This window comes from Eulemur rufifrons, chromosome 7 (genome assembly GCF_041146395.1).
Source record: "Eulemur rufifrons isolate Redbay chromosome 7, OSU_ERuf_1, whole genome shotgun sequence".
Taxonomy (NCBI): Eukaryota; Metazoa; Chordata; class Mammalia; order Primates; family Lemuridae; genus Eulemur; species Eulemur rufifrons.
Window position 1 is genome coordinate 281,221,966 of NC_090989.1, and position 59,645 is coordinate 281,281,610.

Genomic DNA, 59,645 nt, shown 5'->3' on the forward strand with positions numbered 1-59,645 from the left:
CAGTGCAATAGGCAAGAAAAAGAAGTCACGCATATTACAAAGGAAGAAATAAAATGTCTCTATTTGCAGATGGCATGATTGTCAGTTGGTGTCAGTCTCTTCTCCCTCTGCTTTGTCAGAGTTTAATGTTCCAGACAGAGGCTGCTCCATCAGCCTTGGCTGAGGAGTAGAGAGGACATGTAGCAGAACCACAATTGACCAGCTATGTTCATGTAGTATGAATGAGAAAAAAACTGTGTTGTTGTAAGCCACAGAGATTTTAAGGTTTGTTACTGTAGCATAACTTAGACTCTCCTTACTGATACAATTTCATTTTAGGGTGGCTTCTAGTTGGTAATATCTAAGGAAAAGGCATTTCAATGTCATCAGTAACATATCTCCAAATCTCAGAGTGGGGTGGTTAATTTCGGTGATAGTCTCATATGCTAAGCTAGTAACAACCACAGGATGTAGATTTTTTTTTTTTAACCTCAGAGAATCTCTATTCTCTGTGGGAAAAATCATTCTCATTCATTCATTTCACAAATATTGAGAGCCAACCAAATGCCAGGCATTGTGCTAGGTGCTGGGAAGAGCAACGAGCAAGGCCAATGCTGTCCCAGTCCCAGCCCTGTTTTATTCTGGTGGAAAAGATAGACAATAAACAAATAATTGCATGATGATTTAAAACCAATGTGGTAAGTGCTAAAATGATGAAGTCCAGGGTATTAGTGAAACATCTAACAGTGGACTTGCCCAATTCAGGGTCATGATCCTCTTCTGCATCCCCATTAATAAGGGACTGACCAAAGTTACTCAACCAGTAAAAGAAGGGGAACCAGAACCCTATCTTCCTGCTTAGGCATTCTCTGGTCTTTGGATCAAACCTTGGAATGTACTTTACATTTGGTCCAATAACCCTGTTTTCACTATTTATACTCATAGGGAGAGCCAGCTGGAATATGGGTGAGTCAAAATTGTCACCATACACACACACACACACACACACACACACACACCTCAAAATAGAAGTATCCCTGATATTTGGTTCAGCTGAACTCTCTCTTTTCATGAAGGTTGATGCCATTGCCATATCCTTGACTTTTTTTTTTTTTTTGACACCATCACTCCATCATATCCTTGACTTTTACAAGCATAACAAAGTTAAAGCACTCAACACACCCAGGCTGGGCAACAAATAGATGTGTTGGCATGGTCCTGTCTCATGACAGCACTTCAGCAACAACGTAGCCAACCATGTGCTTTCCAACATGAGTTGAAACATTTTTTCTGAAAGTGATCATCTTCAATCTTTCAATTCTGTCATAATGTAGGAATTCTTCCAATTTAGCACTATTCAATTCAAACCAAGTTTACTAAGCACCTACAATGTGCCAAATTCTAGGGATACAAGAAAAATAAGTCTCTGCTCTAGAGGAACTCACAGTCTAATAAGTCTTAACAAATAAAAAACTATGCTTTCATTATTAGCCAGGTATTCCTCACGCTTCTTTCCAAAACCCAAAGCTCTCCTAGCATACTGACATGGGGGGAGGGGAGAATCATCAAGAGCAGTCATATTGGATTTTATTTCTTTTCTTTTCTTGGTGCTCATCTTCCTTCAAAACTTCAAGATGGGCACACAATGCTTGACAACATGGTTCTCTATTAAAATCCAACTCCTGGGAACCATAGGGCTGGGAAATATTAAACACAAGGGCAATCGTGTTAATCCAAAGATGGGCAGATGATTTGGATCTGCCACTAACAAGATGTGTGTGGAAGCCCCTCAGCCTTGTTACTTTGGGGGTGGGGGGGGTGTTTGCTCATTTGTAATAAGAGCCACCTCAAAGGCTCAGGTGTATTCCAGCACTAAGACTCATTCACTTGCTTTTGAAGATCTATACCTAGTAACTGCCATTAAGAAAAAAAAGTTAAGCATTCCAAGAAGCCCTCTTGCAAGAGAGAAGTGGCGTTGGCCTATCCTCGTGCAAACTGACTGTCGCGCCAGAACTTGGGCCCGGGACGCCCTGCACAGGTGGGACACCGACATTTTATGGTGCGGTCGGTGCTCACGGTGCCATTACAAAGTGACCAGTTCCAATATTCCAAACCAATGGCCGTTTCAGGGAAGGGCTGCCAAGGGTCAGGCTCTTAGTGAGCCATGACAGCTCGGGGTGTCGTCTTGGGAAAGCCACGTCACCCCTCTCTGAGACTCCAAACGGCCGGCAGCCGGACACCCTGGGGCCACACTGGGGCCTCAAGGACCAGTCACAACATCTTCGACGGCGCTGGACCAACCCCCGTCATGGAACGGCGGGGTCTCCACACGGCCCTCAAGACCGGTCGCCGGCCTCGCGCTCTGGGCCGTCCCCTCGCTGCTGCCCCGCCCCCCACTTCCGGCCGGACCGCGGTCACGTGCCCTGACACCGCCCCGCAGTCGCTGCTCCTCTCTCCTCAAGCGTCCCGGCTTCCCTTCCGCCGGAAGTAGGGCGACTTTCCTTTTCCGGCTACGGGTCCCCAAGCGGAGCGGGAGGCCGGACCGGGGAGCCGAGCGGCGGCGGCGGCGGCGGGGCCGGCAATGGCGGAGCTGGTGCAGGGGCAGAGCGCTCCGGTAGGGATGAAGGCCGAGGGCTTCGTGGACGCCTTGCACCGAGTCCGGCAGGTACGGGCGCGGCCGGCTGGCAGGAGCACGAGAACCCGAGGCGGGGCCGGCGGGTGGGGAGGAGGGGGTCGGGCCGGGGGCGCGAGGCTGCCTGGGCCGACGCCTCAGCTGGGCCGGGCAGTTCCGTGGGGCTCGTGCAGCCGAGAGGAGCCCGGGGATGAGGCGCCAGCGAGAGGCCAGGCCCAGCCTGTCGGACGGGTCTCCCAGGTGCCTGAAGCCGCCGGGAAAGGGTTTGCCCAGAGCGCCTGGCCCCATCGCGCCCCCGCGCCCGGACTGGACCCACAGGGGAGCCCGCGTGGGGTTCTGAGGTTTGCGAGGGGAGAGGGCTAGGGAGTTCACGGTGTGGATTTGGATAGAAACACAGGGCAGCTGTCTCACGTCCAGCAGCTTGTTAAAACTTGGAAAACATCATCTTTAGACTTTTCTGTATTTCGAGGATGGAGTGGAAGGACGGCGAAGGCATCTTATTTTTGAGGGTGCTCTTTGGAGAGGGAAGAGAGGGAGGTGTTAAATGGGTGTAGATGGTCCCCAAGAGGTAGAAATTTCTTACGGCAGTAGTTTTCCTCTACTGGGAAGAATGTGGTGTGGACTAGTTCTGATGGTGGAACTTTACCATCTGACAGTGTCGTGCATTTTGTCAGCTGTTTTTTTAAAAGGTTGCAAGCTTCCCTAGAGAATGAATATGGGACCTGCCAAAAATACTCGTTGGCTTCTGGAATGGTGCTTAGAACAGAATGTGTCCTTGTAGTGTATCTAAAACGTACTGACAAGTTAGCCATAACACTTAAATTTCTCTGTTGAGTGTCTTATGTTCATCATCCCTTCCTATGTAATTGTAAGTGCACTGATACTTTAAAAGTTGAGCTATAACTAATTACTGCTTGATTCCTAACAGAAAGCCACAGGACTCATTGTGTTAGAAGAAGGTCTCCACTTGGGCGCTTGAAGATATGGTCTTTACATCTCTTTGCAGTATTCCAGGGGAGGGACCCCTACATGTTTCCCAGATACTGACTTTTCATGTTAATACTGATGCATCTATAGACGTACTGGATCCCAGAACTTTCCAAACCTGTGGTTCCACCTAAAATTTTATCTGATGAATTGTTACTTCCTGTCTAGGCGCCAACCAATACGTAGTGAGTATCCATCTTTCTTAGACTTCAAAGCCACCCACTGGCTGTATGGATGAACATGCCACCCAGTTCCCCTTCTACCATTCTGCTTGCTGGTGTGTTACAGTGCTACCTACAGTACAGGGTCCTGAACCTTGTTTCTCACTGGCTACTAATATGTAATGGCTTTCACTCTGCTGATGTGTGACGGTCACCTTGTTGGCCTTTTTTGTGTCCAGGAAGAATTATAGTCACTACCCTAAAGAGCTGAGATCCTCAGTTGGCAGAAGGCCTGTAGTTGAACATAAAATGAATTTTGAACCATTGAGAAGACTTTCCACTTCTCTTGAGCCAGTAGTTGAACTCATATCCTTGGACAACCTGCTCGAGAGGGAGACCCTCTGTTAAATGCTGACCTAATGTGGATTATTGAAGCAGTGATGTTTACTACTGGCAGTGAAAACTTCATTGGAATTGTTCTCAGCTCCGAAATGCACCACTGACTGGAGCAGTAATAAGCCCAATGGAGACAGGGCTGTAAGTTTGTTCCTTCTGAATGTTAACAGCTGGAGGTCCATACTCTCCAAGGATTTGCTGGCCTTTAAAAACTAAAGAAAAAACAGGTTTGTGGGTAACTTTAGGTTTATTTTTTAATTGATATTGAGCAAGAACGGAATGTTAGAAATCTGTAACACTTAATGCTTATGGTAAAGGTTACCTCGAAGAATCTCACATGGGCCACTGGATGGTGATGGTTCTAATTCTACATTTTATACACAGCATGTTGCAGAGATATGATTTTTTCCCCAGAAAATGGTAATACAAAATAGTGTATTTCTTTTCTTAAATGATTGCAAACTTCCCCCCCTTATGTGTCCTCATAAAGCCCAGTGACAATCTTTAAGTCCCTCTTAAGTTTCTTAGCAGCAAGCTGTCTGTTTTTCTGGCAGATCATAATAGAGGGAGACCCTTTGAGCTGACCCTGCCAGGATTTGAACCTGCAGTTTCTGTTAAATCTGGTATGTGGAGTCCAGCACCTAATCCACTAAGCTTTCCTTCTGGCATCTTGAAGCCTCCTTTTATATCCTTTGGACTCTTTCCAACAAAGTGAACCAATAATTGTTGTTAGTTCACTCTGAGCGTGGTATTCTTAGATTGAAAGGGATCTCTAAGGATGTCAAATAAAATTTAAAATTTTCCCCAGCAGTGTGAAGTCTAGTGAGTTAATAATGTTTGGCATAAACAGGTAATTTACATCCATTCTGAAGGGTAGCAGAAATGCGATCTGATTCAGTCCCATGATCTGATTCAGTCCCATTGATGAAGATCTAGAAACTGCTGCATATTAAAAAACATCATGTCTGGTTTTCACAAATCATTGGCTGGTTAAAATGTTTCTTCAGTAGTTTAGAGAAGGCAGGATCCTAATAAAGGTGGGATGTGGACTGAAGGCCAGAGCAGGTCACCCTGTTCCATGGTCATACTCTGCACCTCTATCCTGATTGTCTAGGTTACAAGGGGACCTCACCAAAATTTGTATGAGCAGATGCAAGTCTGTTTTATTTTGTTTGGTTTCTCCAAAGATACTTTTAAAATGTCCCCAAAATTTCACTGCTGAGGGTCTAGTAGCATCTGTCATCAAGTGTAAGCAATTGCGTCGTGTTAACAGAATAGTAGAACACCACAGTGTATTACAGATTCCCAGCAGCCTTCTACAAGCCGTCAGTCATCACCTCAGTAGAAGTTCTCTTGAGAAACTGCTGAGGCTTTTTAAGACTTTAAGCTCCTGTTTTGATCTAGATAGACACAGTCAATGCCTCTGTGTTGTATAACTCCAGAGTATTCTATTCATGTAGAACGTAGTATAAATGGTGCTTCATGGAGCTGACAGCATGGTGGCCCTACCCCTGAATGAGTGTGACCAAGCCATTATTGTAGAATCAATAGAAAGTAATCTTTTTTTTTTTTTTGGAGACAGTCTCACTCTATCACCCAGGATAGAGTGCAGTGGCATCATCATAACTCACCGCAACCTCAAACTCTGGGGCTCAAGCAATCCTTCTGCCTCAGCCTTCCGAGTAGCTGGGATTACAGGCGTGCACCACCACGCCCAGCTAATTTTTCTATTTTTAGTAGAGACGGGGTCTCACGCTTGACTCAGGCTGGTCTTGAACTCATGCGCTCAAGCTCAAGCGATTCACCTCGGCCCTGCAGAGTGCTAAGATTACTGGCATGAGCCACTGTACCAGGCCTGAAAGTAACCATTTAGCTGCTAAATTTTACCAGATTAGACCTGGAACGTCTTCTTTACTGGGACTCTTTTGGGAAAATGTTGAGTGGTGTGGGGCCTCAGAAGTTCCACAGTCCTCCCGAAAATGCCTCCCAGTGCTGCTGTTTCACACTTTGAACCTGAACAGTAGATAATTTGGGATGTATACTGGATACCCTGGGCTGATTTGGGGCTTGAGTGATTTGAGATCCTGACTTTTACACAGCACTGTATTTCCTTTAAGAGAACGCCGTACATCTGCCATTAAAAAAAAAAAAGGCCTCCATTCATTGGCTATTGGATATGCCTTGTGAGATTATGCCTTTGCTCATTTAATATATGTTTTTGACTCACAGCAAAGTCAAGTGTGCTGAATGTTCAGATCTAAGTTGTATTCCACTGAGACTATCTTGTACATGTCCAGTGGTTGGACAGTACAAATGAGCATTTCACAAGGGACTATGGCCTGTACACTCATTTTAGCTTTCTGAAACACTTGAAGGAAACCAGTGTCTGTAGGAAATCCATGGGCTGTTCCTGTGTCTTTGCTTTGATGAGACCCGGTAGAGTACCCTGCAAAGAGTGATTCCTTGTTAAAAGGTTTTGGTGATGGCACTGCGCGCATTTGGGTCACCACATGTTAATGGGAAAGTGCTGAACTTCATATTTGGTATTGAAAAGTAGACAGTAGGTATACATTCCACTGTGCGCCTCTAAGGCGTTTCTTGTTTTCAGCCGACACTTCTTTTTTTTTTTTTTTTTGAGACAGAGTCTCGCTTTGTTGCCCGGGCTAGAGTGAGTGCCGTGGCATCAGCCTAGCTCACAGCAACCTCAAACTCCTGGACTTAAGCGATCCTACTGCCTCAGCCTCCCTAGTAGCTGGGACTACAGGCATGCGCCACCATGCCCGGCTAATTTTTTGTATATTTATATTTTAGTTGTCCATATAATTTGTTTCTATTTTTAGTAGAGACGGGGTCTTGCTCTTGCTCAGGCTGGTCTCGAACTCCTGACCTTGAGCGATCCACCCGCCTCGGCCTCCCAGAGTGCTAGGATTACAGGCGTGAGCCACCACGCCCGGCCCAGCCGACACTTCTTTATTTTAAAAATCTGCTAGTCTATGTGTATAATCAAATTCTGATTTCTTCTGAAGTCCCAGTTATTTCTTAGATACAAATTTGCCTAGACCACAGTTATCAAACTAGTGGCCTGTGGGCTAGAGAAGGCTTACAGTGGGCCTGCAGGCATGCTTTATTTGACCCACATAAGGCCAGCACTTTCACGTAAATGTTTTCTGTCTTCACTAGAAAAGATCTGGCTACACTGCTCCCATGTCCTGCATGGCGGTAACCATCAGCAGGAGCCGGTAGGTGCTGCCCCTTCGTGTGAGGCATCACTCTGGCTTGTCTTCACTCCTGCGCCTTGCTGCTGTTTCACATTGCCCATTGGCATGGCTAAGTGACACCTTTTTTTTTCTGATCCTTTTCCACATTGTGAGCCCATCATCTCTGGGTTTTATTTGAAATTCCTAATGGAAAGAACTCTGGATGCCCAGTTAGGAGATCTTGAGTCTCAGGCAAGTAGCTGACCTTGGGCTAGGTTGGCCTTTCCTAGCATTTGATCTATAGACTGTTAATAGATCTTCCATGGAAAAGGGCTTTTGGGGAATACAGGATTAAACGAAGGTGAATTGGTTTCTGTACTGGAGACTTCTCAGAGCCTTTAATATGCTTATGTGCATTAACTCCTATAAGGGTGTAGGGTGTGTATTGTAAATACCCTAAAGTTGTATCATTCTTGCCCTCTTCTCATGGAACTAAATTACATTCTGTGGATCAAGCTTCAGGAAATGCTGAGCTAGATAATCTTTTTTTCTTTTTTTAAGACAGAGTCTTACTCTGTCACCTGGGCTAGAGTGCTGCCATCATAGCTCACAACAGCCTCAAACTCTTGGGCTCAAGCAGTCTTCTTGCCTCAGCCTCACTTCTTGCCTCATCCTCATGATGCCTGACTAATTTTTCTATTTTTAGTAGGGACAGGGTCTCACTCTTGCTCAGGCTGGTCTCAAACTCCTGAGCTCGAGTGATCCTCCTGCCTTGGTCTCCCAGAGTGCTAGGATTACAGGCGTGAGCCACCATGCCCAGCTGAGCTAGGTAATCTTAACAGTCCCTTCAAACTCATGAACATTCAAAGCTTCCATCTAGCTGGATCTGAAAACAATCTTGACTGTGTTATTTTGGCTCTTTTGCTTTCTCACATGTTGTATTGGATATCTATTCAAATTCCTCTCTCCCTGCTTTTTTTTCTGTGTGATCTTTTTATCCTGTTGCTTTTCCTTAGAATCATCTCAATTGAGAATGTTTTGGATTGGGAGCTCTATTTTAAAGATACTTGGGAAGGATAGCCAATACTTGTTTTGGAGACATGGACTACACTTTTATGCTAATACCAGATGGTAATGAATCACTTGCAAGACAGAGCAGTGTTAATGGAAGTGGTGATGTGGTTCACTTACTTACCATTCACTGAGGATCTGCTGAGTGTGGCTCTTGCTGGGGGGCCAGTGCAAAGATAAGTGGGACAAGTTTGTAGCTGGTTTTATCTTATTGTGGAGTTGGATCCTCACAACAACCAGGTAAGGTAGTCAGGATGAGGGCTATAATTCTTGTTTCATATTTGAAAATAATGAGCCAAAGGGAAATAAAGCAGTTTTCTCAGAGTTACACAAATAGTTAATATATGCAGTAGTTCTTAGCCCCATGCCTTCGGCATTTTAAGAAGAACTTGTTTCCTTAGCAGAGGTGGTTGGATAGTTTTCCATCTTAGTAAGATGACTACAGCAGAGTCTTTGAACAAAGCATTTGACGGGATGCTGGTGGAATTAGATAGAATGGAGGGGCGAGACACAGTGGCTAACGCCTGTAATCCTAGCACTCTGGGAGGCCGTGGCAGGAGGATTGCTTGAGGTCAGGGGTTCGAGACCAGTTTGAGTCCTGAGCAAAAGTGAGACCCCATCTCTACTAAAAATAGAAAACATTAGCTGGGCATGGTGGCACGCGCCTGTAGTCCCAGCTACTCTGGAGGCTAAGGCAGGAGGATGCTTGAGCCCAGGAATTTGAGGTTGCTGTGAGCTAGGCTGATGCCATGGCACTCCAGCCAGGGCAACAGAGCAAGACTCTGTCAAAAAAAAAAAAAAAAAAAAACAAACCCACAATAGAATGGAGGGGAGAAAGCTAATGGGCATGTTATCTTTAGGGCCTTTGGTGGGGGAAACCTCCACCTGGAACAGTATTTCAACTTAGAGTCTCTACTGATCATCTTAGCATTTTGCCTGCAGATGGGCTTCTCCATATCCTCTTAAATTTAGCAGTTAATGAGCACCTTCTATGTGCCAAGCATTTGCTATGCAGTAAGTTCTTTTACTTTTTCAGAACATGGACCTTTCTGAGATTCTTGAAAACTTTGAGCCTCTCCCTAGAAATATTTAAGTAGCTTTTATGTAATTTCAGGAAGTTCATGAATTCTCTAAAGCTAAACCCTAGGGCTCCCAGTTAAGGTACCTTTGACCTAGGGGTACCCATACCAAGATGATTGAGATAGGTCCACTCCTGAAAGAGCACCCTATAATGGGGAGAGAGTATAACCAATAACTTCCTCAGTGTGATTATGCTGTTTAGAGGTAGTTTATAAAGTGATTGGCAAACACAAATATAGGAGTATTTAATTCTGCCCAAGCGTGGGTGGGATGAGTTTGTCAGGAAAAGCTCCTGAGAAGAGCCGACATCTTACTTAATTGTCATAAAATTCCTTGTTGCAGTTAATGCCAGTAAATAGGGTAGGATTGGCCAGGGCCCCATGGCTGATGACAACAATAGCTACCATTCATTGAGGCCATGTTGTGCTGGGTGCCAGGCAAGGATTCTTATATATGTTCTTTTATTTGATGGTCACAAAATCCCCAGGGGTAGTATTGTGAAGTGGTTATTAAGAGATAATGGATTCAGACTGTATGAGTTCAAGTTCTGGTTCTGCCACTTACTAGCTTGGTGACTTTGGACAAGTTGTTTAACTTCTTTAAGCCTTAGTTTTTTCCATCTGAGATATGGAATGTTAGTTGCTAGTAGTAATAGTTTAAAAAATAATAGGTAATATTAGAAGTTAGGATGTCACCTTGGGGTTCGTAATAATGGAGGGGGGACATGAGGCAGGCTTATGGGGTGCTGGTCATGTTCTGTTTCTCAATCTGGGTGCTAGTTACATAGGCATTTTAGTATGTGAAAATTGAGTGAGCTGTAAACCTAGGATCCGTGTGCTTTTCTGTATTAGCATTCTGCTTCAGTAAAAGGTTAAAATAGCAAACATTTCTGATTACTTACCACGTGCCCGACATTGTTCTGCTTTACATCTGTTATCTTGTTATCCCCATGGACATGATTCCAGGCAGACTGGCTCCAAATCCCACAGTAATGAGAATAGTAGCTACTTTATAAGGTCACTATCAGGCACTTAGTACCTAGTAAATTTGATATACTATCTTCTTTGTAACATATTAGGTAGTGGGATGCAGGCATTCAGGTAGCTTTGTCTATTTCTGGTTAGTATAAAGTTCTAATAAGTGTGAAGTCGTGAAGATAATCACAGCTTCCTATTTGGATTTATAAGGTGAACTACTTTGATTATGAAACAAACCTGTTGTCAGAGAATTTTAGTCTCAAAAATGTGCAATGGGAATAATTGATTGCCATGCTTCCTAACTTTAGTGATTTGTATACCACCTTTACGATTTTTGCCATATCGTTGAACCCTCAGTATGCTATTTGCTTAATATTCTTGAATTTAGATTTATTTAAAGTATCTTTATAGTGAAACTAAATCCCTATCATAAATGGAAAACTTTGCCATGCATAGAAGGTAACTATAAGAACAATATGTGTGTAAGTTTGAAAACATTCAACCTCCCAAAACAAAACATACCTCCCAAAATTGCCTTGCGTCTTCCTCTTTGAGAACACCGGTTTAGTCTGCCCCTGAATTTTGCAGGTGAAGATAGCAAGGAGCAGGGCCTTTGAAGGCCTTACCTAAGGTCATACACCAAAAGAGCTGGCTGGAAAACCAGGACTCTTGAGGGATTCCTGGTCCAGTGCTCCCCTCCCCCAAGTTCCCACTAACCACTGGCAGTGGAGGCTAATTGTCTATGATGTTACTTTATGTTTCATCTGTCATTATGCTTAAAAAAGCTCAGGTAGTGAGATAACCCATTCGCCTCCCCTCAAAAAGGAGGAAAATGACTTGTGTGGTAGAAAATCAGTAGCAGAGTCCCCTCAAGGTCATACTTGCAGATAAGGACTAGAGTGGCCTTGGTTTTGTTGGAATATCCTGGCTGTTATCTCCTGGCCTACAGCATTATGAACTGAGAGCTGTACCTCACTTGCTACTGTTTAAAATGATCAATTATGATGTGAAGAATTGCTTGAGCTCTGTGCACTGGAAATCATTAGGTTTTAAGTCCTTGGGAATTGGAATAGGTATTACATGGAAGAAAGGGAGCTAGCCGAGTGGTCAGGAGCATGGACTTTATTATCAGGGAGGCCTAGCTGCCTCGTAAAAGGTGGGTGACTGTGGGCAGGCCACTCAGCTTCTTTGGGCCCCAGTTTTTCTTGTCTTAAAATGGAAATAATAATACCAACCTCTGAGAGAGTCACTGTGAGGAATAAATGAGGTAGAATATTTAAAGTGCTCTTAGAATGCCTCACACATAGTAAGCACTTACTAATTTTTAATTCTTACTGTTTTATTAGATACTTAAAATAATTTCTTAGAACAAGGTTGTGTGTGTGTGTGTGTGTATAAAGGAATACATTGTTTCTTTACAGTATATTGTAGTATAATGTACAGTGTAATATAAATGTAAATTATAATTTTGTATTACAGTGTTGAACTCATGTCTAACATTTGCTCAGTCGGGATTCAAATGCAGTCTACTAACTTCAGAGCTCCACCTCTCAACTATTCTATACTGCTTCTCCTTTAGTGGAACCTTCCCAAATTATAGATGACTGAAGCAAGCATAGATTAAGAACAAACCCCAAGCTTCTGTCATTTTAGAAGGATGCTTGTTGATTTAGTCAAAATGGGAATAGCAAGCTGTTGTAATACTTTTACCATGTAAACTTTGGGGAAAAAAATTACATTCCAGCAACATATGAAATTATTATGTAAATTATAAGGAAGGCCAGGGACTCAGGAATGCATTTTAGCTACTTTAGAAGGAAGGAAAAAGATCTGGAAGCCAAGAGGCATCATCAAAAGGGCATGGGGACAGTGTCACGTGCCTGGTGGGTAGAGTTGTGTTTTGGGTCCCATCTTTGAAGTGACTCCATACACGTGCTGCTGGGGACTCCTGAGAATCACAGTCCCCTCTACCCCTTTCTTCTGTGTTTTAGAGTCATCTTTGCTATTGGCTGGGAATGTTTGGGGCCATCTTTAAAAAACAACTGGGCCAATAACTGTGAGAACCCCCACACTGGGCATTTACTGCTCAGTTCATTGTGGCAGATGAAAGCGTCCTTGTGAGGTTTGTGCTGCTGCAGTGTTCTCACCTTTTAAATCCACTTGTTTTATCAGCTGAGTCTTTAAAGGTGGCTTTTGCATCTTTAGTAAGCATCTAACCTCTATAAGCTTATCCAAAACAAATATGGAAAGTAAGATTGCAAGTCAGTGGAAGAATGCTGTTAGGTGAGATTTACATGGCACTTTATTCTAGAGCAGTTGACCCCTTGCCCCGAGACTTGGATATAGGAGGTAGGGTTCCTATCAGCATTCTGTCTTTTTTTGTTTGTTTATCTTTGTTTTTGTTACATTCTAGATTATTATTTTCATTATTTATTTAAAAAAAAAAGTTTTGAAGCAAGCACTCATCCGGGCTACCATCATCTCTAGCCTAGGCAGGGGTCAGTAAACTTTTTATTTAAAGGTCTGTATAGTAAATGTTCTATGTAGGCTTTGCGCACCGCGTGATTTCTGTGTAGATCCTCAGCTGTGCTGTTGTTGTATATAAGAGCCACAGACAATATGTAAACAAATGAGTGTGGTACTGTTCTAACAAAACTTGAATTACAAAGGCAGGTGGTTCACCAGCCTTAGTTTGCTCACCCCTGGCCCAGACTATGGTAGTATCTCCTAAATGGTGTTCCTACTCCTGTCTCCTAGCAGTCAAAGTATCTTAAAAAGAAGTCAGCATGTTGCTGCCCCAAGTAAGACTTATGGTAGCTTCCCATCAGCCTTCCTATTAAAATTCAAGCCCCTTATCATGACCTGAAAGGCCCTGTGTGAACTGTCTGTACTTCTTGGAACACATCTAGTTCCTTCCATGCTGGAGCCCGTTGACTTCTCTCTTCCAGGCTCATACCTACCAAGTTTGCTCCTATCTCAGGGCCTTTGTGCAAGCTGTTTCCTCTGCATAGAATATTCTGTCTCATATTATTGTGTAGCCAGCTCCCCATCATCATTTAGGTCTCACATCAGATGTCACCTCCTCACAGTGGCCTTCCCATCATCCTATTAAAAGCAGTTTTCCTAAGCACTCTGATTATCTTCTCTTACTATCATAATACGCATCACCAACTGAAACGATCAGTTCATTGATTACCTGATTTACCACGTAACTCTGCCCCAGCTGCTGACTCCAGGAGAGTAAAGACCTCAGTGCCTGAAACAGAGCCCAGAGCCCATCACACAGTAGGTACTTTTTTTTTTTTTTTTTTGAGACAGTCTCACTCTGTTGCTCTGGGTAGAGTGCTGTCACATCGTCACAGCTCACAGCAACCTCAAACTCTGGGGCTCAGATGATCCTCCTGCCTCAGCTTCCTGAGTAGCTGGAACTACAGGCACGTACCACCACGCCCCGCTAATTTTTTTTTTTTTTCCTATTTTTGGTAGAGATTGATTTTTTCTATTTTTGATAGAGGCAGGTCTCCCTCTTGCTCAGGCTGGTCTCAAACTCCTGACCTCAAGCGATCCTCAGCCTCCCAGAGTGCTAGGATTACAGGATTACACCATGCCAGGCCACACAGTAGGTGCTTAACATTTGTTGAGTGAATTGCCTTGTTTTACAACCCTGGTATTTGTGAGTGCCTTCTAGTATTCAAAGCTTCTCTGCCTTCAGGGTACCTTATCTTTTCAAGAACTACGAAGCAAACGGTACTATACCCCGGGGATCTTATGCCTAGGGGAAAGAGACTTGCCCAATTTCACAAAACTAGTAAATACCAAGATGCCTGACATTTAAATCCTGCGTTTGGTTTACAGTATCATGGTTGTCTTTGGTTGTTGGTTGGTTTCAGGTAATTTTATCTTTGTTGGTCCCAGGTCTTAGAGTTTTAGGTGTATTTAGACTAGCTCAGAACTACCGCTTAAGACTTTGCTCTGGGAGACCACTGGCTCAAGGCTTCTTGGGCGTGGCTCTCCGGGCCATGGTCACACACACTAAGAATAAACCTCTTTAAATTAAAAAAAGAAAAAGGCTTTGCTCTGGAGGATAGCTGTGCTAGCTGCCCATCCATGCAGCCCTGTTTCTTAAACTAAGGGACTGATGTCAGGAGCAGTTGCTGTAAATATTCCTTTGGTTAAATGAAAGAGATGATTTATTATGAACATCACACTTAATTTCCTGATGAGAACAAAGTAGATAAGTAAGAAGTTCTGCATACCGTTTGTTTCTGGGGAAAAAAATTTAATAGCTATGTTCTGTTCTTTCACTGATAATAAAAAAAAAAAGTTGAAATAGCTGTCAGAGATTATCTCCCTTTCTCTGGTATGGGAACCCTTCTGAAATTGTTTGGATGCTTCCAATGAAGAGAAGGAGCTTATTGTTTTATATCCCTGTAGATCATATCGTCAGTTTATAGACAAAGTTTATAGGATGGGTACAGTCCTGAAGAGTTGTCAAATTTGAGCAAACAAGGCCTTGTAAATATTCTTGGGGGAATTTGTTGCATAAGGGAACCCTGTGAGAATGCCTTTTGAACAAAATTCTTCATATGGTCGGCCTGCTTTTTTTTTTTCCTTAAGAAGCAACATAGCTATGTATGTTGACAAGAATACTCATTTGCTTGAGGAAGACACATATTTGGAAGTATTTGATTTCCAAAGGCACGTTATTATTAAGAGCAAAAGATAACTCAACAGTGAAAAGTGTTTGTCTTATCATGACACTGCCCTGCGTAATCTAGATGGGGGAGAAACGGGATAACAGCCCTTTAAAGAGGACTCTTGTCTTTCTCCCTCGGATAGAGCTGTGGTCCGTTTCTGAGTATTTAAATCTGATTTTCTCTGTAGATTGCTGCTAAAATTGATTCAATTCCTCACTTGAATAATTCCACACCTCTAGTGGACCCCTCTGTGTATGGATACGGAGTACAGAAACGGCCCTTGGATGATGGAGGTAAGTTGCTGTAAATACCTTTGCCTTTCAGATGGTAGTGAACCTGCCAGTTAGGCTTGAATCTGTCAGCCATTTCCGTAACGGCTCTTACAAATGTCACTCTGTTAAGAGGAATGGTTGAGGGGAAGTATTTAGGGTGATTTTTCTCAGCAGTCCTTAGGCATTTGAGTTCCTATTTGCCTTGATAATGTAGGAATCTTTTCAGCTGGGCTCTAAGGTAAAGACTTGGCCCCTGAGCATCAGCTTGGAAGTAATTGGACCTATTTGAAAATTTGGTTTCATTTAGTTCTCCGCTCTTCCAGTGCACATATGGGAATTGAAGTTTCCACTTTTCTCCAAAGAAAAGCTAGGATTTGGTATATGGCTCTCAGAAAGCTGTGGCTACCTTAAAAAATGGGAAGAAGGATGGTGACCTTTCTACAATCTGTGTGCCAGGTTTTTCACCATTCCCATTTGTGACAAGCTCTTTCTAGAAACATCCATTTTTCATTAATTCATTTATTGTTTTGTTGGTTTGTTTGTATACCCTCCTCCATCCCCAAAAGTACTTGAGACCACTTAGAAGTGCCCAGTCACCACCACTTTGGGAAAGAGTATCTATCAGATGTGTTTCTGCAGAGAGCTCAGACTTCCTTTGTCATATTTTGTGTCCTACAAATCAGCACTATAATAGGAATAGTGAAATACACTAGATTGCATGTGAATTTGCATGTAGTCGGTAGGTCAGTGTCTTCTCTGCTGTTCTTTCTGTGGATGTGTATAAGCACCCAATCATGTATGTGTGTATGTATTTCTGTGATATATTATGAAGTGAAAAAATCAAGGTATAGAACAGTATGTATTGTGTGATCTTCTTTTCCAAGAAAGTGCATGTTTTTATGTACATAGAAAAATAAAATTGAGGCCAGCCTTGGTGGCTCCCACCTGTAATCCCAGCACTTTGGAAGGCTGAAGTGGGAGAATTGCTTGAGGCCAGGAGTTAGAGACCAGCCTGGGCAACACAGCAAGATCCTATCTTTACAAAAGTTTTTTATATTAGCCAGGCATGGTGGTGCACACCTGTAGTCAGGAGGTCGAACTTACAGTGAGCTATGATTGTACCAGTGTACTCCAGCCTGGGCAACAGAGAGTGACCCTGTCTCTAAAAAATAAATAAGAAAGAAAGAAGAAGAAAATTGGATATGACAATGATTTCTCTGATCTCTAGGAATTCTAAAAGAGATAGCCATTGTTTTTAAATGTGGGAGTATTTTTGGAATAACTGTTTAGACTCACACTGTGATGATTTTAAGGAGACAGCACTCATTTGAGTAAAAATTCTTGTCTATTTTAAAAACTGTTCATGATCATGAAACACAGAAAATACACTCAGGGCCATTGGAACTGAGATAACCGTTTAAACTGCTGCTCCAACGTGGCATCCTGCAATCTCTTTATATTTGGTGTTAGTGATTTCTTAGACTAAATATGGCTGATTACGTTATCTGTATTTTTGTCTTAGTGAAAAAGCTGTAATGTAGAGTGACCTTTTTACCTTTTCAGGGCAATTGTGCTTTGGTTCTTCCTGTGGGGCATCCATTGTAAAAATAGAACTAAGTTGTCTGGCCGTGTGCACATATCTCGTTAATGGACAGTGTCTCTATGGTCCAGTGTTTCCAGAAATCAAGATCGATACATTTCACAACTCCTTCAGCCTTTCACAACAATTTCACAATTCAGCCTTGGGTTTTTTCACCTGCTGAATGGAGCTGAAGTGTTAAAACTTGTGCACACAGTGAACAGGTAGTCCCCTCTGTCTTTTGCATAAGGAATACCTGAATATTTGCAAACGAAACCATTTGGCATTTTGCAGACATTTTTCTCGAATCAATCCTTTGCATACCCATTTGAAAGAAATTAGTATTTTTTCGGTTATACCTAGTTCTGGAGGAGAAATTAGTATTGATAAAAAGGTTACTAGTTTTGATAAAGAGAACTGGGTCACAGGCAGATGTAGCTGATGCTGCCAAGATCACCCAGTAAGTTCAGAATCTCATTTAAAACCCTAGTTCATTATTGTATATTTTCACCTGTTTTGATAACCATAATTTTTTGCATGTCTGCCTTTTGGGGACTAAGTCTTTACAGACAGAAAATAAACACGTTTTCTCTTTTTCATCCTAAATATTAAGCCTTCTTATAATGGGAAAGAACCTTTCTGTGTCGTGCCCGATCTCTTGTCATCCCGGGATCTCTTGTCACCTTTTCTTATCTTTCAACAGACTGTATTCGAAGAATAAGACATTTCCCTCAGGCTTCTTACATTTTGCATTACAGCTTGGTAAAATTAATTCTCTCTTCTGTTGAGCACTGTTTAAATAACAATTATACAAATTGCTTTTTTCTCCAAGCTGGTCTTCAGGTGTAGAATTTGAGGATTGCATTGAGCTCAGTGAGAATCCTGGGCATTTGGGGCCTGCCACGGCCCCTTGTCAGTTGTCTTCTGATGGGGGTGGGGTCACTGGGCCAGGTCTAGTCTCCAAAGAGAAAAAACACATGAATAAACAGATTCTGTTAAGGGGAGTGATGTTTATGTTTACTTAGCCTTCTAGGACTCACAATCTTGCTGTTGGTGCAATGAAAGTTTGGAAAAGCAGAGGCAGAACAAGAAGCAGGAATTCTGGCTTTTTTTTCTTAGCAATAAAGATTACCAAAGGCTTTGCAGTTGTTTGGTTGGTTGGTTGGTTGGTTTGGCTTAGGTGTTTTTTGTCAGAAGCTCACTGGATCACTTCTTTAGCAATATGAACTTTCTAACTTTCTTGTGAAGCAGCGTTCTTTAACCTTTAGGGAGTTAAATTTCAGTCCTGTAGAAATTTTCGGAGTTGTTATTCGGGTCGATTTAAAGATACTTGAACTCTATGTTAACTAGAAAGAACCCTAACATAGGATTTATTCAGGACATTGAGATTTGCAAACAGGATGTGCATTGGAGGAGTTAAAAATGTGGTAGGCAGGCTGGTCCGAAGGCAGAGACTTATCTCAATTGATCACAGTTGGTTACAGATTGAACTCTTTGTTCTACTCTTCTCACTACTGCACTTGACTAGTCTCTTTTTTAATTGACAACTAATGATTGTACATATTCATGAGGTACATAGTGATGTTTTAGTGCATATAATGTTTAGTGATCAGATCAGGATAATTAGTTTATCTATCATCTCTAACATTACCATTTCTTTGTGTTGGGAACATTCAGTATTCTCCTCTAGCTATTTTGAGACTACACGTTATCGTTAATTGTAGTCATCCTACAGTGCTATACAACACTAGAACTTATTCCTCCTATCTAGCTGTAATTTTTTGATCCTTTAACAAATCTCTCCCTACCCCTGCTTATCCCAGCATCTAGTATCCTCTGGTCTACTTTTTACTTCTATGAGGTCAATTTTTTTTCGCTTCCACATATGAGTGAAAACGTGGTGTTTAACTTCCGTTCCTGGCTTATTTCATTTAACATAATGTCCTCCAATTGCATCCTAAATGACAGGATTTCACTCTTTTTTATGGCTGAATAGTATTCCATTGTTAATATACACCACATTTTCTATATCTATGCATCTCTTGGACACCTAGGTTGATTCCATATCACTATTCTGAATAGTGCTGGGGGTACAAATGCCTCTTCAATACAGTGATTTCCTTACCTTTGGATAAATTCTCAGTAGTGGGATTGCTGGATCACATGATAGTTCTATTTGTAGTTTTTTGAGGAACCTCCATACTTTTCTCCATAATCTTAAGAGAAAAAAATGTAGTAGGCAGTGGAACAAGGGAAGAGGTTTGTTCCTGATGTAGAAAGGGATTTGGGTTAGTTGTGTTTCAGGGAGTGGCAATTTGGAGCTGCCTATCAGATTGCTGGTTTATTAGCCTGCTTAAAACCCAGCAGTAGAACTTAGAGCTCCGTTTCAAAGCTTGCCTGGGTGCCCCTCCCTGGGAAAAGCAGTCATTCCACTACTCCCCAGCTTCAGGCCAGGTTACTCTCACCTTTAGCATCTTCAGTCTTGACACCCACTTGTTCTGAGAGTCTTTGAGGTGCACCCTTGGTACCCACCAATTCAGGAAGCCCCCTGGCCCTTTCAGTCTCGGTTGTGTAAAGTACTCTCCAGTACTGTCCTCACACTGCAGCTGGAGCCTCTTCTAGAGCCAGTCCAGCCAGTTCCATTCCTCTTTTTCAAGACCAAAGGCAGCGGCCAGTAACTGCAGTGCAGATCTTCCTAACCTGGCCATCCATCGCCTGCCTGCCCTTCCAGGCTCGTCCATATTCTGCACTCTCTGCAGCAGCCTAATCATCTGTCTCTTCTCATTTTTTCTGAACCTCTCCCCACCTACCTCTTTGCCTGGCCAGCTCCTGTGCAGCCAGATTCTTCCTAGAAACTTGTCCACATCCTCATCTTTTGACTTTTCCTCAGTGCCTAGCCTCCTGATCTCTCTCCCCCTTTTGTCCTTCTTTCCTTCCCTTTCTCCTCCTCCTCCCTTTTCCCCACACCTGCCTCACCAGTGAATAAGTCACATTCTGCTCTGAACTACTAAGGCAGTTCATTCGTCCCCTCGTCTCAGGGCACATAGTATCCTCCCTCATTCTGCAGTTACAGGGTGTGTCCTGCACCTCTCCTGCTAGAGTCTGCGTGCCGTGGTCATAGAGACTGTCTTCCTTTCCCTACGGACGTTACATCATGAGTGAACTCTGCATCCTCAAGTTCTCCCTTCTCTGCTACGATTAGGATTTAAAAATATTTTTTGAAAAGTAAACTCCAAATTTAAGAGAAAGATAATAACTAATTGGTTTAGAAGTGCAAATTTAAATTTCACCTAAGTCAGAGGTTGGCAAGCTTTTTCTTAAAGGACCAGATAGCAAATATTTTAGGCTTGAGGCCTTATGTCCTACCTCCCCAGCTGTGCCGTTGGAGTGCAGAAGCAGCCACAGAGGATACGTGAGGAGCATGGCTGTGTTCCAGTAGGATGTTATTTACAAAACAGGCAGCTGGCCCTCGGGCATCGTTTGCCAGCCCGTGGTCTAAAATCAGCCTCATCAAATGATTAACTCTAATACTTTCTTGATCTTCAGTTGGGGAATTGTACGGAGAGTACCTCTCCCTCAGTTTCCTTAAACAGATCTCTCTGTCTCGGATTCTACTGTCTAACTGCCTTGAGTGCCTGAAACAAATGGTTTCTTGTGCTTCACCAGAGCCGCTGACAGATGGAGAACTCGGTTCTCATCTTCCCCTTTGTGTCTCTGCTGGTCAAGGAGTGTGGCCTCTCCACTTTTCTTCCCTGGAAGAGTTTTGGGGAGTCATGTCCCCTTGAACTTTTTTAGTTGAACCAAACAGACCTTGCTCTCCCTGCCTTCTATGTAAAGGGTGGTACCAAAACTAGAACTTCTGGTGAATAAAGCCCTGTTCTCACCACGGGGGGAAAGGGGAGAAGGCCATGCAAGTGAGTTTGAAAATATGCCTGCCTTTTCTACCAAAGCCTAATCTTTGATGTTTATGTAGCACAGTACCTTTTTATATAGTGCCATTCTTTCTAATTTTATTCTGATAATAGAGTAGTACCTCCTTATCCATGGTTTTGCTTTCAGCATTTTCAGTTACCCATGGTCAACCACTGTTTAAAAATATTAAATGGAAAATTCCAGAATGAACAATTCATAATATTTAAATTGCATGCTCTTCTGAGTAGCATGATGAAATGTCGTGCTGTCCCACCTGGGACTTGAGCCATCCGTTTGTCCAGTGTATCCACTCTGTATGTGCTACCCACCTGCTACTGTATACGAAAAAAGCAAAGTGTATTTAGGGTTTAATACTATCTGTGGTTTTAGACATTTACTGGGGGTCTTAGAATGTGCTCCTCATGGATAAGGGGGGACTACTGTATTCTTCTGGGGTGAGGGAGGAATTCTTGGGTATCAAATGAATTATTTCTATAATAAGATTGAAACAGAATATTTTTATGATCCTTGCCAAGTTTTGTTTCAGCACTTCTGGCATAGGGCAAAGAGAAGGAGGAAAAAAAGAAATGAGGAGAAAAAGACTTTAAAATCTCAGACTTTAAAGACAAACCAGGGCTAACAGGTGCCGGTGCTGGGTGGTGGTGAGGGCCTCAGTTCTTGCTACCGAATGGCATGGGTGCCCAGACTGCTGCCTGTGGCCTGCACCCCCTCAGGCAGGAGCTGCAAGCCCCAAATTCTCCACTTTGGAAAGTGAGAGAAAAATGAATCTCAGAGATGTTGATACTTTTCCTGAGTGGAGGACAGTGACAAGTGCTGAGGCGGGACAGAAAGCCAAGACTAAAACCCAGTTACTGAGAGTAGGACAGGGTGGGAGGGAGATTTGCCTTTTGTGATGTAGGTAAAGTGAGTCAGGGATGTTGGGCTGCAGTTGTCAAACTAGCATGAAGACTTCCCAGGGCTTAGGTGGGTGTGGACAGGCTTAAAGGAATCCTCTTCCAGCCCTCCAGCTTCTGTCCACCCTGAGAATTGTGTCTGCCTACAAAGGTTGTGCCCTTCTCGCCACGCTCCTCCTCACATTTGCCACCTTTGGTTGGCAGTGGTACATCATTGGGGATGGTGAAATCCTCAAGTAGAGGGTGAGTCAAGGGTTCTGAACGGGAAATGCCAAGGTGAAGCATAGTCTTGGTGAGAAATACTGATGGGATCAGGGTCTGATTGTATCCAGCTTACAACTCATGGCAAAGGTGCCATGCCCAGCCCCCCACTCCAGTCACCTCTGTTCCTTTTTCCCTCCCTCCCTTCACCCATCAGTCCATTTTAGGATTATAATTCAGATCTGAGGTGATAGTCACATGGGTGCATGTGTGAGTTGGAAAAAGGAAGTAAGATTTTTTCTTTCCCCCTAGCAAAGTGTGATCTGACTGGTTGGATGACAATTTGCTAAGCCAGCTAGGTGAAATAGGAGACATTTTCCACAAAAACGAATGAGCTGAATCTGTAGCATCAGTGTTGGGATAAAAATATAACTGTCACTCATATACAATGCCTGGTTTTTTTGTGTGTGTGGTTTTTTGTTTGTTTGTTTGTTTTCTTTTTGAGACAGAGTCTCGCTCTGTTGTCTGGGCTAGAGTGCCATGGTGTCAGCCTAGCTCACAGCAACCTCAGACTCCTGGGCTTAAGCAATCCTTCTGCCTCAGCCTCTCAAGTAGCTGGGACTACAGGCATGTGCCACCATGCCCGGCTAACTTTTTATATATATATACACACACACACACACACACACATATATATATATATATATTTTTTTTTTTTTAGCTGTCCAGATAATTTTCTTTCTATTTTTAGTAGAGACGGGGGTCTCGCTGTTGCTCAGGCTGGTCTTGAACTCCTGACTTCCAGCGATCCTCCCACCTCGGCCTCCCAGAGTGCTAGGATTACAGGCGTGAGCCACCGTACCCGGCCTACAATGCCTGTTACATTCTTTGCAGCTATTAACCTAGGGAAAAAAAATAGATGTCAAATTAAAAGAGGATTCATAGCATTTCAGAGTTCATCTTGATGGTTCAACCTCTCTAGAAAACAGTTTTGCAGTCTTATGACACTAAACATGCATTTACCTATACAATCCACAATTGCACTCCTGGGCATTTATTCCCAAGAAAAGAAAACTTGATTTCACACAAAAACCTGTCCACAGATCTTCATAGCAGCTTTATTCACAGTAGCCTTGAACTGAAAACAGCCCACATGCCCTTCAGCAGGCGGATGGTTAAACAAACTGTGATATATCCGTGCCATGGAATATTACTCAGCAACAAAAAGGAGCAAACTATTGGTACATGTAACAACTTCGATGAATCTCCAGAGATATATACTGAGTGCAAAAAGTCAATCCCAAAAGGCTACATACTGTATGATTCCCTTTATGTAACATTTTTGAAATACAGAACAGATTAGTGGTTGCCAGGGGTTAGGGATCGAGCAGTGAAGGGGGTAAGAAAAGATCACAGCTAGAGGGGAACCTGAAGCTTTTAAACCCCTTATTGTATAGACAAGGAAACCAGTGTCTGGAGAAATAAGTGGTTTGACCAAGGCCAGATACCTGGTAGGTGACAAAAGGAAGTCTTGAACCTGGGTCTCTTACTCATATGCCGTAATAATGTAGTGCTTGAAAATGTAGACTTCAAAGTCTGATAGATCCGGGTTTGAATCCCAGTTTTGCCAGTTGTTAGCTGTGCGACTCTGGGCAGGTTGCTTAATGTCTCTGAGCCTGTAAAATGGAGCCAATAATACCTACCTCATGACATTGTCATAAGGGTTGTATCAAGTTTTTTTCAATGTTTTAAAAATGCCACTCACAATGTGAGCAATACTCATATTTCCATCAGAACTAGTTAGTACAGATGTATTAAAAGACATGTAACTGAAACAAAAGTTTTATGAAATATTAAATATATACCCTTATATATGGTATATTGTTTTCTGTTTCGTTTTTTAATAAAACTGGTTGTGACCCCTATATTGATTTCATGACCACTGGCTTAAATGAAGATAAAGCTTAGTGCTGTGAGTATAGTATCATAGAATTATTTTTCTTCTTAATGTCACTCCATTGCTCCTTGGGTCAGGCCTCATACAGGCACTTGTACTGGGGAGGAGGGGATGCAGGTCTTAATGCGTCCCCATCCCTTAGAGGTAAGGTTAGAGCTACCTATCAGGTAGCTCTCTCTACCTTCCCAGCTGGACTCCAGGCTCCTTGAGGGCAAAGATTACCTTGTTTACCATTTTATCCCTTGGAGCTGGCAAAGTGTTGAGCACCTGAAAGTCACTGACTCGTGGGGTGAAAAATTACCAAGAGAGTTACTATCATGGAATTAAATAGTGATAGTGTTGAAACCCCCGAGATAAAGGGCAGGGAAATATGATGGGTGCGCAGTTCCCATGAGCATGCAACGTGTCTGTGCACTGTTCTGGGGCTCGGGCTCGGCTCGGGTGTGACTGTGCCTTCCTCTTCTGTACAGTGGGACGGCATCTGCCTCCTGGGGAAGGCTTTCGTAGGAGTAAGTGGGTTTGTGCAGGAGAGACACCTAGAAAAGCACCTGGTGTTGCCAGTGGTTGTATTCTTTTCCACTCAGAAAAACATGATAGAAGACTGCAGGTAAGAGTGATATAATTGACATAAATTTGAATTTGCTCTCACTTTTAAAAAAAGTAATAATTTGCACAATTAGTAACAAAATACTTGCCAAGGGCCTTTCAGCTGAACTCAGCTATCAGTGTTTTGTGGCCCTGGGGCGAGAGTTGCTTCCTAGAGCAAGGGAAGCCTTTGTGTTGTCCCTGCATCAGCACAGCTCACTGTGAGTGTTCCTGACCTGAGCTGGGATTGGGAGGGCACTGGCCAGAGTCAGAAGAAACCAGGAACCCAAGGAAGGGGCAGGGGGGAAAGATTGTTTACAAAAGCGGAAGATGAAGTTTTGGTTTATTTGTTTTTGCCAGTCATGTAGCAGCTACTGACATTTTCCCTCCTGACCAGCTGGCACACCTGCCTCTGGCCTGTGCCGTGCGGGGCCAGCCCGTGCTGTCTGTGCCATTGTGAGGAGGACTTGGTGCTTCTGTTGCTTGGGCTCTAGGGGGTGGTGCAACTACTGAAACTGCTACATATCATAAAGTTGGGTACATCTCCCAGTGATAATTTGTTAGCATTTCTTCTGGGGGAAAAGAATGAAGTCTTTTTTCCTGCTCACTAATGGGAAAAAAAATGCGTCTGACTGCTTTTTAAAAAATTGTTTTTGAAATTGGCAGAGTATTACTATTCAGAAAGAGTTTCGTATATTGTAGGATGACTTCTTTGACCTGTGAGAAGTTCACTTTTCCATACATAGCCCAGGCGGCTTCCTGTTACACGGTGTGCAAGATAAATGAGAAGTGCTGTGTGTGCTGGGATTGAGCTAAGGGGAGCTTTGGCGGCAAGATGAGGCGTTGTCGGCCAGCACGCACCATGGGTGGAAGCAGGCTGATTTTATTCAGCATTTTCCCCTTTATACAGTAAAATGACTGTAGTTGCATTCCACTGAGCGTGACGGGTGTTCCCATCTGCTCTCCTCATTGTGAAGACTAAGGAGACACTCCCGTGGCTGGGGTTGGGCCTAACGGTTTGCCATCTGAGTGTTCCACGCCCCTTCTCTAACTGCTGGTTTTCATTTTTAGGCACCAAAGGGGAATGTTTCCGAAGGAAATGAAACTTTAAATCCCATGTTTCAGCCTTGGACCACAGCACTTGCGTAGTGGAGGGAGATGCTTCCTTCTTAAGCGTCCGCCCATCAGAGTTGACCCTGGAGTTGAACCTGATTTCCTCTTAGATGACGCGGCTCTCGGCAGCCCGTCCGTTTGTGGGATGATAGTGTGTGCACCTGCATCTCCAGTCGTTGTGAGCACCTCCATTTGCGGCTGGCAGAAATGGTGTCTTGTGTGTGGCACCTATGACATGTACTTTGCCAACAAAAAGGAATCGTCATTTCTGCGATGGGCACAAAATTTCAAATGGCCTTTGAACAGGAGCCCCTGAATGTTTGTAGGAATCTCATTAAGTTCTTTATGGTAGCATGGCCCTTTACTCTGTTTCTGTGGCTTTTCTGGCAGGGACAGAAATATCTGAAGATCATTGGCTTTTTGGTGTCTCTTACCAAACAGCACAGTGGACCGGAGCCACGGTCTGCCCTCATTGCCCTGGTTGAGGAATAAGCAGCTCTCCTCTGTGTTCTCATCATTTCAGCATGTTTTAGTTCCTCTGTCGTCAATAGATCTTTTACCCCCTGAGAGGAATTCCGATGGTAATCAGGGAGGCTGAGCTTGGCCTGTTAATAGGGACGACTAAGGACTAAGCAAACCGTTGTTGACATCCTCCTTTGGTGTGTTTCTCTTTCTCCGCACTGCCCTAGGTGGTGGACAGGACATTTCTCTCACATCTTTCAGGGGCTGTGCGTCTATGATATGGATTCCTTTCCTGAGCTGGTGGTTGTCCGGTTTTCATGTGAAATGGGAATCGTGAGCACTACCTGTCCCAAGCAAGAGCGTTTGTTATATTCAAACTGGATATGTAAACAGAAAATTGTAAGAGTCAATAAAGACCATTCTCTTACCCGATCTCTTAGTATTCTGCTTATCTGAGGTAAGCAGATTAATAGTATATAGTGTCAATGTTTTGGCAGCAGACCATTATCTTGCTATTGATCCACAAGAAATATGGTATTGACTCAGGAGCTTCGTTTACTTTTTGCTTGCATTGTTTCTCTATGCCTTCTTCTCCTTTTTAAATGTCAGAATCTGGTTTCTTTTCCTTTGTCTCTTTACTGTCCAGTCAGAGAATGACAGGGCTAAGTTTGAACAGAAAGAAGAGCAGTTGCACTTGTGTATTTCAGATGTCAAACCATTTCATTCTTTGTCCTAAAGTTGATATAATTGATCCTTTCTCGCTTATATCTATCCTTATAATTACTTTCCCCAAAGACGTATTTTTGAATGCTCCTTTTAGCAGCTTGTGAGATTCATTCAGTTCTTTGTAATGTTTTAGATTTATATATATATATATATATATTTATATATATGTATTTTTTGTCTGCTGACTATATTTCCTGAGCTGCATTTTCCAAAAGAGAAACACCACAGAATCATTTTTGCTGATGGCTGGTGAAGGAGACACTCATCAATAGCTGAAAGAGGAGAAACTGTAACAAAAAGCGTAGCTAAAGTGGTTTTGTGGGAATGTGATTACAGAGTTGGTTTTAATAAGAGGCTGTTTGGCGCTGTTGTCTCTGTGAAATGGGCTTGAAAGGCCGCGCTCATTCTCGGTGTCCACTGCATATGGACTGCCGTGGTGGGGCAGTGAAGAGGCCCAGAGAGGGAGGAGGCCAGATCCTCTCCTTGAGATGCTTATGGGGGCCTGGGGGGGTCTCCTCCCCCATGGCCCGCAGGAACATATGTGCATGTTCTTAGTGACTACAGCTGCCACGGAGCAGTCCTTAACAATGCTTCTGAGGAGGTTAAATCTTCTCATTTGTTTTTAAAAGAGAGGGAAGGAACCCTCTCCATCTTTGCATTGAGTTTGGATCCAGAGCAGGAGGGAGGTAGGAAGTTAGAGGGATTTAGGCAAGCAGGATTTTCTCCCAGCCCTCTCAGCATGTGGACACACAGATCAATTTCTTATCCTGTGTTCAGCTGGACACTGGGTTAGAGACTGTGTTGATCAAGATGTCCCCTCCTGTTTCATATCATATAACGCATTCATTTCAGCCACTGAGCCTAAATTACTGTTTGCTTTCTTTCTGCCTTTCTTTCCAACCCCTACCCCCACCCCCCAAAATGGTAAGAACTCGTATAAGGATGAAGTTAGTTTATCCGTGCTAATGCTTTGATTTTTCTTTTCTCTTTCTCTTTGCCACAGTAGGTAACCAGTTAGGGGCCTTGGTACATCAAAGGTAAGCAGTGGGTTATGTTTTATTATTTATTGATCATTTCTAATTGTTTATTGATCCACCATCTGTACTAGAGTGTTAGGAAGTCAGAGGTTGAGAATGTGAAAAACCATGGGCTAGATTTCTTTAAGACTCAAGTTTTTTCTAGCCCCTTCCAAGACAGTATAAGCTCAAGCGATAAGCTGATACAAGATATTAAAAATCATCCATTATTGTTCATAACTCAAAAGACTTTTAGAATGTTGGAGTTGGTCTTTTTGCTGATGTAATTTAATTTAAATGGAGAGACTGTGAAATTTTTCCTCCTGGTTTTATGATGTTCCCTGTGTTTTATGAATCCTTAGCCCCTTCACTTGAGAAAAGATGTCCTAAAGTGTGAGGTGTTGGGCTCACAAGAGAATGCTTTGGGTGCTCAGGGAGTGTGGGAGGCAGCCAGTGGTCGGGCTGGGAAGGCAGAAGCTGGAGTTCCACCCCTGCCGTGGTGATAGGGACTTACCAGGGAACTTCGGCTAAGTGCCCCATTGATTCTCTGCCCCATTTCCTCTCACAGCCTCACAAAGACCTGAGCTTTTCCAAGTCCAGTCTGTAAGATGGGGTATTTGTGGTCACAGTGTCTTCCTTCAAAAAGGAAAAAATATTCAGGAAACTCTATGCCGCAGTTTCTCTTCCAGATGAAGTTTTGTGCTGTGTTTATCTGTTGCTGCAACGTATTAGCCAGTAACCTTCATTACCTACAATTCTGTCATTTTGTATCCTGCATAGACGTTTGGGAGTTTCTAGAAATCACCATGCATGCATTAGTTAACCAAAAGACTTATCCTGGGTTTTTTGCTGTTGTTTGTTTGCTTTGTTTTGTTTGTTAATGGATTAAAATAATTTAAGTGAGGGTGGTTGTTAAGTGTCAAGTGCTGACTTTTCCTGTAAAGCCATAATTAGTCAGGATTTTACTTTTCAAAATGTTTATACTTTGTGCATTAGACAAGTTTTAGCTTTATATTTAGAATAGAACCTTTTCTGCCAGGAATCCCAAAGCAGTTTGTCTTGGTATGTTTCTTCCTCAGAGTCTGTTAAAATGTTTCTGAGGGCCGAGTTTTGTGACATTTTGTATTACAGTAGTGTTGAAGCTGCTCTGGTCAATTCCCAGCTAATCTTTTCTGAGAGTAGACAACGGGTGCTACGCAGGATGTGGGCAGCAGCCTCATGGCAACGCGCGTGGAGTGCTGCCGCCCCTCCCCACGGAATCGGGGAGCACACCCTGACAGGGACCCGACGTCTAGTGCAGGATGTGTCAGACCAGCGAGGCGTGGCATCAGCATCCACAGTTACCAACAAGAAGCTGGGAATTGCCTGGTTTCGGGAGACCACATATATCCCGATAGGTAGAGAGGATCCCTCCTCATGCATGAGCCTGAGGACGTGCGCCCCACAAGGAGAAGACTGTGCTCCCATCAGAGTGATGCCGTGGCAAGTGCTATTTATGCTGTTGCATTTCTTCTAAGTGCTGCACTTTCCCTTAAAACATGCACTTATTCAATCCTTTCCATGATGGGTAAAAAATCCAGCTGTGTGAGAGATGTTTAAAAATGCTTGCCTTTTTTTTTTTCTTTCAACTACTTGCGTTTAGCTTCCTCCTACGGTAAATGTTTAGATTTAATTGCTTTCTGGGGTGTTGGGCAAATTGGATATTGTCCACAATACACTGTATAGCAAATTTGAAGGTTTGTCTCAAAGAGCCAGTGCAGTGGTTGTTTAAAAAAAAAAAAAGGCACATAATGGATGGGATAGCATTTAACAGAAGTACCTTGTAAGAGTGAGTGAGGTAATTATTCTGTCCTGGTCAACACTGATTAGGCCTCTGTTGGATGCTGGTTCCATTTGGAGCATCTCACCTTAAAAGACAGATAAATTTGAGAGAGGCCAGAAAACAATAAAAAGATTGGGAAACAAGGAGTGTTGCAGAAAGTTGAGTATCTCTTCGTCTAGAGAGGACACCATAATAGAAGTCGAAACTTCTCCCAGAACCCCAGAGGATCTGTAAGTGTCCTGCGATTAATGACCTATTTGCTGGAAAGGCCCTAACAAGATCGAGGTTAAGCAGCACTGAGAGGAGCTGTGTGAAGAGAGGGCCCTTATTAGAGGGGCTGATGGTTTAATGAAAAACCGGAGGTTTCTTCCTCTGACATAAGGAGGTGGGAGGCTTAAATCTCTTCCGGAAGTGATTGACCAAAGGGTTCATTAAATGACACTCTTTGTAGATGGTTGCGTATGTTGGTCGAATTGACATGATTTATTTTAAGCTTTTGTCCTGCAACATTGCCAATATGGGCAGTTTAGGGACTTACAATGGCTGCAAAATTCTGTGTTCTACATTTTTTCCAAAATGTTCTTTGTTTTTAGGGCAGTAATAACAGAAGAATTCAAAGTGCCCGATAAAATGGTTGGATTTAGTAAGTACCTGTATTATGTACTTTTTCCCCCTAATTGCTGACTTTTTTTTTTTTTTTTTCCTTTTTAATCTGTCATGTGTCACCTGTAGTTAGAATGCTTTTCACGTGGTGTTCCCTGCAGGTCTCTCTCCAGGTTGAGGGAGAAACCAGAGCTTTGGGCTGTGGATCTCCCCCCTCCCCAGTCCCCTACCTCTGCTCGCTTCAGCTGGAAGACCCTATGCCTGTCTGCTGTGTTGCACATAGAATTTTGCTGCCGTAATGCCCAAAGAGTTGAGATGGGCTCACTGAGGCCAGCTTGATTTGTTGTACTGTGAGCCAAGTATAATGGTTTATTGAATTAATTAGGTCATTTGTACATTGTTAAATAGGGGATGGGGGGAGTATTCTGACCTTGTTCAATTTGTTTCAGTTATCGGCAGGGGAGGTGAGCAGATTTCACGGATTCAAGCAGAATCTGGTTGCAAAATTCAGATTGCTTCAGGTAAGGGCTTCTTTTTTTATAGATCTCAATTTGATAGAAAATAATATTTTGCGAAATTTCCCAGATTCAGTAGCTTTGCCTCTTGCTTAGAGGTTTAGGGGCTTGGGTAAGTATATGCGATTGGTGTTTTCTTTGCACTTCTGGAGTTGAACTCCCAGACGAGAACCAGAATGAGCAGAGCGAAAGCGGGGCAAGAAACAAGGCCTCCCATCTGGCTTTTCGGGTACACCCTCCTGCAGTTTTGTGGCCAGGTGTGGCCCCTTTCCAAACACCTGCTGCTCTAGGACCCGAGTTTTCTGCACCAGAATGTTATGCCTGCAGGATTCTAGGGCTTTGGGGTCACTCCAGGGGACTGCATGCCAGTTTCCCTGGATTAGACCGTCCCTTCCCTGTGTGGGAAGAGGACATCTGGGGTTCTGGCAAAATTAGCACGTGCTAAACCTGTTTCAGGACCTTTCCCAGCTGAGTCCATTTTGACCATACGTTATAGAGAGAGAGGTTGAAGAACAATTTTTATTTTATTTTTGGTTTTGTTGTCTAATTTGAGTTTGACCTCTTTTCATTGTGGAGGAACAGGTTTGAAGGACATTTGACTAGAGAAATGTTTATCATTTTAAAAGATACTTATTACAATGTCTTGAAGGCAGTAACTACTGTTAGCTATTTCTCTTTCATTTTTTTGAGGAATGACTTTAAGAAGCAGTTTTTTTAGGAACAAAGCAAAGCATCATGTGTGGTGTTGAAAAGTAAGATTTTCCTTTCTTGTCAAATGGCCCAGAACCAGTTCCACATAGATGTCACTGATCTCTTAGGATATTCATGCAATAACTGGTCATGATCCTAATGTGCATATCGTTAAATTCCTTACCAGTGTACGTGGTTTGTTTGCTGTGTGCACATGACCATTACACTACTCCATATGTGGAGAAATGGGAGCACAGCGTGATAAAGTGAACTCCGGCAGTTGCTAGCACGTGAGTGGGTCAGAGTGAAGCGGAATATGGTAGTGAGGACGACCCGCAAACCTCTGTGTGCTTCCCGCTTCCCCTGCCAGACTTGTTTCCACTTTGAGAACCTAGGGTACAGCTACCGGCTTAATATTCTATCCACAATCAGAAGCAAACTGTCTTTTTCTGGGAGACTGGGCTTCTTTGGGGTAGTGTAGGAGCCAACTCCAGAGAGAATCTGTACACAGAGGCAAAGGCACACGGCTGCCTGGTGCTCACCAACACACCTCGTCTTCTTGATTCTTCTTATAGAGAGTTCTGGGATTCCAGAGAGGCCCTGTGTACTTACCGGAACCCCAGAAAGTATTGAGTAAGTTTATTTTATTTACTTTTTCCTTTCACTCTTCTTCCTCCTTCCCCACATGGGGAGAAATGGAAGGGCAAAACTGTTATTGAACACTGTCAATCTATGCTGCAGTCTGGCCACACAAGCAGATGCTTCTACAGGAAGAAAATCTGGGAGGTTGCTATGCCAGGGGACTTTTTCTGTTACCTTAAATACACAGGGTGTCACCTTTTTTTCAAATCCTCCAGAATTTGTCATAGCTGTCATAACATCTTCATAAACCAGGGTCTTAAAGAGTGTACATTCAATCCACCTGAATGCTCTAATCAACTTACTTCTTCCTTGTTAACACCTCCTTTACCTGAGCAGGTCTGGATTAGTAAGTCTATCACTTTGTGAACTACTGAGAATCCTGGTACCAGGTCTTTGGCCTGGGGCTGATCCCATTACCCTTCGGATATTTGTGAACCAAATGAATAGACTCTTCGTGGCCTTGGCTCCTTGCAGAGGGCTGTATGGACCAGCAAGAAGATGTCTTGACTTTTGGGGCCCTTGCAACAGCCTTCAGACTAGCATTGCTTTTCTACCCTGGTACATGCATGCTCAGAGCCTTGTGCCAAATGCAGGCCCTCTAAAAAGGGGCATACTGACTTAGTCTGCTCACTTTCCTTTTTCAATCTACAGAGTAGCGTTGCCTTTGGGAGCAGGGCGCTAAGATTATGTCTGGCTCAATAGGTAGGGTTGTTTTATAGTTTCCGTTTCTCAGGGAGTCTAGATGAGTTTAAATTCTCTTGTTCCTCTGTAACATTGCAAGCAGTGAACCAGAATAAATATTGCTGGCAGGTGTGCATTATAGGGCAGGCTGGATGGTATTGCTGGAGTCAAGGCAGTTTTCTTCCAACACAGGTTAATCTAGTACACAAGCAAAATATTAAAAAGCTGCTGTAACTGAGAAGATACATGAAGCTGATTCTGTACACAAAGACTCAAGACTACAAAAGGCAACATCTGCTTCCTACCTTTCTTTTCTTTCTTCCTCCTCTTCTAACCATTCCTGCTTTGTGTCCACCCAAGGAGTGGAGTCACTGGGATTATAACTTCAGGAGGAAACAGTTTCATTTTCTTCAGTGAGCTGTACAGCCAGCCTGTTTAGTAGCTGAGTTCTTCTCTATTAGAGGAACGAAAAAACAGATTGTGTGTGGTGATGTACTGCAAATAATACCCAGAGGAGATTCTGGTGCAGAAAAGGAAAGTGGCCCAACAGATGACCTTGGTGGTCTGAGTTGTGCCGTCACAACATTGCAGTTTCCCTCCTCCACCACCAAGTAAATCAGCATGAATGGCATGGCACGTGAAATGCAGGGTCCCGACTTTGCCGACATGAAAAGCACAAAGCAAGTGTCTGAGTGCACAGCTGCATCTGACACTGCCTCCCCCTTTTCCTGCCTCTTGAAACCAAACTGGTGGTTCGCAGCCTTAGCTTAGAAGTCACAGAGCAGTGTTGTTGGCTGTGGAGAAGAACCCTGGAGGGTGGGAGTCCTGGCAAGTACTAACCCTTGCTTTCTTCCTTCCCTTCTTTCTCATTGCTCTTTCCTGCCCATATTTAACAAACGTGTGTTGAGCGCACACTCTGTGAGGTTTATGCTGGACTGGGGAACAGAGAGAGATATGCTAAGGGATAAAATGGGGTCTCTGCTACCAGAGCAGCTGTCGCTCTAACTGGAGACAACACGTTTATAGAGACACAAGCGTGAGCAGAGGCAGACTTGAAAGGGGTTGTGTCTGGCAGCAGCCTGCTCGTCGAGGCTCCATGTTGGAACGCTGGTATCGTGTTGTGTTGTTTTTAAATTCCAGCCCAGTAGCTTGGCGGATGGCACAGAGACCTCCCGGGCAGTGGGGCAGGAGCTGGAGCTGGATGGAGGGCTGCCTTGACTCCTTCGGGTTCCCCTGATGCTGGTTCCCTTTCCTGGGCACCAGAGCCTTCGTTTAATGCTGATTCTCTTGTGGTTCTTTTCCCTCCCAAAGACAAGCCAAACGGCTCCTGGGGCAGATTGTGGACCGCTGTCGGAATGGACCTGGCTTTCATAATGACATAGACAGCAACAGCACAATCCAGGAGATTCTTATTCCTGCGTCTAAAGTGGGTCTGGTCATCGGCAAAGGAGGGGAGACAATAAAGCAGTTGCAGGTGCGTGAGCCCAGAGCAGCGCAGAGCAGAGCAGCTGCCCGGTCGGTGGGTTTTGGTCAGGGTGGACTTGCCCTCGCTGGGCGGGCTTTGCACACTGTGGTGCTGAGGCTCCGTCCGAACCTCTGCCCACGTGGTTCCACAGTCAGCCGGCAAGGCTTCCTTCCTGCATTCCACAGATAGATTCTGAACATGTACTGAGACCAGGCCTGATACCAAGTGCTGGGCAGGTGTGCCCTGGCAGGGGTCCCCATGAACTTTCCACAATCACTGTGGCGATGCAACTGTGTGAGGATTGCTGCTTACATCAGAGGACAGCAGCTCACAGCAAAGTACAGTGTCTGGCGTCGGGCTCTGACCCGGCATTCCCACTCAGTAGCTGAGTCATCATAAATATGCTCAGTCACTTTTCGAAGGCTCAGGGTCCTTGTCTGTAAAAAAAGGGTAAGTGCCGGCCTTACTGTTGTAATGAAGCTGAAGTAATATCCATTCTTCTATTTTTTATATAGGAGCCTATTACTTAGTGCTCCATGGACAGAAGCCCTCATCTGAGATACTTAGGGCCAAACATATTTCAGAATTCCATACCCCGAGCAAGTTCCAGGGCTGCACCCTGAAATCAAATGCATATTTCCAAAGCTAAACACAACCGTAGTCAGACTTAATGAGAGAAAGGCTAGAAATACACTTACATGAGTTCAGTTCTGCTGTCAAATTAGTTATGAACAAACTCTTATTTTAGAGCTGTGGGGCTTTTGCAGTTGCAAGTAAGGGGCTGTGACTTGCCTTGCGTGCTCTTATAGCCCAGTCCTTGGATCCTGGTTATGAAGATGACATCATAGTGTAGAATCTAAGAGCTTAGGGTTTGGGATCCCAGCTCTGGATCCTTGGGCAGCATACTCTTAGAGCCCTCTTCATCTGTGAAGTGGGGAGATGGCGACACTTCACTCATAGTTCTTCAAATATTTTAATCAGTTAATGTTACAGTCCTTAGTGCCCAGTGTGTAGCATTCGTTAAAAGTAGCTCATTAATGCTCAGGTATTCTAAGCGCTGGAAAAAGAGGAAAGAGGATTGTTTGGGAGATGGTTTTGTGTATCCCGTTTGGATGTGATCTGTGTGGCCTGTATGTCTGCCTTCATGGAAGCCACTTTCATGATCAGGGTCAGCAGTGCCTGGTGTTAGGTGGCACATGGGGCTTACTGTGGACATGACCTGACCCAGTCCAGCTTCCTGTGCTGTCCCGTGTTCTCTCATGACAATGAGGGTTGTGCTGGTGTGTCCCCCACAGGAGCGGACAGGTGTGAAGATGGTTATGATCCAGGATGGCCCGTTGCCCACAGGAGCAGACAAGCCTCTTCGCATTACTGGAGACCCATTCAAAGTACAGGTAGGACAGAAACCTTGGAGTGGGTGAGTCCTGGATGTGGGACTGTCACTTGGTGATAACCTAGAGCTTTTTATCTTACTCAAGTAATTGTAAAACTGGATATTCCTTCATTAAGGTAAGCTGTTATCCTACATGAAGTTTGGTGATGAAAAGAATCTAGGGTTGTGCTGCCCAATACTGGAGCCACTAGCTACATGTGGCTATTTAAATTAAATAAAAATGCCTCATTTATACTGGCCATACTTAGGTGTTCAACAATGAGCATGAGGTTGGTGCTGATTGTTTTGGACAGAACATTTCCATCAGTGTAGAAGGTTTTGTTGGATAGTGCTGATCAGGTGCAATTTTGATTTGCTGACCTATGGCCAGCTTAGATGCAGCCTCTGTTTGGCTTTTATTTGCTTATTCTCTTTCTCTCTCGGCCCATTTTGCAAGCCCTTCAGCTGGATTGGAGATGAGTGTTGGTGCCAGAGCCACACAAGTGTATATGTGCCCTTGTAGCAGGCATCCTGTGGCCTGAGCTCCCAGGGAAGACAGCCCCACTGGCCAAAAGCAGTAAGGGGCTTAGTTTTCCATACCCTGGAGTGGTCCTAACCTTCCAACTCTTGCTGATACAGGAATGCAAGCGGGCTATGGGTGTGTAGGATTATGTCTGTCCTCAGTGAGGTAGAAATGCACTTTTTTCTGCCACCTGCAGTCTGCTTTGCCATTGTTGCATTCAGAGTAGCTCCAGGGTGACGCACCTTGGTGAGCCAAGCCACCACCAACAGCCAGTCCTCTCTGGGAGCATTGGGGTTTGATCCAGTAAAGGTTACCAGTCCCTGGCAAAATATTTCCCCCAATTCTGAACCGTGTCATTCAGCTAAACTGATCAAGGTACACCTGTAAAATAATAGTTTTAGAACAGGATTGAGGGCAGTACTAGACATGATCTTGTCTCGGATCCTTTACTTCCTGTCCCGGATCCTTTATTTCTTTCAAGCCAGGGTCCCCTGTGTGCCTACCTCCCCCAAAGCTTCCACCCTTCTCTCAGTGTAAACAGGCAGCCTTTTTAAAAATCAGATTACATCTCATCTTTCCTCACTTTGCTCGTGCAGTCCAGCTCATGGTCTCCATGACATCACGCTCCGAAGCTGGCAGGGCTGGGTGGGATGCAGGGTGCCTGTCTCTCGGCACCCCTCCCCACTGCCTTCTCCATGGCAGCCTTTGAGGTTGTCTTTTGTAGGGAAAAAACCACAAGCAAAAAGTGTGTCACTGATGTTTCATAAATTTGCAGGAAAATAATTTTTACCCACAGTTTTTAGTATTTTTTTTTTAATTTAAAAACTATGTGTATTCTACATTTACTTGACAGAAGCAGTCTACCATATTTGGGGTAAATTGTTGGCGTTTTTCTCTCTCCAACTTTTTGTTATGAAAAACTTTGAACATCCAGAAAAGTTAAAGTACAATGAGTACTCCTCCACCTAACATTTTGCCATGTGTGTGCACTCGTGTTTTTTTCTTTACCATTTGTAAGTAAGTGGCAGATGTTACAACTCTCTACGCCTAAATCTTTAGCATGTGTCTCCTAAGAATAATCAGGCCTAAGAAAACTAATGCCATAACATCATCTAATATCCAGTCCATACTCACATTTCTCCAAATGTCCTAAGACTTAAATTGCTGTTTGGGGTTGGTTTTGTTTTTTCCAGACCCAGGATTCAGTCTGTTTCCACATTACCTTGAGTTGGTAGGTACAGTAGGTCCTCAGTGCAGACTCTGTGAGGCTGGAACTGCTGTGGGCTGGCCAGCGTGCAAGGGTAGACTGGACAAAGTGCGTTCTTTGGGGAGAGGACAGTTGAATCTGCCTCACGTGCAGTCAGATCCATGAGGAAGTCTTGCCAGTCGGTTACAGAAATAAGAATTCTGAGTGCCAGAGCTATGTTCACGTTCCCTGGCTTGTCTTTTCTCTTTACTTCTCTGGAGCGCCTCTGTGACGTGCAGCCTTGGCAAAGTCCTCTCTCTCGTGGACCTGCCCTCAGTGGGAGTTCTCAGACCACGCTCCCCGCTAAAAAGAAATGGCGTCAAGACACACCCAGGAGCAATAGGAATCGATTTCTGACCACACACAGATGTACTGACCCAACTGTGGCTTAAATGAAGGTGGACCCTTATCTGTATGGACATGTTGGGCAGTGTGAAGAAAACATCATTTAAGATTTGATACAAACATCTCTCAGTGGCAGCTTTCCCATGTCCCATAAGTAGTAAGTGAGTTCTCCCACAGCTGAGCGCCTTCTGAATCTTCCAGCACAAGTTGGGAGGGTTTGATCTTGAAATTTCACTGATATCATGTCTTTTTTTTTAGGATTGTTTCCCCATAATGCCTTTTATTTGTGTTTATGCAGCAAGCAAGAGAAATGGTACTAGAAATCATCCGGGAAAAAGACCAGGCTGACTTTCGAGGTGTACGTGGTGATTTCAACTCCCGAATGGGCGGAGGCAGTATAGAGGTATGCTTACATTACAGGTTTGTAGGCAAATGATTAGGGTTCAAGTTGTAGGTCACATTTCTATTAGCTCTTTAACCTGAGCAAGTTATTTGACTTTTGTCTCATCTGGGAAACCTTTAGAGTATGCTCGCTTCCCAGGGTGGGCGTGAGGACGGACTGGGACAGTCAGCCCACACTCAAGGAGCATTTCAGAGCATGGGGGCTGTTCCCCCTGGTTTTGGGGCTTTTTTTAAAGGTTAGCCTGCTGCCCAGGTGAAGACCAAAGTCCAGGTTTTCTTGGCAATCTGTGTCGTGACTGCATCAAACTTGGCAGCCTGTAATTGATGAGGTTGAAATGGGATCAAAATCTTTCTATCCTTAAGAATGAAATGTTGGTATATGCTGCAGCATGTGTCCCATTAGTACAGTAAGCCAGACACAGAAGGACAGATGGTGTGGTTCCGCTTACCAGGGGTGCTTAGAGGAAGCAAATTCATAGAGACTGAAAGTAGGATAGAAGTTATCAGATGCTGGGGGGAAAAGTTATTCTTTAATGGATACAGAACTATTGGGGTGCTGAAAATGTTCTGGGTGTAGACAGATAATGGTGATGGTTACACAGCATTGTGAATGATTTAGTGCCACTGAATTGTATACTTACAAATAGTTAAATTATAAATATTATGTATGTTTTACCACAACTTTTAAAAATGGAAAAAAATACATTTTAAAGAACCACTAGTATAAACAATGTATATGATAGATTTATGCTTATTTCATAGACTTTGGAAGGTAAAGTTACCATTTTTAATCTTTTACCTGTCTATAAGGTTTATTTTTGCTTTACTTCATTTTTGTAACTATTTTGGTCAAATCTCAGACCTGTTGGGCACATTTAATGGTCAAGAATGCAATCGTCTACCACAATATTGTTCCTAAAAGGAAAAAAATGCTTTATTATATCATCTCTAGGAATGGACTATAATAAAAATCAAGTTGTCTATTAAAAAAAATCTGTCCTTGCCCAGGCGCGGTATCTCACGCCTGTAATCCTAGCACTCTGGGAGGCCGAGGCAGGAGGATTGCTTGAGGTCAGGAGTTGAAGACCAGCCTGAGCAAGAGTGAGACCCCATATCTACTAAAAATAGAAAAATTAGCCAGGTGTAGTGGCACGTGCATATAGTCTCAGCCACTTGGGAGGCTGAGGCAGGAGGATCGCTTGAGCCCAGGAGTTTGAGGTTACCGTGAGCTAGGCTGACGCCACGGCACTCTAGCCCGGGTGATAGAACGAGACTCTGTCTCAAAAAAGAGAAAGAAAAAAAAAATCCTTTAAAAAAAAGACAGCTGGCCAGGCACGGTGGCTCATGCCTGTAATCCTAGCACTTTAGGAGGCCAAGTCGGGAGGGTTGCTTGAGCTCAGGAGTTCGAGACCAGCCTGAGCAAGAGCGAGACCCTGTCTCTACTATAAATAGAAAGAAATTAGCCAAACAACTAAAAATAGAAAAAATTAGCCAGGCATGGTGGAACGTGCTTGTAGTCCCAGCTACCCCGGAGGCTGAGGCAGGAGGATCTCCTGAGCCCAGGAGTTTGAGGTTGCTGTTAGCTAGGCTGATGCCATGGCACTCTAGCCCGGGCAAGAGAGTGAGACTCTGTCTCAAAAAAAAAAAAAAAAAAAAAAAAAAAAGACAGCTTTACAAAAAGCTCTGATGAGGTTTGGTTTCTCTGTGCCTAGGTGTCCGTGCCTAGGTTTGCTGTTGGGATTGTAATAGGAAGAAACGGGGAAATGATCAAAAAGATCCAGAATGATGCCGGTGTGAGGATTCAGTTTAAACCAGGTTGGTTTTGATTATTTTCAAAAATCCTTAGTGCCACGAAGATTTATAAAACACTTAACGAAACTTTGTTATTAGCTCATATTTATGATCTCTTTGTTTCTCTTTTTTGCAACATTCTGCTACCAGATTACCAATCTAAATTTCTTCTGCCCTCGTTTCTCTCCTTGGATGTATGCTGGCTCCGTCACCTTTCTCCAGAATGGTTTCTAGGACTTTTTTTTTTTTTTTTCTTGGACTAGTAAAAAGCATAGCATTTTCAGCTTTTGATTTTGCCAAGTAAAGTCTTTTTGAAAAAATAGCACCATCTATTATTTTTATTTTATAAAATTAGAGATCATTTATAACCACCCAAAAAAGGACATATATCTTAGAATAAAGATTTTGCTTTTAAAATTTTATACATTTACCTTCATGAGCAGAATTTTTTACATTGTCTGAAGTCAAGAAAGCTATAATGGGCTAAATTTTGGAAATTATCGCCATTAGCTCTACTGTGTTTTCCCCGGGGGTTTTTTATTTATTTATTTTTTTGCAGGGGTGGGGTTCTTCCGGTAAGGACCGGAAAACCTGCTAGACAAACTCTAAAAGAGCTGTAACACTGTCCTTAGTTTTCTTCATTCAAATTTTGTTTTATTTGTTTAATAATATCTTTTTAAATGGCTGTAATTATACAAGAAATGAATATTGACCTAGAATGTGCAAAAAGATATAATCATACACATTTCCTTATCAGTCAAACCACTCCAAAAGTGTGCCTGGAGCTAGTGATATTCTTATTTCCTTTTTTGGTACTGCTGGTAAGAATATTGATTATGAATCACATTGACCTTTGTTGCCTTCTAATGTTGGGCTTTTTCCTAATCCCACCTCTCACCTGGTTCTGCAGATGATGGGATCAGTCCCGAGAGAGCTGCACAGGTCATGGGCCCTCCAGATCGGTGTCAGCATGCAGCGCACATCATCAGTGAGCTGATTCTTACAGCCCAGGTGGGTCCGCTCTCTGGAGTTCAGATCTCTCACCCAAAAAAGTTAGAAAGTGCTACACGGGCTCGCAGGGCAGCACCACAGAGCAGTGACCCCTCCCAAGTCACATTGGAAACCAGCGGCTTCTCTACATCTGCCTCTTTTGCCTACTAGTTTATTACCCTCCTCCCTTTATTATCCCAGAATCCAGATTGTCTTCACACAGTGAGTTTCTAACCAGTTAAACTATTTGGGTAAATACCATGCAGATTGCCAAGTTTCAAACAATCAAGTGTACTTATTATAATGTAAAACTATATTCAATGAAATCTAATCTTAGCGTTAGGAAGCACTTCAGAATCCTCAAGTCCTAAAGCTGTCTGCGTGCGCTCGATTTCCTGCACATCTTTGGAATGTGAGCAGCTGCATTGTTAGCATCTCCTTGTGAGCACCAAAACTTCCACTGGCCCCATTGTGACTTGCCTTGGGGGAGCCTCTGTAACTGATGGTGGATTGGCAATGTCCTCCGAGTATGTGGCACTGAGAAAAACTTGAGAATAAGCAGAGCTGAAGAATAGAAACGCTAGATGGGAAATTGTAGTCCCAGCTCTGCCACTAGCTATGCGACCTTGGACAAGCCTCCAGACTTCTCTGGGCCCAGTTTTCTCAGCAGCACACTGAGGGGTTTGCACCAGAACGTGCTCCCCACATGATCCCCAAAGAGCCATCTGGAGGTACTTGCTAAGATTACAAATTTGTAGGCCCCCACCCCAGATCTACTGAATCAGAATATCCACTGGAAGATCTTGGGTTTTAACTAGAGTCCCAGGCAATTCTTGGGATTGTATAAGTTCGGAAAAGCCACTAAATGATTTCTGACATCATTTTTTATAGTAAGAGTTTATGAACCTTGTGCTGCAGAGACTCTAAGATGTTTGGGAGAGAGCCTTGTCCTCAAGATCCATAGAAAGTTGGCCAACCGCGCGCGTGTGTTTGTGTGTTTTAACATAAATCCTTAAAATTGCCTTGTTTACTTGTCAGTTGTCTCTCATAAAAGCAGAGTGCAGGGAAAAAGCACTTCAATTATCTCAGCTTTCTGCTGGTTCAGATTCTGGGTAGATGTTCAGTTTACTCTTAATCGACAGGAGGAGGTTTTGACAAACTTTCTTTACTGTGTTGAAAACTTGTTGAGCTCATCCCTTCCATGAACTGTCTCTTGGCTGGACCAAGTTTGCCCTCAATATTTAAAAGATTTTAAATACCGGAGCTCTAAAGTGACTCAGAGGACAGAGGCTGGAATGAGATTTGTTACCCTCTGAATGAAAGGAATCTCCTTCTGTTAGGTGTGAGATTTAGGCTTTACAGTGTGCTGGGTGAGCAGGGTGAGAAAGATGCGGACACTTCCCTGGCCCCTGACCACAGATGGCAGCACCTGGCTGCTCCCCCTCTGTCCCTCCCTTCGGAAGCATCCCTGAGTGATCACTCTTGAACATAATTCTGCCTTTTCTTGGGGGCAGGACAACCAGTTTTTCTTACAGCCCTTTTTGCTTGTGGGAGTGCCAGGTATGATGACTCACAGCAGTGACTGGATTGGTCTTCCCTGCAGCCTGGTTGAGGAGGGGCAGGCACATTGTCACATCTGTCACTTTCAAGTGCCCAGCGCTTGTTAGTACCTCACATCTGGCTTCCAATAGGCCCAGCATGTGTCAGCCACAGGAAAGAGCAGCCTTAGCTTCAAGGAAAAAAACAACTCTTGATGCCTGTAGATTAGGGCCCAGCAATTAAAACTCCAGGCAAAGGGCCGTTGGGCTTCAAATCTGGGGTTTATATCTGACTGCCTGTTTTAGTTGGGTATATTTGTACTGTTTATGTAACCACATGGATTTATCTGCACACATCCTCCTCGAATGCACCTGTGATTGTGCTAAATCTGGTTTGAAAGAGTGCTTCATAATCTGAAGTGTGGAACGGTGCTAGGTTCTAATGTGTGGCATTGATTACATCCTGTCACTTAACCTGCGCCCTGGAAAAGATGAGGAGTGGTGCTGGAGCAGTGGCAGAGATCATCACTAGGGCCTTGCTTTCTTCCCAGGAAAGAGATGGTTTCGGAGGCCTGGCAGTAGCCAGAGGAAGAGGCCGCAGCCGTGGTGACTGGAGCGTGGGAACCCCTGGTGGCATCCAGGAGATAACATACACGGTGCCTGCAGATAAGTGTGGCCTCGTCATAGGCAAAGGTAAGAGGCAGCTGCTGGGGTTTCGCATCCCCCTCCAGCTGTTGTGCCTGAGGGAAGGCAGGTCCCGTAGACCTCCGGAGCATGAGGTGAAGTCACTGCTGCAGCTGCGTGGGGCAGCCAAGGCTGGCACCGGCTGCCGTTTGCTGAACCCTGCTTTGCGTGGGGCTTCTCTGAGCTTGCTGGTGACCTGTCGTGGGTGGGGGAAAGCGAATTTTTCATTATGAATATGAATAGCCAAGAAATAAGACCCTCGGCCTATGGAAGCAGCTCAGATTGTCGAAAGGATGCCCCACGCAAGGTGAGGGCCTCGGAACCTCTGTAGAGTGACTGACTGGTCATTAAGTCACCTCCAGGGATCTGAGGGGACAGTTAAGATCAAGTCCTCAGTAAAGGTGCTTTCTGGCCGTGTGTCCCTCTTTCCCTCACTGGCTTTCGGTATTTGGTCTTTATTGACAGAACATGTGAGAATGGTTTTTATCCTTTCAGCACATTTACCATAAGTAACAGACACCCTGTGGAGGGAAATAAAAATTGATTTGTTAGTTGTTTCTAGGCATTTTAGAGAACATTAGGTAGAAACCCTCATTAATGGCTAATGTAGCTCCTTCCCGTCGTTCAGCGAGAAACAAGAGAGAGAATGGGCAGGTTTCTGGGCCATCGGTGCTGGGCCGTCTCTGCTGGCCTTGGAACCAAGGAAGGCCGCTGAGAGCAGGGGCACGGCTTTGAGGCCCTTCCCCCAGCAGGGCAGCGGGCTTAGCTTCCAGGGGGCTCTGAGCCACCCCTCACTGCCAGCGGCAGATTCCCATTTGTCTTCGGGTTTTGTATTTGCCTTCATTATGTATTCAACAGCATATGGAGGAAATAAATAGTCTTCTCCCTAGAGTTTCTCAGATTTCTTTGATCACCAAATACCTCTTCGCTGTTTGATCGCAGCTCTCGTTGCAGGGAGCACGACTTGGGAATGTCCTCACCCCAGAGCGCAGGAACTAGGGTGGGTGGGCGTCCCTCCTCGCCCTCAGGTTCACCTCCCAGGAGCTGCACTCGTCCCTGCTTGTGGCCAGCGTGGGTTTCATGCTCTTTCAGAATGTTTATCTCCTGTATCCATGCTGTCTTTTAGGTTATTAACCACTCATGGGTGGTAGGAGCACAGGTTTGTTTTAAGTTTCTGGAGGGGTGTACCTGTTGTCGCATGCCGTACCCAGCCCACCAATCTGACTGCAGGAGACTGAATCCAGTTGGCACCTGTAGGTTGAGGACTAGGCTAGGTTTCTTGGCCTTTTGAACACTGTTTTGTCAACGAGATTTTCATTGGCATGTGTGTCTCTTCCAGCCCTGACCTGGCCTCGCTGTCCTCACTGTGGCAGGTCCTTGTGGCTCAGCCTGATGCTCACAGAACCGCTCCTTGTAACTTGCCCTCCACAAAGTCATCCTGAGTGACTCCTAGAGACAGTCACTAGAGGACAGTCACAAGAAAACAAAGCAGCAAGTGCTACTTATCCCCGTGTTCAAATAGCAGCCTGAGGAAGCCCAGTAAACATTTCACTGGACGTGGGGAGGGTCTTTCTGTGTCACCCCTGCCACACGCGCGCACACACACACACACACACACACACGCACATGCACCCTCGGGGCTGGTGTGAGGCATGTCTCTCCCTTGGGCCTGGCGCCTGGGTGAGGAGAGGGCCCCACGCAGCCAGGCCCTGCTGTCCCCAGCTCCAGCCCTGGACAGACACAGGCCTCCCCGGGCCCCTGCCGGATTTCCATGATAAACACGGCAGCACTGGCAGATAGCGAGGCCGGCCTGCTCTTGTCAGCCAGGCCTTTTAGGCTGTTTGATTAATTGCTTTACGATTTCACGTCCAGCCGGGGGCCGCTGGTGGGTCGCTTCTGCCCCCCGTCAGGTGGAAGAATGGAACGGGCTGCTGAATGAGTCTATAGACAGCCACCATGTGCCAAGCTGGTGACCTCATTTTGAAGGAAGATGAACTTAAATTAACTCCTTCCGGCCCCGTGCAGTTTTGTGGCGCTTCCTCACCTTATTAGCATGCTCCCAAGGCCCTGGCCAAGGCTCTCTGGGGCTGCTGGTCCCTGGCCCGATGGGGAGGGCTGGAGGCCTGGCCGTCTGGCCTCTCACACTCTGGCCTCCAGACCAAGTGGTGTCTTGGTAGCGGCTGGCAAGATCCCTGAGGTCCTGGGTGGGCCTGTGGCAACGGCCTCCACACTCTTTGCTCTTCACTGCTCCCCAAAAACCCTTGCCTAGGAGCCAAGCTGCTTGCGTTTTGGGTCCGAAGAAGATGGAATCCATGACCTCTGAGTGAAGGGCCTGGGGAAAGGTCCAGGAGGGGCTTGGGCCTGCCTGGTGGCCAGACTGAGCTGCTCGTGCTGGCCCGTGCGTCCCCGAGACAAGTAGGCCTGGCTGGCTTAGAGCACGTTAGGGCTGCTTTTCTGAAGCTCTAGGAGCACTTTAAGAAAATCATGACACGAGATTACCTTGTTGGGATTTTCTGCCACCCTAAACTTAATTGACCTCCTCCCCAAGCAGACATTTACCTAGAGCCTTATCCACACGCCATCTTTCTCCTGGTGTCCTTCCTGCAGCGTGAGGGCTGCTCCTGCCGTCCCCGGGAAGGACCACCAGCCTGAGGCTCCATGTTTGTGATGCTGGGGAGTCCTGTCAGGACGCAGCTTGCATCTGCCCTTAGTGTCCCCTCCCTGTGTGCCTGACGGGTTGTTCAGACGTGGCTTTCCAACAGCGGAGTGGAAGGAAGGCTGGAGTGTTGGAGAATTGTAGACTGTCACAGTGAAATGGCACCAGTCACGTGGGGTCTGTTCTGGCCGTGGCCAGGGTAGGGTGGCAGACAGCGGCCCTCGGGCCCCGCTTTTGCTCATGGGGCTCCCTGCTGCCCTGATTTTCAACAGATACAGATTGTCTCTGCCCAGTTTTGCAGAACTCTGCGAGTAAGTTTTCCTTGTGTTCTGGCTCCTTTTAACCACACCTCCCCATGCCCCCCCCCCCCCCAGCAGAGCAGATCTGTTCTGTGAGTTCTGTGGAATTTCAAAAGAAGAATCCAACCATTGTTACACTGGTGAGCCTTCTGTTATGCAGATTTCATTAAGAGACTGGGACTCTCACAGGTTTTTCAAAGAGTCCAACTAAATTTTCATTAGCCCCTCTTCACCCAGTCCTCTGTGACCCCCATGCTTGGACTGCCTCTGTCTAGACCCATCCCCACCACGGAGGAGGCGGGGACTTGAGGATTGACAGAATGAGATATTAAAGGCCCAAGTGGGGTCCAGGCATTGTTGGGGGCTGTGGCCATGCCTTTGACCTTTGGAGGGAGGGAGGCAGGCAGGCAGCGTAGTGCCGCACACCCAGGCTGAAGGCCCCGCTGTGCCATGGAGGGGCCTGTGCCATGGAGGGGCCGTTGGGTCGCCGTTCTTGCTCTGAGAAGGGTACAGTGCCTCTGCCTGGCTGGGGTGGGAGGACTGCAGGCGGCCTCCCAGGGGTGAACTCTGTTGTATGTAGACAGCAGGCCTCGGCCCCTGCCTTGTTACTGGGCCACTCTGGGCCTCTACATGCAGGTGCCAAGTGGTGTCTGTGGCCTTAGCCTGACTCCAAACAGCTGATTTTGCAAACAAAGAGCACTACATTTTGTTAGAACCATTTAAAAGTAAATAGAAAGTACTTCTCTACTGTCAGGGCAAGGGCTAAGGTGCAGGAAATACCCTTTTACCCTCTTCAGAAGGAAGGACTACAAGGCTCTGGGTGGCCACAGTTGCCATTTATTCTCCTGTCTCCCCGCTTCTGCCTGCAGGGGGTGAGAACATCAAAAGCATAAATCAGCAATCAGGAGCACATGTGGAGCTTCAGCGGAACCCCCCGCCCAACACTGACCCCAACCTGCGGATATTCACCATCAGGGGCGTTCCTCAGCAGATCGAGGTGGCCAGGCATCTCATAGATGAGAAAGTTGGTGTACGTACCAGGTCCTTTCCCACCTGGCTTGATAATAGCTGGGTTTTCTTTTGGATGTTCAAGGTACCTGTTTTTCCCCAGAACCTTGTGCTTCCTGTGCCTTTGGGTCCACACATCACGTGAGGGCAGCCCCCTCCCACTTTGCCAAGGGGAAGGTCGGAGACCCAGGGAATGCCAGGAGCGATGAAGGAAGCCTTGGGCAGAACTCCCCACAGCCACCACAGCCCAGTCCCCAGAGCCCTGTCCCCTGCAGGCTTAGATGAGCACTGAGGCAGCCTCCCCCAGCGCTGCCCCTGGACTCAGCTGGCATTGCCTGGCGGCCAGCCCCGCAGGCAGTTTTCATTGACTCTGGCTTTAGTTTCAGGCACCTCAAAGCAGATAAAGAAAGGGAATGTTGATGGAGGACAGATGGGCCACTGCTCACCTCATTGGGGACGTAGAATGGCAGAGAGAGCCTTGGGCCAGCCTAAGTTGACGGGAGAGTCGAGCAGGTTGGTCCCTACCCTCAGCGTGACATGCCAGGGCAATTGTGGTGGTGCCAGTATCGGCTGTGTGTGGTATTGGTCACTCGAAGCCATTTCTGCAAGTGAAGGCCACTGGGGAAGGAAGGCTAGTGTGAGTGCCGTAGGTGTCTATTCACTCGACTCCGTCTCCTCAAAAGCTGGAGTTTGCCTTGGGGCGGGCCTGGACAGAGGGCAGAGGTGCAGCCAACAGGCGGTGAGAGCTTCCTCTGTGCCCACCACAGGGGACCAGTCTTGGAGCACCTGGAGCCTTCGGACAGAGTCCCTTCAGCCAGCCACCTGCCGCACCTCATCAAAAGTGAGTCTTTTGCTACCAATCTTGCTTGGGCGAATCCGGCTGCTCCCGAGAGGGCCTCCTTTCCTCCTATTCCACCGTTTCTTGGGTGTGCTGGCCACGGCCTGAAGTTCTAGGGTGTGGAGGACTCACTGACTTGGCCCTCCCCAGTGGTCCCTCTGGCCCGTCCACCGCTCTCTGACCAGAGATGGGGTGGGAGCCTCCCCGGAGGGCACAGGGCCTCCCGGTCACTGCCAGTGTCCCCAAGGGGAGCTTGCCACCCCGGGCGGGAGGGCAGCCTTGCAGAGCCGGTGTGGTGTGGGGACTCAGCGGCTGTCTGTGTGGCTTTTCCTCGCCACAGCACCTTTCCCTCGAGGAGCTCAGGCTGCTTCCCAAACATGGCTGCTAAAGTGAATGGGAACCCCCACAGCACCCCTGTGAGGTAGGTGACCTGCTCTTACTCCGGCCAGGGGCAGACAGCACTAGGGCCATCGCTCGCGTGCTGCCCACATGAGGGGGCCAGGGGCCGTGATGCTTGGCTGGGGGTGAGGGAGGTAAGCGGTGAAGAGGGGGACAATGGGGGGACATGGCCCACACTGGAATGAGTGACTCTTCTGTCATCCACAGTGGTCCTCCAGCCTTTTTGACCCAGGGCTGGGGCAGCACCTACCAGGCGTGGCAGCAGCCCACACAGCAGGTCCCAAGTAAGTGGCCGTGGGGTGAGGGGGGTGTGCACGCCCTCCAGAAAGGCTGTGGCCAAAGGCTGGGGCTCCCGGAGGCCGTGGGGCTGGTCATTCCAGCGCTTGGCCAGCAGGCCCAGGGTGCCCTTCCCAGAGAGGCCAGGGAGCCTCCCGGGGCACTGGGAGCCACCAGCAGACCTGTACCAGGGGACGTGCAAGCACAGGGAGGGCTTCCGAAGGGGACAGCTCAAGTCCCCTGGGGTGGGGGCGTGGGGTTGGCGCTGTCTTGGCCCACCTGTCCTTCTCAGAGCTGTGGGCTTCTGTGCTTTTGTACCCCACAAGCAGGTAGGCCGTGGGTGTGGTTCGCATGGAGCTTCTCCTGCCCCCTCCCTCCCTCCCCGCTCCAAGGGCCACCAGCTCCTGGGCTGGAGCTCTGCGTCCGGGGACCCTACCCATTCCCTCAGCCTCAGGTGACCGTCTTCCTCTCATCTCTCCAGCATCTTCTTAGCAAGGCATGCTCTCTCTCCTGAACTTCCCAGAGAGCAAACAGTAGAGAGTCACTTCTGCCGAGCGCCCCTCCCCAGGGAAGCTGGTTTTGAAGGAGAAGGTCCCGGGCGGAGTCAGAGCCGCTGCCCACTCCGCCCGAGTCGTGCCAGCAGTCATTCTTGGCTTTTGTCGTGGCGTGGCCCATCGTGCCCAGCCTTCGCAAAACAAAACCAAGCCCTTGCCTGAGTGAAATTCAGGTTCTTTTAACCCATCTGAAGTTTCCACCTCACTCGCAAGGGGCGACGCCTGCTCTCTGGGGTTCTGCCGCTCCTCCCTTAGGCAGAGCCGGAGGCCAGCGCTGCGTGGCCTTAGGCACCGCCACCCCCTCCCTTTCCTGGGGCTCCTCTTTGGTCACACATAAAATGAAGGGTTTGGGTTTGATCTCTAAAGCACTTTTGCAAGCTCTGAAATTGTATGGTTGTGGTTTTTTCCCTTTTTTCCCCCTAATATTTTGTTATGAAACATCTCAAACACTGTAGAGGACTCCACAGGGAACACCAGCACACCGTCTAGATCCCATGTCCCCAGTTCACTGTGCTTGTTTGTCTTGAAGCGTCGTGTTTTCTTCTCTCCATTTCTGATGCCCCTTGTCAACTCCTTCTCCTCCCCTCGCAGTGGGAGGTGGTCCCTCGGTGCCAGGGGCACTGGATGCCCTTCGCATCTGAGGACACCCCCAGGGCACAAGGTAGCGTGTTCACATTTTGCCCCCATTGTGCCAGGACGCAGGGCCTATGGGACCCTGGAGACGTTGAGGCCTGAGAAGGGACGTGCCCTTCCCTTGCAGGGAAACGGCCCCTGGGGCATGGTTTTGCAGAGGCGCCCTGCCTGCTTCAGGCGGGCCAGGCCGGCAAGGGCGGAGGCCTGTGGGATGAGTCAAAGAAAAAAAAGAAAACACAAGGAAGGCCTGGTTTTGTTTTTTTTTTTTTGAGACAGAGTCTCACTCTCTTGCCCGGGCTAGAGTGAGTGCCGTGGCGTCAGTCTAGCTCACAGCAACCTCAAACTCCTGGGCTTAAGCGATCCTACTGCCTCAGCCTCCCGAGTAGCTGGGACTACAGACATGCGCCACCATGCCAGGCTAATTTTTTGTATATATATATTTTAGTTGTCCATATAATTTCTTTCTATTTTTAGTAGAGACGGGGTCTCACTCTTGCTCAGGCTGGTCTCGAACTCCTGACCTCGAGCGATCCACCCGCCTCGGCCTCCCAGAGTGCTAGGATTACAGGCGTGAGCCACCGCGCCCGGCCAGGCCTGGTTTTTTTTGTCGCTGTTTGAGAACCTTCGTCTCATGTTGTTGAGCTTTGCTTATTTTGTTTTTTGGTTGGGTTTTTTGTTTTTTTTTTTGAGACAGGTTCTCCTTCTGCCACCCAGGCTAGAGTGCAGTGGCGCAATCATAGCTCACGGCAACCTCAAATTCCTGGGCTCAAGCTATCCTACCTCCGCCTCCCAAGTAGCTGGAACTACCCGCTACTTGCACCACCACACCCAGCTAATTTTTTTTTTTAATTGTTATTTTTTTGTAGAGACAGGGTCTCACTATGTTGCCCGGGCTGGTCTTGAACTCCTGGCCTCAAGCAATCTTCCCTCCTTGGCCTCCCAAAGTGCTGAGGTTACAGGTGTGAGCCACTGTGACCAGTCTGTTTTTTTCTTCAGGGATTTGGGAATTGAGAATTGGTTTTGGCCAGTGAGATCTTGCTGGGAAGCAGTCCTGCTTGCCCACTCCTTCATGTCTGAGGAAGTTTTGAGGAAGTTTTTGCTGCCTGAGTTCCTCACTCCTCCTCTGTTAGGGGAAGAGCGGGGCATCTTCTCCCTTCTCTCCAGCCCCTTTCTCGCTTCTTCCCGTGCTCCTCCGCGGTTGCAGGGAACTGACTAGCAGAGGACACCTTCTGCTGTGAGTTTAGGGGCTCATCCTGCCTGCTGCAAACTGTGACTCTCATGGCAGAAGAGACGTTGAAGGGGTCTTTGTGGGCCGTGGCAGGTGGACACTTGAGCTAGCCCTGACCTCACAGAAAGGAAGGTCCTGATCTGTTGTTGTGGTCAGGTCCTTTAACCCTCTCTTACCACCACCACCCCCCCCTCGCCCCTGGCAGGGCACGGCTGCTCCATTCCCCTGACTCCAGTCCACTGCCCGCGTGGTACAGGATGCACCCCAGATTCTGCACACGAGGAAGGGGCTGAAACAACCCCACACACTCTGTTTCCTTCTTCTCCCACCCCGGCAAGGCCCGAGGCTAGATGGAGATCAGGTGCCACTGTGGCCGTCGGCCCCTCCACTGTGGGTTCCCTGCGCCTCCCACGGCCAGCCAGCTGCCGCCTTCCGGGGCGTGTGGAGCCTGTGTGGCCAGGAGTGAGCGCAGAGCAGGCCCTGCAGCTGGCGGGCTGGGGGCCGAGGTGCTGAGGTGAGGAAGCCGGCCGGCCTGACTGCTTTTGTGTTCCCTGCACAGGCCAGCAGAGCCAGCCGCAGAGCAGCCAGCCCGACTACAGCAAGGCCTGGGAAGACTATTACAAAAAACAGAGTGAGTGCGACGGCCTTCCTGACAAGCAGGTCCCCAGTGACAGAGTCCCCTCAAGCCTGGAGGCTTAATTGTCCATGGCTTGCTGTCATCTTTTTTTCCTTTAATGCCTTCCCCAAGTGCGTTGACCTCAATACTTGCTTTGTCCGCCGCCTCCGTGCCTGCCTGCCTGTCTGTCTGTCTCTGTCGGAGGAGCCTGGGCGCAGTCAGTGGCTGCGGTGCTGCGTTTCTGCCTGGCAGAGGCCTGCTGTCCCCTCTTCTCTGGTCTCCCCCTGCTGGACTCAAAGGACCGAGAGGTGGGCGTGGCACCTGGAAGTGCGTACTCGTGCCCGGCCCTGGCTGTCCCCTTTGGAACGGAATGATTCTGCTTGGGTGCTGCCTGGCCCGGACACAGACCGCCAGGGTGTCCGGTTGTCTGTCTTGGTGCTGCCCATCTCTCTGGGGCTGTTCCAGGGCAGGGAGACAAAAGAGATGGCAAAACTCAGGGAAGGAAGCCTAACATTGGAGCAGGTGCTGAGTTGTCAGTTTTTCTTCCTAAGCCCATTTTCTTAACTGGAAACATAAATTAAACCAGTCTCTAAAAGTGGGAAAGAGGGGACCTAACAAGGAAAAAAAAACAACAAAACCTGTGGTGAATGATTTAAAATTCATACTAAACTCTGCGTGCCAGAATGATTAGACCAGGGCATCTGGGTGTTGTTTGAAGGGATGTTTCCCGTGCCTCATCTGAGGTGTTACTTGCTGGTTGGAATAGCTCAGGGCAGAGGCTACCAGAGAAACCTTCACCCTCGTGTTGGAATCGTTGCTGGGGCCAAGGGTGGGGACGCTGGGGTGCCCAACCTGTGGGGAGCCTGGTGGAAGCTCAGGCTGGGTCTGCCTGAGACCTCCCAAATCCAGGTCCCAGACACGCCAGCCTGTGTTTCAAGCTCCTCACGGGATCTGGGCACCAACACAGGCACCCAGACTAAGCCCTTCCATTCCTACCCCAGCCCCGCCATCGTCCGGCACTGGGGGCTGATGGGGCAGGCAGACAGGTGCCGAGAATGTGCCCTGAGAGAAGACAGATGCCAAGGTTCGCCTTCACGTGGGACAGAGCAGGGACGGGCAACAAAAGGGCCACGGCACTTGGGCGGTGCCAGACTGCACAGTGTACCACAGTGTCCCCAGGTGGTGGCCTCGCCCGTGGCCTTACCTTCCAGCCGTCCGGTGGAAAGCAGATGCCCAGGGCCTGTGGGAAGGAACCCCACACACCTCCTCAGTGCGTCCCCACTCCCATGACCCTGTGTTTCTTCCTTGTCAATCAGGTCACGCCGCCAGCACTGCCCCTCAGGCCAGCTCCCCGCCGGACTACACCATGGCCTGGGCGGAGTACTACAGGCAGCAGGTCGCTTTCTACGGACAGACACTAGGCCAGGCTCAGGCCCACAGCCAGGTCTGTAGCCAGCCCCTGCGCTGCTGCTGCTCCCTGCCCGCCCCCAGCCCCCTCTCCAGCCCTCTGTGTTTCCTGAGCCCAGGGTGGAGGCGCTGGGCTGAGGAGGGCCCAGCCCTCGCAGTCTGTGAGCGCCCAGCCCAGCCGCAGCCCTGCCTCCCCTGCTTGCTCCAGGGGGAGGGTTTGGGCCGAGTGGGCGGAGAGTTGGCTGTGCAGCCTGCAAAGAGAAGTGCCTGACCCTCCTTCAAATCTTGGTCCCAGACTCAGTGCTGAGAAGTGGTCCTTCTTCCCCTGGGCCTCAGTTTCCCTCGCTGTAAATGAGAAGCTTAGAAGACAGCAAGTCTGGCACCTCAAGTAGGGACTGGGGGGGAGGGGCACATGCAGCTGCTGTTCCAGTGAGGGCAGAGTGGCCAGGCTGGGCAGCAAGAGGTGCGTCCCCGCCCCTGCCGGCAGGGCGGGGCAGAGCGCCAGCTCCCTCGTCCTGCACAGAAACCTGGAGGGCTTGTCCAGAAGCCAAAAGTGGATTTCTTATTAAAGAAGGGCGGAGGGCCAAGTGTTCCCACAGAGCATATTTCAGGTGACCTGATGCCAGTCAGGTCCCTGTGGATAACGTGCCAGTTACCTCCCGCCCTGGACTCAGAGCTGATTGGGCATCTCATTGCCAAATTGTTGTCTGGGCCTGGGGACCGTGTCAGGGCTGGTGGTAACCGAGAAGTCCCGCTCTCGCGCTCCCTTGCCCTGCCCGGAGTCCCCGGGGGCAGAGGAGCCCGGGACCACCTCTTCAAGAGAGGTTTTGTCCCAGCTAGATCCCGTGACATGAGGCCTGGTGGCGCCGTTTAGACATCTTTGTGTTGGCACCTGTTGAGCCAGAGGGGAGAGGGTGACCTGTCACCTCCCCACCGACTCACGGTCTTGAGAATTTGTCACCACAGACTAACTCCTTCCCTTCCTCCCACAGGAGCAGTAGAACAACGTGCTCTCAGCTGGCCTCTCCTCTCGAAATCATTGTGAAAGAAAACCTATTTGTAACAGGTTTTTAGATTTGCAAACCTTTTGATGAAGAACCTTTATTTTGTTCTGTGAAACACTATATTTAGATTAACAGAATTTTTCTAAAAATCGGGAAAATTAGTTACTAAAAATTGCTGATCATTTTTGTTTCGTTTTTGTTTGTTACTTCACTTGTGTAAGCTCTGGGATTCTTTTTGGAGCAATACCTGCAAATTCAGGCACCAGAATGTGCCTCAGAGCAGTGACATTTCAACATGGTGTTTATTGTTTCGTTTCGTTTTGTGTCCTTTTTATTTACAGTTTTTTCTGTTGCAACAGAAAGTGGCTTGGAAGTCTTAGGTAGTATGTAACAAATTCTTTTTTAAAATTTTTAAACAGTATTTAAGTATTCTTAAATGTGTAAATTCATTAAATGTTTTACTTCTAATTTCTTGTATCTTGGCTGTCTGGTTTTATTGCATTTTTTAAAAAACTGAACTATTATGTATTGTAATTAATTATGTGAATTCTGAATTGAGACAGATAATTGTATTGCTGTCCAACAGGGATTGGGAGGGGGCATTTTATAGGGTTTGTATAATTTCTAGAGTTCTAAAGGGGTAATATAAAAATGTGTTCATGTGTTTAGCATACGTTTTTTTCATGTCTCCATTACCAGTTGCAATTGTGTATCTAAGACCTCCAAGCTTGTTTTAAAAACAAAACAAAAAACCTTTCTCTATTCTCTCAGAAATATAAATACTGTTATTTTTAATATTAAGAAATTCAATATAACTTTTAACAAACACTGTGGAACATTAAACCGTATAAAAATGTAGTAACTATTTTTTAATTCCAAGGTGTTTTTTTTGCTTTTTTCTTTTAAATATTTTCTTAATATTTGTCAAATTAACTAGATGAATAAATAAATCTAGTATTAACCACAGTATGAATTAAATAATTTTGATTTAATAAAAGGGATAATATGGTTTTCAATGTTTACTGTAGTGTATCTTGTACAGATAACGTGTATTTTTAAAGGAAAAAACGGAATTGAAGCTATTTTTTTCTTGCATTTTTAATTGACCTGAGGGACATTCCGTTTAAAATGTACTGAAGTTACAATTCCTGGTTTTCGCTCTGTATTTTTCTTATAATGCTTGAAATGTCTAACTATTAAAAAAAAGCAATTGGAAAATGTTATGCATGTTGTTTTTAAAAAAGTGTTCTTTTTATTTGACTGACAATTCATTTTACACTCTATATAATAAAATTTCCACAAGACGTCTTGTGGGTGGAGTATTTTCAGCCTGTGTGCCTTCCATTCGCTTGTCCCTGCCGCCACCCCGCCGCTGGCCTGAACCGGGAAGAGGAGGGAAGAGGGTTCTTCCCCATGGTCCCCACTGGCCAGCCCGACTTAGGTGGTGCGCAGCCTAGATGTCTAGCTACTTCGTTAAGCTAATTTTATTTTAATGGCATTGTATAATTTGACAGCTTGACTTGAGAGCTTTGGTTACGCTCAGCCCCATTTCCCTGTCACATCTAAGCATCTCTAAGTGGTGGTGACACCAAGAAGTCAGTCAGTGGAGTTTCTCCCACTGTCATCCATGAGCTGAGCTGGAAGATTCGCTGGAGGGTGTGCGCGGAATCAGCCCCCTCTCCCCGCACCGCCTTCCCCACCCCTGTCCCCTCCCTGGCCCATGCATGCTCACTCGCCTCAGAAATCAGGTTGCTGATCAAGGCTTGGTAGGGTTTCCCTGGCTGCTGCTGCCTGTCACCGTCTACTCCCTGGCCTCCGCTCCCCTGTGGCTCTGGTGGCATCTACTCTTTTCGGCCCCATGCCCCTGGTGGGCCCTGGGTCTGTGAGAGAGCTGCGAAGCGCCAGCACGTGTGCTCACTTTGTATTGGCGTCTTCTTTCAAGAAACAAAGGGGTGTCCTTCCCCATAGGGCTGTCATAGAGGGTCCTGTGGATCAGGACACGTGGCAACAGTGTGGGACATTAAGGAAGAAAGGTCAGCCCTCGACTTCTGTTTTTGGTCCTTCCTTTCCCGCTGGTGGGGGCAACTGGCTTTGGACACGGTTGTCTCCTGGCACTGAGCGTGCCAGCCCCACCTTTGCCCTTCCTTGGGAGTCGTGTCTCCGTTTAGGCCCAGGGTCCTGCTGAGGTCCCAGTTGGAGCCCCCACGGGGCTCGCACTGGCCTGCGCCTTTCCAGTCCTGACCTCCGTCTCTACCCGGGCTCGGAGAGGAGGGGGAAAACAAGCATCTGTGGCAGCTCCTTTAGGCTGAAAAGGGGTGTGGAGAGCAGCCCATCTGCGGCCATTCCAGGCCTGTTGAGAGCCGGAAGACAAAAAGGAGATGTGGCATCTTTAACTACACCTCTAGAGAATCGAGTTTGACGTTGAGAAATTGAATAGTAAAAGGCACTTGGAAAGAAGGGGGAGGGGCCGGTGGGAGGGAGGGCGTGGGGCCGATGACGGTAATGGGACTTCGGAGAGGGCATTACAGAGAAGACTTCCTTCTAATTCATCTTCCAAGCTCTGTGCCAAAACAGCATTTGGCATGGTTCACAGGGAGCGATTGTGTGATAATGAACCCTAAGGTGTCCCTTAATTGAAGACTGAGCATTGCGGTTTGTGCCAAGAGTCATAAATGGTGCAGGCTTGCGGGAGGATGCATTTTCTTAAATGTATCGGTAAGTACAGATTAGCGCTTGTCCCCAGTGAAATGCCCATACTATAAATTATGGAAATCTCCTTTTCTTTCTCTCTGATGCAATCTTTTATTGGGGGGAGGGGGTGCAGTGCAGCAAGAGGCGGGGGCAGGGGGGAAAGTTTGCAAGCATATGAAATTTGGCCTCTCATTAACATGGCGCCCGCGGAAGATGGTTTTCATCAGCAGTCTGGTGTCCTGGAAGGCTAAAGTGCTTGAAATGTACCAAGTTCAGCGGTTGTATTCCATTAAAAAAGCTGCTTGGTCATCACGGAAGGGGCAGCCTGGGGGTGGGGGGCAGGGGCCGGCGCGTGCCCAGTCAGTCTTCAGAACGCTTGCCCCACCCCTGCCCGCCATCACACATGCACCCTGGGTCTCTGCCAGCCGCCCAGTTCGCAATTCAAGGACCCTGGTGAGTTGATCCCAGCCCCACCCAGAAGTTGGGGCTGGGAGTGGGGAGTTCTCTGGCCACCATGCCTCCATCGCCACCCCTGGCCTCTCAGCAGGTGGGAGGCACTGCTTTTCTGGGGTCCCTCTCAGGCGGTGACCATCCGTGATGTCCTACAGCCCCACAGCAGGGTTGGCTGGGGCCCAGGCAGCACGTTGCAGGGCCTGGTCCAAGAACATGGGACACCAAGGTGCCGCAGCTTCTCTCAGTGGCCACGGCACTGCTGTCTCCCAGGCCCCACTTCTGATCCAACGGGGCCCAGCTGGGGGTTTTGAGATGGGCTAGAGCAAATGGGCCTGATAGGTGCTTAGAGATTAATGGCCAGAAAGTGGCTTGTCACTCAATTCCGCAGGGGCTGCTGGCCCTGGGTCTGTGTCTTGTGTGGGTGGAAGAGGAAATGAAGATAGCCCTCATCATTCCCGAAACAACGGTCATCTTTGCTGTCCTTTGTCTCTCGGCCTCTCTGTGGTGTCTACCAAGGGGGCCCTGGCCTTTCCAGACATCTCCTTTGACGGTGGTCTGCACACCTGGGAGGCAGACGGGACAACTCCCTCCGCTTCACAGATGAGGGCTCCGCGACCTGCCCTTGTCCACACGAACCCAGAGGGGCTGGTTCTGTGCCAAGTCTATGTGCACCCTGCCTGGGGCTTCTGTGGAGAGCATGCCCGCTGCCTGCTGGGGACTCACGGTCTTGAGCAGTCGCCAGCAAGTGGGGTAGTTGACAGGACGAGGAGACAGTCTTACAAGGTAGTGCTGAGCGCCAACCACGGCCCTGGAAGTGTATTACAGTCAATCGCCTTTCTCGAGGCCATGTTTGCAAATTCTTGACTCACGACAATGTACTTGTGACCCCAAATCTATACTCGAGTGCCTTTGCGATCATTAATGGTGAGAAATTCGAGTTACCTGATGCACATGGCCCCAGCTGAGGTGAAATAGGCCGACCCTCTGCCTTCTTGTCTCAGCTCTTAGGCTGTAAACCCGTGCTCTTCGAGCAGCCTACTCAGTGCCACGTTTTACCATTTTGTGCTTTTTTAATGATAGTTTCTCTGTTTAAAATGGGCCCCAAGCACAGAGCTGCAGGACTGTCTGGTGTTCGTGCCTAAGCACAGGAAGGCTGTGCAGTGCGGAACAGAGACAGTACATGTGTCAGAGAAGCTTCGTTCAGGCCTGAGTTACGCTGCTGTAGGCGGTGAGTTCAATGTTAATGAAGGAACCATATATATATGTATATATAAAAGCATCTTTAAACAGAAACACATAAAACAAGATTATGGAGCTGGGCCTGTGCACAGTGGTGCGGGCCTGTAGTCCCAGCTACTCAGGAGGCTGAGGTGGGAGGATCACTTGAGGCCAGGAGTTCAAGTCCAGCCTGAGCAACATAGACCCCACCCCTAAAAAAAAAATTTAAAAATTTTCCGGGCATAGTGGCCCACACCTATAGTCCCAGCAACTCAGGAGGCTGAGGTGGGAGGATCACTTGAGGCCAGGAGTTCAAAGTTACAGTGAGCTATGATCACAGCACAGCCTGGGCGACAGAGTGAGATCCTGTCTCTTAAAAAACAAAAATAGATTATGTATAGACTGGTGTAGATGCTGGCTCACAAAGGCCTCGCCTGTGTTTCCCTGCAGAGCAAGGGCTCAGTGTTTGCTGTCGGGGTCTGCAGAGACTTCATGCGACATCACTAGCACAAATAACTAGCATTCACTGTATCTCACTTTCTGGTGAGGAAACAGGTTTGAGTAGGTTCTTGCCCGAGTCATACCATGGGTATGCAGGTGGCAGAGCCAGGCCTCAGATCTCAGTCTGACACCCACAGGGGGCCTGAACCCGGCCTGAGTGCAAGGGACACCTGACCTGGTTCTCAGGGAGCCTAGGGGTTCCAGCCCACCTGAGGCAGTGGAGTGTAAGGTTAGAAGTGTGGCCTCGCACTTGGGTCTAAGTCCTGTCTCCGCCCCCCAACAGCCATGTGACCGAACCTCCCCTTTCCTCCTGCCAGGTGTGGGCTCCTGGGGCCAGGCAGGGATCCGCATATGTAGAACACCTGACACCCAGCTCACAGCCAGCGGAGCGCTCAGAAACAGCAACTACCAGGAAGGATCGAGTCCGGGACTTCTGGCTGCTTCGGTGGCTTTTTCTGCTCCACAATGGTATTTTTAATTTCATTTTTAATTTTTTTGTTGCTAATTATAGAAATACAATTTCTTTTTACGTATTGACCCTGATTCTAATACCCTTGCTTAAAATCACTTGTTAATTCCAATAGCTTGTAGGTTCTTTTCTATGTTCACGATCATGTCATTTATGAATAACGGTGGTGGTG

General features: G+C 46.5%; 1 protein-coding gene and 1 non-coding gene across 2 annotated transcripts; one reads left to right on the forward strand and one right to left on the reverse strand.

The window, feature by feature from the left end:
• Positions 1–2,480: 2,480 nt before the first annotated feature.
• Positions 2,481–55,456, forward strand: FUBP3 (far upstream element binding protein 3). Its single transcript, XM_069476956.1, has 19 exons — positions 2,481–2,644; positions 15,365–15,470; positions 27,902–27,935; positions 30,330–30,379; positions 30,789–30,860; positions 32,120–32,177; positions 34,179–34,341; positions 35,628–35,726; positions 38,117–38,221; positions 39,933–40,035; positions 40,922–41,022; positions 43,091–43,232; positions 47,048–47,208; positions 47,954–48,027; positions 48,365–48,445; positions 48,631–48,707; positions 51,674–51,745; positions 53,047–53,174; positions 54,130–55,456. The coding sequence occupies exons 1-19, from the start codon at positions 2,561–2,563 to the stop codon at positions 54,136–54,138; spliced, it is 1,719 nt and encodes a 572-aa protein (XP_069333057.1). The 5' UTR covers positions 2,481–2,560; the 3' UTR covers positions 54,139–55,456.
• Positions 40,574–40,636, reverse strand: LOC138388920 (U7 small nuclear RNA). The gene has a single exon (XR_011234375.1). It is a non-coding gene; the product is annotated as a U7 small nuclear RNA (small nuclear RNA).
• Positions 55,457–59,645: the final 4,189 nt, after the last annotated feature.

What these genes read in the sequence shown, in the direction of transcription:
- FUBP3 (XM_069476956.1), top strand. Translation starts at nt 2,561, where the DNA reads ATGGCGGAGCTGGTGCAGGGGCAGAGCGCTCCGGTAGGGATGAAGGCC. An exon ending in CCTTGCACCGAGTCCGGCAG is followed by an intron (nt 2,645 to 15,364) that starts GTACGGGCGCGG and finishes TTTTCTCTGTAG; the next exon opens with ATTGCTGCTAAAATTGATTC. An exon ending in AGACAATAAAGCAGTTGCAG is followed by an intron (nt 34,342 to 35,627) that starts GTGCGTGAGCCC and finishes TGTCCCCCACAG; the next exon opens with GAGCGGACAGGTGTGAAGAT.